Source organism: Megalops cyprinoides, chromosome 16 (assembly GCF_013368585.1).
Source record: "Megalops cyprinoides isolate fMegCyp1 chromosome 16, fMegCyp1.pri, whole genome shotgun sequence".
NCBI lineage: Eukaryota > Metazoa > Chordata > Actinopteri > Elopiformes > Megalopidae > Megalops > Megalops cyprinoides.
The window spans coordinates 4,568,693-4,638,557 of record NC_050598.1 but is presented as its reverse complement, the minus strand read 5'-3'; the positions used below and the strand labels follow the sequence as shown (position 1 = coordinate 4,638,557).

Sequence of the window (69,865 nt, the reverse complement as noted above, 5' to 3'; positions counted from 1 at the left end):
AGAGGTCTACACGTTGGGGGATATTTATTTGCCCAGTACAGCTGTGGTTGTACCACAGTCAAATCACCCTTTTTCTGAAAATGTATCGTTGTCTTTGTGTATACATGCACATACACACATGCACATAGAGTGTGTGTATCCTATAAGGACGATTCACAGTGTTTCACACTATTTCATTATCATTATATATTACTTACTCTTTCACTGAATATCTTTGCTTCTAGCTTGGCATGGTGAGATAGGTGAAAGACCACTACTGCTACCTTGGCAATAACATCTGAATTTTAATATTTTCTTAACAAAATAAAAATGGAGGAAGACACGTTCCAATACAGGGCACTTTCTGTCCTGGACAACAGATCCAAGATCAGCTTGCTCAATCCAAATGCTACCCCCAAAAATTTAGCTGAAGATTGTGATTCTGTGATCTTTTTTTCCATTTAATAAAAGGAACTGCTGTTTAATTTAATTGCAATAAAAATAAAGAGCTTTAATGTACATATTGATGATATATACAGAATAGAGCAGCAATCAGTCACATATGTATTTACACACATTGCATGTACATGCATTTGCAGCTTACATGCGGAAGAGAAGTTTTTGGTCCATGTGAGGTTCAACAAACTGCAGGCAATAATTTGTTTATGCAAATAAAGCAAATACAATGATGTAAAGCTCTGCGTTATAATAGCAACAATTCAGCTCGTTAGCAGCAAGAGCACTTGGGTTAAAATGACTGAATGATCTGCATGAGGGTCGGGGTAGGGGTTGGCAATATAGCTGGGTCAAGGGTGAATGCATTTTTTTGGGGTCCCGGTCATGATTCCAAACATTGACCAAGTTCATGGTCTACCGCAAGGTGGTCAAGCCTCACAGCCTCTGATAAACTGGCCACATAACATTGCTGCAACATTTCTGTAACGTTGTGCCAATGTTGTCACAGTGTGTCATACACACTAGCCAGGTCCTGAAGCCTGAGGTGTGCGTAGGAGTTGAATGAGGGTCTCTTCCTTGCAGTCCTAGTCGCTTAAGTGGTCCCATCCATTTTCGGGTTTGGTTCAAACTGACGGTTGGCCCGATCGGACGCGTTAAACTGGCCATATATGGACTGTCAGACCCCACCCCTCCCCCCTCTCCTTCAAGTAGTGTCCAATCAGTGGGCTCCCAGACACACTCCTCTTCCAGACTCCACACCTTTTCTCTCCCTTCTCCAGTTGGTCCCTCCTCTCCCTATTTCTCCCACAGTCACACAAGGAGGTGGGAGCTCCACGCGGGGATGGAGGCTTCTCCTAAGCATCTGTCTCTGTCAGTTTCGAAGTGAGATTCCGCGCCCGTCTCCCACCGCCTTCTCCCACCATCACCGGAGAAACACCATGGTGAGCAGACCTGCGGCATGAGGTGGAGAGGCAGACAGAGAGAGGGGTTAGGTTTCACCAACGCTACCTCTGTACCAGCCACCCAGCCATACCGAAAAGCACCGTGATTCCCCAACACCATCTCCCTGTCCCGCACACACTACACACGTAGAGGGTGAACTACAGCTTCTGCTAAGTGGCAGCTCCTTGAGGATGCATACACAATGCTGTTCATCTACAGTATGCATTCGAGAACCAATTTGTGTATTTGCCTCCAAATGTCATAACGAACTATGGTATTCTTGCCAAATGGAGGCTCCATGAAACAAAGGCACTCAAAAGTTTGGTTCAATAGTCTGCACTGACTGAGGTGGTTTGTACAGCTTTTCAGGTGTTTCTTCCCACATTCACAGTTAATTGTTTGACCTTCTCATGCCTCTGGGGGTGTCAGTGTGGGCTTAGGGTTTACACCCGGGAGGTTTCGGGTTCACATCCTAGGTTGGGCACCTCAGTCTTGAACGGTACCTCAGCAAATAAGAACAGATAAAACAGCAGATGTCAGCTGTATAAGTCAGCCTCTGCGAAACCAATTTTCTTACCACCTGACAAGAAAAAGCTGGATACATTTTTTAAGGGTCCCCATGGCAACCCTGTCTCATGGCTGCGAGCAGTGCCAGCTGATGAGGCATTAATGTGTTTGCATCAGTGAATGTGTTTGGGTAAGACCTTTCTACACTCGCTCACCTTCTCTGGGCTTTTCAGTGCCTTCAGAGCACTCATTTAAAGAACAGCTTGGAGAACACAAAGATCTCTGGTGTTTGAAAGTTATGTTAACAGAAACATATGGCAAAATCTGGATTCTGACACCTGGCCTTTGAAACAACATTGATTTTGACTAAGGTTATAGCTTAAGAGTCCTTACTGAATGACACATGTGACATGGAAGATCTGTGTGTCATGAATGGATGGGAGGCTGTGTGTGGAACAGCGGCGTTCCTGTAGAGATTGTTCCTTCCTTCCTTACCGAGTATGTAGGCACAGACCAGCTTCTGCATGACAGTGACGTGCAGGTGAGTGGGAACCAAAGTGCTCGGCTCGTTGTGCAAGGGGAGCATGAGGAAGGTGATGCACACCAGCCCGATGATGACGTATAGGGCGAAGAGGGAGGGGTCTCGAGCTGCATGTGATCAAAGACACAACCTCTGATACAAATCCATTTAGCTGTGCAGTAGTATAAAATCCAGAAAAAAAACAGAATTTAAATGAGTAGGGGAAAAAACCAACCCAACGACTGAGTGCTGCTTTTACAAGGAGAGAGGCATGCGGGTCAGAAGGGGGCGCTGTGTAGGGCAAAGGAGTGAGAGCAAGCTGCTGCTTCCCTGGCCCTTGATTGGCTCACAAACACCCATGTAATCAGTCTAGGAGAATCCATGGTGAACGTACTTTGTGTGCAGAGAGGAAACAGCAGCAGGACTTTTGCAGGATTTTCCTGCCCGTGGGAATCTCAAGAAAATATCCCCCAAGGATGGTGAGGTCTCCCATTATAAATTGTGTATAAATTCCCTCTGACCATTCTAGGCCATTTTTCCTCTGTACTCAGCTGCCTCTTCCCCTGTCCTTCTCCCTCCCTTTCTCTCTCTCTCCAAATTTCTCCATACTCACCTCGAGTGGGGCTCAGCCCGCCCTGGGGCAGCATGGCCGACAGGCTCCTGGGTGGAGGGGCTTGTCCCTGGGGGGTCTCCCCACCTTCACCGCCCTTCAGTTCGGCCCAGATCTCCCGGCTGCCCCCCTGACCCCCCCCGGACACCTCTAGCCGGAAGCGGTCCCTGCGCCCCCAGTTGCGGGAGCTAACATCCTGGTGCCGGACCACGCTGTGATGGGAGAGACAGAGGGGCCGTTGGACAGGGCAGCCTCACAGCTAGCCTGTTAGCATATTTGACTTGTTTTTACAAGTCATATTATATTTACAAGTCATATTGTCTTTAGTCATATTACGTGTTACTGGTAACAGTAAGAATACAGGGTGTGTGTGTGTGTGTGCTTGTCTGTGTAAGTGGATATGTATGTATGTGTGTATATATGTGTATGTATAAAATAATAAAGACTCACATGTCCACACAGGATCTGGCTCTGACACTGCCCTCGGCTTCCACCACGGTGTAGAGAGAGGGGGCCGTGCACAGCACTGAGACACACATGCACAGGGAGGGCGGGGGAGAGACAGGACACAGGAATGATGACAGAGCATGCATCCCCTGTCCACCTGTAAGCAATCACTGCCAACCTGCTCCCTCCCACAAACACACACACCTGACCCCAGCCTATGGCATGCAGCCTACCTGATCACAGTCTTTACTCCTCAACTATAAATCCTCTGTCCCCCCTCTTCCTGATACTTTCTTTCTTCTAATTCAAATAAGCTTTACTGGAATGACTGTTCAAAACACAATTTTGCCAAAGCAATTAACACTTAATATATTTACAGTATTCAGTTTAATACTAGAAATAATAAATTGACATGGATTATTAATTATAGTAACATTATACAGCTAGCTCTTTCTCCCCACTACTTCTCAGCCACTCACTCTTGAACCTGAGGAGGAAGCTGTAGGGGTTGTACAAGGTCAGCACCCTTCTGTGGGAGCTCCGCTGCTGGGCAAAGAAGACCAGCTCCGCAGGGAACAGGAACACAGGCAGACTGTCCTGGTGCCTGGGGTGTCCGAGGAGGGCTGTGGAAGCGCCAGTACTGTCCCTGTCCCTCCGCCTCGCTTTGCCCGTCTCCTGGGGCCCCTCTGGACCCGTCTGGACCTGCTGCCTCATTAGCTGCTGCTCAGCGTACCTAGACCCATTGCTTACTGAGGGAGGACTTGGTGCTCGATCCTAGAACTGATGGCTACAACTGCGCCATCTAGTGGACAAGAAAATTAAGTGGCACACTGCAGTGAGGAATTAAGACGACTAGCTAGTTTGCTAGCTTGCTAAATAGATTATGCATAATCAGACTTTCTGCTCATCAAAATGTAGCTTAATGGCTGGCAGCATTAAAACAGAGGTAATTACTATACTGTATATAAAATATTTTCTCTCTATAATGGAACACACAAATGGCCTAAAATACTGTCTCCTAGGTATACGTTTTCATGACAGCACAGACCTTAGCAGATAGCTAGCTAGTATATCATCAGAATATTACAGTAACACTTGGTTCTGGTTTGTGCTGCTACAGCCAACCTGACAGGGAGCTACTTTAACAGGATTAACAAGTGGCTTGCTTCGAAGGGAAAGGTGTCATTTCTCATTTCGAAAGAGCTATATGAAGCACACTTACTAGCTTCTTACATTTTAACGTCACTTAGTCTAGGTAGCTGACAGGGTTGTGCATCTAACTACCACATTCTGACGGCTTTTCTGTGGTCTAATCGTAGCCTAACATAACTGATATGCCAGTAACTCCAACGTTAGCTACCTAGATAGTTAGCTGACTGACCACAATTAGCTAACAATAAGGACCCAGGGTCACAGAAAGCAAACCAGCTTGCTGTCTGCGTAAAAAAACACGAGAGTTGACGTTACCAAACCTTATCTAGCTATCTTACCAACTGACAGCTTGCTATATAACCAGCCAAATAGTCCGCAACACATCCGGCTTGCTAGCTACTAACCTGCAAGCCTGCCACTTACCGCAAACAAAACAGCTAGCAACCATCTGTTTCAGACTGCAGCAAGTTGAACTGCTAGCTAGCTATCATAGCTTATTCGATAACTATGCTGAGTTATTATAGGCTAGCTAGCTAGCAACAATAATTGAAAAGTAAAGTTGCATTTTTGTAATAACTCCTTACCGTTCTATGCTCGGTTTAGCCCTCACGGTTTATTTTCCTCCCCTTGATCAAACCAGCCAATTGAGGAAGATACGAGGACCAACCGCTGTCATCCCTTCGTCAGTTCGCTTGTCCTTCAGCTGCCCATCGATGCCTTCTTCCGTGTTTACGTTCGCAGTTAGTGGCAGAACCTACGCCCCGCCCTACTTTGCGCTGATTGGTTTATCCCGGAGCCTGTCTACATGGCTCTGGTTTATCCGAGAGAGGCATGTCAGAAGAGTGCGTAAAACAATTGGACCAAGTTTATCGGGGAATTGTCAATTAAGACAGGCGACTCCATTGCATAATAGGCTAAATTTTAAAGCTACTGAGTAAAATTACCATTTTAAGAATATCGCCAGAATATAAAATGTTGATTGTATTACGTGCGTTTCTATACAGTGGCATACTGCATAAGAGCGTGTGCCAGGTGACTAAGTGTAAATATGAATAAATTGTGAGTAAACATTCCTAGTTGGCGTTGATATATTCTATTCGAATATATTCTATTCTTTCGTAAGTTTTAAACTGATGTACTGACTGATAGGGGATCAGTCACCAAACGTACGTGCATGTCAGATTTATGTGCGTTTTACGCGCTCATCCCCGCTCCTAAAAGCTTCATTTTCTATTGGAGCAGCAACGGGTTTCTTTGTACGTGCGCGCTCCCCGGTGTCACCTTGTTTGAGATAGAGGAAAAGGCAGGCTGACGAGGGACATCGGTGCAGGTTTGAATTAAAGCGTCCAGGGAATTAGCTTGCTAGCTACATTATTGCTCCAGAATGGCAGCCGCAGCGGACACCGCAAAGCCCAAAACCTCTCCCAAAGCAATAAAGTTCCTCTTTGGTGGCCTTGCCGGGTAAGTACCACCCAATCCGGTGTAAATATTGCTAGCTAGCACGCTTGCTAACCCTAACCTTTTCGGATAGCAGTTTTGAAAGAGGAGGTGGGTCACTTGATCATCGGGAATCTGGAGTGCTGCTAGCGAACCGATCCTGTCACTAGCTACTGTGGAGTGCGTGTCACATGCCAATGCATTCGTATCGGGTCTTGACGGCTGCATTTTTAATAACTGTAAGATGAACCCACGACCCTGCTGTGACTTTTTTACAGCTGCCTAATATTTGTTTTTTTCGATTGTCAGAAATTGTCTTTGGTCACTCTGTGAAAAATGTCACGTACGCTTGCTACTTGGTCTAGCTACTGCCAGCTAGCTGCAAGCTAAGGCGTGTTCTCTGCATCTTTACAATGAATGCACAGTAAACGTGTACATCTCTTGTAATGCACAGTAAAATGCAAACGTCCATGTCTCTGACGTGTTTAATGAAGTCTACACCTCACTGACGTGTTGATATGAACCAAAGAACTTCACGGGTGATCCGACAGATTTTTTGCGCTTATTGGTGTCATTTAATACACCGAACGGAATACTGAGCTGACGGCGTTGTTCAGCTTTTCTGAACTAGTGTAGATGGTCTTGCTTGTACAATTATTAATTGTAGTGTGTTTTGGTGAGCATTGCTAAGGCCCAAAAACCATGGCGCAACGGCCTAGTCGATCACCCATTCTCTTACGGTAGCCAGCTATATCAACAACCTGTGACATTCGCAAGAAGAACACTGGTCTTTCAGCATGGCTTTCAGATAACGTTGTAGGATGTACACTATGTATCACGGGTTAATTTAATATGTAATTGCATGAGCAGTGTTAGTAACACACGTGGAATTCATAACAACTGTTGCATCAGAATTGGGTAATAGGCTATGTTTACCTCGTTGCTGACTACCTCTGTGCCCCCGCACCGTTGTCAATCGATGCGATGTAAACTTGCAAAACGGGTAGTTCAGCTTCATATGCGTGAGGAATTTCTTTGATAAGGCTGTTTGAGGATCCATAAAGTGATGCATCGTGATGTCATATCCACAGGCTAACCCGGATACGTTGATGATAATTGGCCTTTTAAATAACCAGAGCAAGGTGGATACGCAAATTAAGGTTAGTGACAGTCTGAGATGGATCGTATCTTTTGTGGTAACGAAGGAAAAAAGTGCCCTTCGCCAGTCGAATGTGCCCCCGTGATATTTGTCCTTCCACTGTCTCTATGTCTTTGCTGCTCCGTGGGACTGTGGGTTGCAGTATATAGTCATAACATGCACCTGCTGGTCGTGTAAAAGTCGACATTTCGCCAGGAAAACGGCAACACTTTGCAAGAGACACCGGATGCAGGCTTTGGCCTCACCGAGGAAACTGAGTTGAAAATTTATTGAAGCGTAGTGCAGATACCCTTCCAAGCAGTGTCGGTAATTGGGCGTTTCTGCAGGTTTTAGCCAGCTCCAGATTCCTATTGTGCTCCACTACCATTGATTAGATTAGGGGACGACTCAGCGGATTCTTATCCGGGACCTTTGATCTTGCGTTCAAAATACGCTGATAGGTTGCACTGATGCACGTTGACTGCAGGAATAATGCACGTTTAAATCCCTTCATAACCGAATCCTTTAATCTGCGTGTGCCAGTTTAGAAATTATGAATGCAGTTTCTCTACCTCTTCATCTCTCTGCATGTACTAATGCTGTGTATTGTTAATGTAGTAAAATTTTCATTGAACACTGCTTATTACATATTACTCCATGTTTGTGTGATCACTAGACCAGGATTATGTGCTGCAAGGGTCCTTTCGCATTTAGTGAGAATAATGTATTTGATGTCAGTTTCTGCGCTGTAGTATTCAGTGGATTGACAGTCTTTTTGTCACGGATGTGTGGTGTGTATAAGTGCTGAGGTATATATGCCTCAGTGCCATGCTCTAGGTCATCTCCCATCTGTCTACTCAGCCATCCCTCGTTTTTAGGTTCATGCAATGTATATGTGGTGACCAGGACCGTGATTGCTGATCAGAGGTGACCACCTCCGAGGGTACAGCAAGGGTCTGGTGTGTGGTCAGAGCGGGTGGTCTGACTGCTGACTTTTGCCGCCCTCCTTTCTACCGGCAGGATGGGGGCGACTGTGTTTGTGCAGCCGCTGGACCTGGTGAAGAACCGCATGCAGCTGAGCGGCCAAGGCTCAAAGGCCCGGGAGTACAAGACCAGCCTGCATGCCGTGGCCAGCATCCTGCGCAACGAGGGCATCGGAGGCATCTACACGGGGTAATCCTGGCCGGGGCGCTCGCACAGGGGCATGCTGGGTAACACCATCAGCATATCTGTATGGCCACATCATGCATACTGCATGTGTACCAGTGCATACATGCTGGGGCCCTCCCATAAATATGCTTGGGCAGATGTCTGGCATAGGTCTAGAGGTTTTATGTCACATGGTTGTACGATCATTGAGATGGAGCTGTAGGAACAGGGCTGTTAGAATGTGATAGTAGCATGCTGTTTGCCTGTCTCACTTCCAGAGCTTCATACCAAAGGTATTTACGCAGCTTTCCTCTCTCTTGATGTTGCTCCCTGTCCTCGTACCCCCTTCCCATTGTCCATTTCTTTTCTCTTTCCTCCGCCTCCTTCTCTCGCTCCCTCTTTTGTCTGCTCTCACTCTGAATCCCGCTCCATTCCCCTCCGCTCGCCTCCTCTTTCATCTCCTGTTTTCCTCCTCCCTGTCTCCAGTCTGTCAGCGGGGCTACTGAGGCAGGCCACCTACACCACCACACGCCTGGGGATCTACACTGTGCTGTTTGAGCGCATGACCAAGGCGGACGGGACACCCCCCAACTTCTTCCTGAAGGCGCTAATCGGCATGACCGCTGGGGCCACAGGCGCCTTCGTGGGGACCCCTGCCGAGGTGGCCCTCATCCGCATGACCTCGGATGGCCGGTAAGGACCAGGCGGGAGGAGTAAAACCAGACCTCAGGGGGGACAGGGGTTTACATTAGAATAAGTAGAACCAGCCAGCTGATCCAACTCCTTTAAGCGCTGTTGATGACACCATGGTGACGGTCGAGCCTGTATGACGTATCACATAGAGGAAGATATCAGATATTCTACACATTGACCAGATGGTCAGCTCTCCGTGTGCATAAAATCAAAGGTTCTGTCTCTCCTATTGTCAACACTGTGCCCATTCCGATTGGTTGGCTTGTTGTGAAGGTTCCTGAAGGGGTGCCTACTAGAACAGGATGTCCACAGCTAGTGCAGTGCAGACAGCGACCAACCGGAACCTCCTAGACAAAGAAGTATGGAGGACAGAGGGAACACAGAAGCGAACCATTTGTTCATAACATGGACTGTCTGTGGGGGAATGTTTAATCATTTTGGAGGAGGAGTGAGAGGATTTAAGATGGATGAAGATGATGTTTATGTAGTGACAGAGGAACAGATCTTTTTCACAGCGAGTGTGACTCTGGATTAACTGTGCTGTTCTCCCCCCAGCCTGCCCCCAGACCAGAGGAGGGGGTACACCAATGTCTTCAACGCCCTCGTTAGGATCACGCGCGAGGAGGGAGTGACCACACTGTGGAGGGTAAGGGCCATGCTGGGGGTCTCAGCCTTAATCTCCCTCTCTCCTCTGTCTGTTTAAGGCTAATCAGTCAGATCTCAGTTCTCCGACTGTGAATACAGTCATTTTCTGTGACGTGATCTGACAATTAATGCCTTTGGAACGAAAGGTTCAATTTGCTTGCTTTATAAATGGATTGACTGACAGATGAAAGCATGGTTTCTGTGTGTTTCAGGGCTGCATACCCACCATGGCGAGGGCTGTGGTGGTGAACGCTGCTCAGCTGGCCTCCTACTCCCAGTCCAAACAAGCTCTGCTAGAGACAGGTAAGGGGCTTGTAATACCTGTGAGAAAAAGAAAAGGGGAAATTTTACAGTAAATAGAAATATTTAAAAACAAGCATTTTGAGAGCCATAGTAAACAGCTGCAGGTCCACCCTCTCAGCTACATAACTGAAATGACTCAAAAAACTACCATAGCAAAGAACAAAATACAGTTATTTTCTAAACAGTAAAAATTGTATATATTCTGTGATTGAATAGATTGCAGAAAACCAAAGGCTTTAGCCCCGAATTGTGGGCTGATTTAACAAGAAGCACCTCTCTCTATGCCAGACTGCTATGGACCTTCCTCCCTCTCCCTCCCTCTCTCCTTCTCCCTCTCAATCTCTTCCCCTCTCCCTTTCTCTAAAGCAACTCTGCATGTTCTGAATGTTCTAGTAGACTTGGGAACCTCAGCCATAGGGCCCCACTGCTCTGACCGGGTTGCTCAGCATAATGGAGTCCATGTTTTTTTCAATGAATTGATAAAACTAGAAGGTGCAATAATAATAACTCCCACCCACTCTTCCTGCCAGTTCTTCCACCCAGATTCAGTTCTGCTCTGTCTTGTCTTTTGCTGAGCTGCAAAACCAATGTATTTTGTCATCGCAGAAATTGTTGTGATGAGATGTGAATGTGATGGGAGTATGAGAGCCCTCCTTCTTGCCCACGGAGAGGAGCTCATGAGTGTTCTTTCTCGCAGGGTATTTCAGAGATGACATCCTGTGCCACTTCTGCGCTAGCATGATCAGTGGCTTGGTCACCACCGCCGCCTCCATGCCCGTGGACATTGTCAAAACCAGGTTCGTCTGTCTCTTTGTTGGTATCCACATCCCTCCATGTTCCCTGTTTGTTCCTCTGTGTGTCTTTGCTTGTGTCTTTCACTCTCTGTTCTTGTCTTTGCTTCTTGGTTCCTGTCTGTGTCTCTGTTCCTTTTTGTTCCTCTTCATCACTCTCTGTCCCTTTATTCCTCTGTGTTCGCTCTCTGTTTTTATCTTTCTCTCTCTGTTCCCGTCACTCTGTCACTCTCTCTGTTCCTGTTCCTCCCTGTCTCTCTGCTCCCATCTGTTCTTGTCCTTTCCCCTCTGTCCTTCTCTGTTCATGTCTGTTCCTCTGTCACCTTGGTCACTGCCATTGTTTCACTGGCAGTCATTGTATGTTTCTGCATCCCTGTGCATTTTATCTGACACCCACTGACACAAGCCATGCAGGTTAGGTACTTCATTCATGGGTGACACCAGCAGTAGCCCCACACAACCAACTTTAGTCATGAGTCTGCATCCCTAACCACTACTCCCTCATTTTCCCAGTACACTACATTTACATCCAGTCATTTAGCTGGCAATCTTATCCAGAGCTTCTTACACAGCATGTGATAATGCAGAGAAACATTAGTAGCGATACAGATTGTCCATTGTGTGGGTTGCAGTGTTGCATAGTGGTTAAGGAGCAGGACTCGTAACCGAAAGGTTGCTGGTTCAATCCCCGCTGGGACACTGCTGCTGTACCCTTGGGCAAGGTACTTAACCCACAGTTGCCTCAGTAAATATCCAGCTGTATAAATGGATAACATTGTAAAGAACTGTAACCTATGTAAGTTGCTTTGGATATAAGTGTCTGCCAAATTAATAAATGTAAATGTGTCCCCCACTCACTCTGTCCATGTGTCCTGTTCCTTACCCTGGGTGTCCCTCAGTTCACATTTCCTTACTTGCTTTGCAGTTACCATAGTCCTAGGGATGTTAAAATACTCACATAACAAGGTTTTACAGCATGACGAGCGAGTTTTGCAGTCCAGCACATTCCAGCAAGTTCCGCAGTACAATTATAAAAGAAAGAAAACATTTGGAATTCAAAAAATGTTCTCTGAGGCCACCTGGAGTGCATCATCTGGTTCCTGTTAGTCAGCATTGCTCTGCAATCGCTTGACTGTCCCACAATGCATTTCTCCCAGTTGTCCATGCAAAATTCTCCAGTGGCCTTTTTTTTCAGGGTGACACCCCTGTGTGACAGCTCAGGTATAGAGCTGTCCCTCATTTTTCATTCTACAGTAGGACGAAGTCATTAACTTAAACACGTCCAGGCCTTTTTCTTGGGGTAAGCTCTGTGTTCTGTGCTTCGTGCTGCTGTCTTTGCACTCAGACTCGGATATCAGTGTTGACACCACTCGGCTGCACACACCCTCTGTTGTGTGTTTGTGTGTGAACTATGTCCTTACTTCCTGTTCCGATAAGAATTAAATGTGTCACCCTGACCAGGAAGAGTAAGAATATTATAATTGTCCTTACCTCCTTGGTAAACCCAAAAAGGAGCCAAGTCTGCTATATAGATATAGGATATGCCCCACCAGCTTGTAACTTGGTACACTTGGTACCCATAGTGCATTTTGCTCTCTGTACTCTAATTTACACTTGTATCTGGTAATGTTTGATGAGTTGCCCTGGATACCATGATATGCCAATAATAATGTTAAAAATATGTAATTAAGTAAATAGCCTCAGTACAAATGTCACCAAGAAGCAGGGTCCCATATAATAATGTGTAATGTCTGAGAGTAATCTCCGTTACTGTCTGCTGCACCCGGAATGGGTGTGTGTGTGTGTGTGCTTTTGTGTGTGCATTTGTATTCAGTGGATTGGTGAAACATGTTTTCTTAACATTGCCAAATACATTCAACCTCTCTGCCTCCATCATCCACTCCTCAGGATCCAGAACATGAGAATGATCGATGGCAAGCCAGAGTACAAGAACGGATTGGTGAGTCTGTCTACCCAGACATATCCCTCAAAACAGCAGGGGCTCTAACCTTTGCAGAGGGAGTGACCAAGGAGGGGAAGGGAGGAAGAGAAGGAGGGAGTGGAGTTTTCTTCAGAAGTGAGCTCAAGGTCAAGTGAAGGGCACATACACTTAGGGTGACTAATGGAGCAGACACACTGAACAGCATTGAATCATATCATTTAGATACATCATACAGATATAGACATGAACTTCAGAAAAATGACGTTGTGAAAAATGTGAGCAAATGTGAGCACGCCTTCAGCTACATTTCGGCAGTAGAGCTTCAGTAGTAGAGCACAGGTTTTGTGGTATCTTCTGTTTTACCATACTGTTTATAATACAGTCAGTGGGATACAACATGTGGGATGGAGCATGCAGCATGGACCTTATACACACCTGCAGCAGTTTTATAAACTGATAGACTGTTGTTTTGTGCAGTTAATTAAAAAGAACAGGCTCTGTATCTAGCAGTTATAATTCAAGCAAGACAAGGTGATTGAACACCCCCATTGAATTTCAAGAATTTTCCCCTCTGAATTTATGCAGATTTTATCAAACTAACTTGGTGTGTGGTTAATGACTTCATGCATCTCAGCTGAAATTGGAAGTGTGGAGCATTTGACCAGATTCTGTCTTCACATTCTGCAGGTGGTCGTCACATGCACCTGTTTCGCATGCTAAACGCTGTCTGCAAATTCAGAGCACAGAGAAACAGTGTGTGATTAAACGCCTAAATATGACAGGCTTTCCTATTTTGATGAGTAATGGGGTTCAAATGTAAGCTAGAAACAACAGCAATGATCAAAATGATCACCAGATCCAGACTTTCTTCAATGTAAAAAAAGTGCTGATACAACCTTCCTGCACTGTTATTTCTCAGGTACTTTATCCAAGAAAAGAGTTTTTGAATGATTAATTGATGATTGGTGATGACGATTGCTAGCAATAGCAGTGCATTAACTCCCTGTAATTGAACAAACAGATATTTTTGATAGGTCACATGCCCATCAAGCATTGGTTTGTTGCTCTTGCATTGTTTCGGGTTGTTTTAAATTTGTTTGTGAGCATAAGTCTGTATTTGAAGTGGTTTGTGCTGGAAAAGTGGGAGCTACAAGCTCACTGCTGTGGAGTCTTGTAGGCTCAGTCTGTTTTTGTCCCCCTCTTCCCCTCCGGCAGGAAGTGCTGGTTAAGGTGGTGCGGAACGAGGGGTTCTTCAGCCTGTGGAAGGGCTTCACCCCATACTACGCCCGGCTGGGCCCCCACACGGTCCTCACCTTCATCTTCCTGGAGCAGATGAACAAGTTCTACAAGACCTACTTCCTGGACTCATAGATGCGCAGAGTGCATGAAGCTCAGCGCGGACCAGCCGAGACCTGCATGGACTGAAGCTGGGCTTCCCTCAGGTCCACACACTGAGCAAGAAGCTTACTCACACACTCTCACACAGGTACTCATAGACACACACACACACACACACACAGACACACGTTTACACACAAATTCACATTCTCTAACACACAGACACACGCATTCACACTCTAACACAGGCACTCACCCATACATACACTCAGACTCACACATAGACACACACAGGCTGACACGTTTACATCCACTTTCAGACAGTCTCTCAGATCAATACACACATACACACGCGCACACACACTCTGAAAGTCTGACTTTGACAGATGGATGACAGACTGATTTAGACTGATACTGGACTGCGTTCTTACACTTCAGACTGACTGACAGACAATCTGACAAACAGTCAGCATTCCCTCAGCTGGGTGTCTGCCTGCCCACCTCCTATGGAATTTCTGCAGAGAAGGACTTGCAGACACCAGCTAAACCCATGTACTTTGACTGACTGACAGACAGAAGGGACAGGGACCAGTAGAGACATGCACCTGCTTGTCAAGTTTCTCCTCTGTCTGACTTCTGTATTTACAGAATCCCGGTGGGCTACAAATATACATGAAAAGTAACCTCATCCACACAACAGGAAGATGGGTTTAGACAACAGGAAGCAGAAGCACAACCAATGGTGTAGATAGGCAGTGTCCCCATATGCTGATCCTGGATCAGCTAAAGCTTTCACACAAAAAACACACTGGGTCAGGCCAGCCAGAGTCTGGATCAGTGTTTGGCAGTACTGCCTACTCCAACCAATGCAATAGCACAGCTTAGTCTCTGGCAGCAGTGAAAGTGAGAGTCACAGAACAAACCCCACTCCACTCTTTCATCTCACCCAATGAGGTCGGGGTGGGGCCGTCCTGCACCTCGTCTGCAAGCCGGCCAATCACAGAAGCCGGTGTTTGAAAGCCATCGGCAGTAGAAGCATGAATTTGCAGAGGGGATGGAAGCTCTGAGCAAAGATAAGACACCGAAGAGGGCAAGGGGTGAGCAGAACCTCCTGGTTTCCAAGGCACAGTGGTAAGGAGGAGAGCTCCGTAATCCGAGGGTATACCCTTAGGCAAGGCACTTAACCTGTATTGCCTCAGTGAATACCCAACGGTGTAAATTCATGTGTAAAGTCCTCCTGGATAAGAGGACGAGAAAATGTGATGTAATGAGTTCTTAGCCTCGCCTCCCCAGACCTCATCTGAAGCTGCCATAGGTGCGATAACATCGTTCACCCTCTCACAAGCGTGCACACACACGCCTGTGTGCCACTGCACTTAGAACTAACACACGTCTCTTCATCGACCAGTCCCTGCAGTGGCCCAGTTTAGCCTGCTCACTGAGGATGAAAGAAAAACGATGCATGGAAGGTGGGCATTTTGAGATCAATGGCAGCTTTAAAAGCAAGACAGGGTATGCCACCACACGCCGGATGGCACCAGCCCTGCACTGTGGTGTCCTGAATTTCATGTGCTTGGCTTACTTGCCGATACGTCTGGCCTTTGACAATACCCTGACAGTCCACAGCCAGTTTCATCCTTGGGATCTTGGAAGTAACTTAAGACTTTCTCATACAGGTCATAGCAATTCAATTTAGAAATGCGGTTGTCTGAATTATCGAAATACACTGTAAATGGATGTCGAGGCAAGCTTCTGATTTTCCGTTATGGAATAAAGTGATTATATAAGTGATTGTGTTTGATGCAGGGAGTTGTCAAAGAATAGGTTTCGAATGAAGCACGTCCATGCATTTCTGCTCTGCTGTTTAGTTTTTAGGGTGGAGAGACTTGGTGAGAAACCATAGGCTCAACAGGGACACCACTGCTGCACTGTTCAGCTCATAGCACATTCAGTAAGTCTACGACTCACTGTAGTTAGAACAGGGCTAGCTTCACACAGTCGCTGACATTTAAATGAGAGAACACAGAACAGCATTGTGATTTTTTTTTTTTTTTTTTATAAAGAAATAGATATAAAGAGAACCCAGTACTAATGTGAACTCCCAAGTATTTTAGGTTTTTCCTTTCAGTGTCATGGTCAATGTTTGCTGAATTATGAAACAAATTTTAAAGGGTCTGCGAACCACTTTCAAAGAAGCAGTGTAAACCACATCCACAATCATATAGAAAAAACATTTGTTTTGGAAAAACAAATTTAATAAAATAGTTCTTTTTTCAAATTGAATTGTCTTGTGTTCCATGCTTTTTTATCCACAGTGCTAGTTCTGTTTTGCTTGTGCAATGTTTATTGTGAAGTTATGTAACCTTTTTTTTTTTATTAATCACAAAACTCAACGAGACTTTAAAGTTTTTTTTCCACTGTGTCATATATAAAAATAATAATTCATACAGAAATACTGGGGTGATTAAATATGACATATTATACCCATATTCATGCATACTTATACCCTCTGAGAACTTTGTGATCTGTTGAAAAAAACATGGTTTGGATTATTCTACTAATCACAATACAACTAAGGGCTTCTTTTACAGATGTGAACGTATACTACAGTTCCAGGCACCTGAATGCTTCCTCCTCACACAGTTAAGCTTTCTACTGGCCCAGGCTAAGTAGGTAAAATACTCAGGATAAGGGAACAGTGGAATGTGAGTGCCGGATAATCTGCCAGAGTCTAAGGTCCTGTTCTTTGAAACGATCCATGTAACAGGAAGAGGAGGGGGGTGTTTTTCAAGTTCCAGTCACACTCCTGACCTCCTGATTGGATGTAGGCCTAATTAGTGTGGTCCTTTTGACCTCTTTAAGTGGTAAGAACAAAAATTGCACGCATAGGTATAAACAGAAGCAGACATGAGAGTGTGGAAAATATCAGTAAGGTTCTTATCATGTGAGTGTGTGTTTGTGTGTTGGTTCTTGTCCAGCTCCTCTCTCTATCATGCCAGATCACTACCCCCAGGTCATGGTGTGGTTGTTTCACATTCATTTGACCTTGCACATATTCTTGACAGGTTCCCATTGATTCCAGTAGACATAGTGTTCTACTTGTGCCCCTTAGAGTAATCCTGAAGGTAAGTGGTAATGCAGCTGCGCTGGATTATGTTTTTCCAGGGTCAACTGACATGGCAACCCGGACAGATTTCCTCAGACAACCATCGTATTGCCTGTGGTCAGCTCTGTCTGTAATGGTCCAAATAGTGGTACGGAGCTGGGTTGGTGGGCGTGATCATTAATGAGCGGATTGCCCCAGGACCAGCTGCCAAACTGTGGGTAATGGACCAGTTCTCCTCAGTGTCAGGTTCCCCTGAAGTTTACTCTAGACACTGTCACCACTGGCGTGCTTCATAGGGAAGTTAGAGTCTCCATCACAGACATTCTATAGTTTGTGTTGCTAGCTATGAATGTTCTTTTTTCATCCACACCCCATTAAGACTGTTCATAACAGGCAGTAAATCGATGCATATACCCACAACAGTTGCACAGTGGGAAACACATGGAGCTGTGTATGTGGACATATCTGTGGTTCCATCATCGAAAGGTGTAGTATTGGATCCATAGGGAATGACCCATTCTTATCCAATCTTAATGAATAGACTTTATTGTCACTGCACGGTGGGGGTACAACGAAATTGTGGGTGGTCTGCAACAACAGCGCACTGTGGAACATTTATGTAAACACAATACAAATAAGGCACACGACATAGAAAAAAATATATAAAATACAAATTTAAAAAGACACATTGTAAGTAAAAAGAAATATAAAGAAAAACTTGTGCAATAATATGGCCTTTTAAAAACTACTTAAAGTGCACAGTGGAATTGCACAGTTGTATTGAGGTAGAGGGTGGGGTGTCAGTGTTTGTTAGCAGTCCGTATGGCCCAGGGGAAGAAGCTATTGATTAGTCTGGTGGTGTGGGACTTGATTGACCTGAAGCGCCGTCCGGGGGGCAACAGGTCAAACAGGTGATAGGCGGGATGTGAGGGGTCTCTTGTGATGGCCTTAATTTTACTGAGGCAGCGGGATCTGGATATGTCGTCCAGGGAGTCTTGTGAACAGGGTGTTTTTACATTTAGGATTCAGATAGAATTCAAATGGTGCTTCTTAAATCGTTGTCACATAATTTAGTCAATAATGTAACATCTTCTTCTCATTTTGTCACTCTTTTATTCATGTTTTGATGCATTATTCTGTCTGCTGCGCTTCATGGTTGATTTCATGTGAAATATTTGTGTAATTATCGGTCTCAGAGGATTAATATTTTACCTGGAAGGGCACTATTTATGATGTGTCCACTCTACTCTGCGTTTGTCGCTCTCTGATAAGTGTATTGTGACGGTGTTATATCGTAAGATGCATTAAGACTGACGATTGAAAATGTAATATAATTGCTTTATTTTTTCATTATCAGAAGTACCCTGATGGAATTGGAAGAAGAGCGAATTAATCTACATTTATCATTTAGGCTTTCTCTAAAAACTCCCAGACGGTAGTAAAGCGCAATGCGGAAAGATGGACCTGATTATCTAATTGCGCACTTTTTCATGAATGGGTTAATTTCTCTGCTCTTTCCACGCGAGAGACGGGATTTTAGCGCATCCATCTTGGCCTGGGGACAGCGGATTGTACAAGCCACAGTAAACAGCAGAATGAGATAAAAGAGGGAGTGTAAGGTGCTTGGTATGTTGCTAGCAAGTTAGGCAGCTAAACAGAGTGGCGGAAACGGACGCAGACGTCAAGGTCATTGTTTATTGTAGAGATTAAAAGCTGTTTATTGAAACGTTCCACGATCTACGACTAGCAAAGTTGTTGACATCACTCGCATTCGGAGTACTGCCAAGGGGAAAATCAGCTGGCTGGCTAGCTAGCTAGCTAGCTGGCTAACCACAACAAAACGCTTTGGCTAGCTGAGATAGCTAGCTGTTAGCTAAACGGTAAGTTCGGAACGTGTGTAGCTAATGGTAGTTAACAGTTGTTGTAGTAAAATCTGTTCCATGATTTAATCCGTTTTCTAGCGATCTAGGATGATCCTTTGCTGCTTGAGCTAATCAAAGCCTTTCTTGTTTGTTTTCATTTTAAGCTAGGAGCTATCTGCTGTCAAGCTAACTAAGCTAGGCAGCTAGCTAACTAAAGTTTGTTTGCTAGCTCGATGACTTCATGTTATCTCTCACCCATTCAGTCTCAAGTGAGACTGTCCAGCTATTTGGGAATAATACACTGGCAAGCCATCGCATCTATAACCAGTCTAGCTAGTCAATGTTTGCCAGCTAGGTCTCATCTCATTTGCTTTACGACGATGCATAAACATTTACTCATTGAGTGAATATCACACGCCCTTGTGAATTAGGTGGAATTGGCGAGATCCCAGCTAGTTAATTCGTTGTTACGATCGTCTTGATTTCCTCATTAGGTAGGAAATCATTAGGAAAGCAAGCTGTCAGGTGCACCACTGGAATGCCTTGGTTTTCAGACACAGTGAGGTACGCCAAGACGTAGCTCTCTAGCTGACTTATAAACCTCTTGGGTAAACGTTTGTGTTTACCAAATAACTAGCTCACCTGCCTGCGTCTGTTTTGGAATCTGTAAAGGCAAATTCCTCCCCCATTATCGCAATACAGGCCTTTTGTTTGCAAATGAAAAAACAGACTGGAACAAATTGTTCAAAGAGTGCCCTTGCAGAACCCCGCGGGATATTAGACATTACAGTAGCGTTAGTGAGAAGAGCTAATCGAATATTTTGATGAAGACACTTGAATTGCCTTACTTATGTCATTCCTTTTGTGTTATATTACTGTCGGGTATCGGAACACTTGATGCCATTTTTCTCCATAGTCGTAGATATAGTCTATTATTATATGTCGCTATGTTATGGTTTAGCGCGGCGTGACTGATTGGCCCGTCGTTTTGCTTTTGTAGCCTACTATTACAGCTACAGGTGGACTGGCATATGTCTTTGTACTTTGTAAATCGCTCCGTGATAAGCCCCGGACCAAAGTGACCAAATATGAATGTGAGGGTGTTTTCCCGGACATCTCCGGTATATGTCTGCACCGGGAGCGATGTGTGGTGTGACTCCGCTATAGTTTACCTCTGGCAGTAGTGCTTTTACATAGTTTTGCTTTTTGGGTGCGCTTCCGGAATAAAGTCTTGTTTCTTTTACTGTTCCATAAATAGATATCCTTTCCTGTAAATAAATTAAATTATCAGAGAGCAACATTTTCCGCTTCATGACGTACCTACGTGCGTTGCTTTAAAATGCCAGGCAATATAAGAATTAGGAAGAATTAGGGAGTGTCTAGTGTGGTTTCCCTGAAACAGTGCTTCCTGGGTTCATGATGTCTGGAGTGACTTCAGAATCGTGCACGACTGCATGTTTCAATGTGGCTGCGTGTGTAGTCGCAACACATTTGAAGTTGGGGGGTTTGTTGGGAAGTCGGACAGGTTACATTTTCATTAAGAGGTTACATTTTCATTACAAATACACCCGATGTCTTCGGAAGAGAGTAAATACTTAGCGAGTTGGCGGTGCCTTTGCAGCCAACATCCATTACAGCTTATAACAAGCGCAAAGAAGGAGTCTGCTAATTAGAATGGTATGTTTTAAAGGATATACACTTTTTAAAATCGGTTATTGTGGGTGCTGTGGGTACTGATGTAATAGGTATCTCTGTTCCTTGTGCATGCAGGTTTTTCTCTCACATTCATTCTCACGTTCATTTATTGTCTTTAAGGGACATACTCTGTCTTATATAAGGCAACGAAAACTGATCTGGAGATATACTCAGTGCCCTTGCTAAGCTGTTTGCGGGCTTGGGTTGATATTCTTGTGTTGACTTCTGTCCCTCCAAAACAGGAGCATTGACCTGACAGATGACCACCTTCCTTGTCTGCCCTCTTATTCTGCAACACTTCCTGTCCCCTCCCAGCTTCTGCTTCCTGTTTCTCCGCTGCCTGTGGTTCTCTTGTCGGCGGGGACAGGAGCAGGGTCCGGTTTGCAGGAACCTCTCATACAGATGCTCAGCCTCCCCTCTCTCCTCCTCTCTGACTTCTACCGAGCCTAATTTTGGCTCAGGAGCCCAAAATGGGGACAAATGATTTGATAAGCCCTGATGAAAACAGCAGGTCCAGCTGCTTTACTCCCTCTGAACAGGGCCAGGCTAAAAAGTCATCAGAATGTTGCTGAAACCCTTCTACGCTTCCAAACTGCGTACTGAACAAAGTACCGCTCGAGTGACACAGAAGGAAATGCACCCTCTTTTTTAACCTTTCCAGAAGGGCTCTAAAATCCGTGCTTGGGAAAGGCACCCTTTGGCCCTGTTCCCACCTGGCATAAAATGCGTCTCCACATGCGTCTCGAGTGACCACTTGTGATCGGATCTCATTTACCCGCTCTGTATGCAAATAAACATGTACATCATTTCCGTTTCCAAATGTAAGTTTACGCATCATTTAAAGGTCTGCTTGAACGAATCTTGTTATGACTGTCACTATGAAATAATGGTGTTGTATCTGTAAATGAAAACCTAGTTGACCAGCAAGCTAGATTCTATTCATCACTGAAATTAAATACCCTTAATTCAGCTGCAGCTGATCTTTTGCTAAATTCCGTTTATCGCTGAAACGCTAGATTAGAACATTTGAACTTCACCATATTTTTCTGGCACCTTGCCTGTATGGCTGAATTAAATAGGCTAAGCAGGATATTATGTTTCCAAAGTTTCTTAGGTTATTCACTGCCATGAAAATGTTTCATAATGTAGTTTAATATCAAAGGGTGTTTGCTGGATTGCTAGTAGCCTATTGTGAATACATTTATGAATTACTTTTTTCTAAAACCGAAGCGCGCTTGATATGGAAGAAGGGACATTCTAAAACGCTTGACGTGAAAAGGCTTAACGTGGCTTAATGTTCCAAAACAGCGATCAATGATCACCAAATTTCTCTGGGACATGTCTTGTCATAAACACTTCCACCTGTCAAAAAATCCAAACCAAAATCCTATGAGAATGGACGTTATCTTACATTAAGCGTTTTCCATTGACGCCCATTATAAGGAGAAGGCTTAACGTAAGATAACGATGTATATTCCTTGGACTTCGTTTTTGATTTGTTGATATGTTAAAGTGTTTATAACGAGAAATGTGTGAGAAATTTGGTGATCATTGATCGCAGTTTTGGAACGTTAAGCTACGTTAAGCGTTTTAGAATGTCCCCTTGATATTCATGATATCGTAAATCTTGACTCCCACTAACATTTATTTGTAGAACTACAACACTTCATGTATTATTCATAATATCATTTTTCCATGTAATATATTGCATTACACCTTTGGGGCTTGGAAGCATTTGACGTAGCTTGTGAACTGTAGGTGTTGTTGCCTGTTGTCGCAATTTAACCTCCTGAGCTGTTTATGACCACAAAATGTAAGGTTTTCCCGTAAAGTTGTACGTGAATTCAAAGCTTGGCCTGTCCTTTCGCATGTAACTTATTTTTCATGCTATGGAGCGCGCGTGTTAGGCTACATTACATGGGTCATTGTGTTTTCATTAGCATTATTAAGCTTCTCATAGTTTTCAGTTAGCATTTGCTATATAGAATGTAGAATTTTTCCAATCTCGTGTTCTAATTGCACCACTTTTAGCATACGCGCTAAACAACTAGTCACACTGCTGTGAACGCCGTTGGCGCGTGAATGAGTACGTACTTCTGTTTACGCAGAGGACATCAGTTCAGTAGGCGGTCCTTCAGTGTGGCCCAGAACAGTGAAGACCACCGGCATTCGAGGTGCAGGGTACAGTGCTGACATCCCTGCAGTCTGTGAATCCACCAATACTTTGATATACCAGTAACAGACTTGGGCAAAAAGGGTTTGTTCTTGAGACAAAAATTGCAAGTTATGGTCCTTCAGTGTGGCCCAGGACACATTTGCGTTCATACTGCTAAAAGAATGTGGCCATATGCGGCCCAGACCACCTCCGAATGTGGTCTGAGTGATCGGATCTCAATGCGTCTTGGGTGGGTTCACACCTGTACTTAGTGCTGTCCACTTGTGATCAGATCACCCAAGACGCATGTTAATGCCAGGTGTGAACAGGGCCTTTGTTTCCCAGACCTGCTGTGCTTCCTGGTGTCCTGCTTTATCTAGGTAGTTCAAGGGCCCTGCTGGGGGGAGACAGAGGGACAGAGAGAGGGGGGGGGGACTGGGAACCGCATGGTTTATTGGAATCCTGTCATTTGCTCACCAGTCCTCTTCACAGTAGTTTCTTTAAGCATTGGGCTGGAATTAAAGGTCATTGTCAATCTCAAGTGATTTGCGTAAATGCTGCTCATGTGCTTTAGGTGGGCGTTGTCAACATGATCATTTCGTAATCGACAAGAGGGTTATGAGAGGTTTGCCCCGTAAATGGGAGTGTGACTTTTGAAGGGCCGTGTTTATATGCTTACCTGCATGTGTGTTTACCTGGTTTACATGTGTGTATTTTTACCTTTGTGTTCTTTACCTGTGACTGGGTGTGTTTGTGTGTGTGTGTTTGTGTGTGTGTGTGTGTGTGGGTGAGATGTTGCAACCTTGTACACTCTATGTCAGATGTCAGTGTTAACGCAACACACACTCACACGCACTCTCTCACACTGTCTTACCTCACAGAAACTCACAGTCTGACACATTCCTTGTACACGTGTTGCATTGACTGTCTTTCTCGGGTCAATGCTTCTCGTCTTTTGATTTGTCTTGGCTTTTTTGGATGTTGAAACAAAATTGTCACAGCTCCTCTGCTAAACACAAAGACTTCCTCATGTGCAAGTCACCGTTGGTCATTTGTGTGGTAATGAACTGTCATTTGGTTGTAACGGCTGATTAGCATGTATTGCAGTGATATGTTGCAACCAGCAGGATTCTGGGCTGTAAACCATTTACCATGTTGAGCTGCGTAAGAAGCTAAGTCTGTGCATCATTCAGGCCAAGCCCAGTCCCAGAATGTGTCAGCTGTCATGTGGATTCCGTGGCTGCTCAGCCTACCTGTAGTTTTCCCACCGTTCTGTAAACCGGGTTTGCTGTAGGACAGCTGACAGCTCACAGTTGCTCAAGGTTTTGGGCCAGATCTGGCTCGTTATGACTCCTCCCCATGCTGACCTGTCTCCTGTCCCTCCCCAGGCAGATCCCTTACCCCTGCCCCAGCGACCCCCCCGGCCCAAGTCAGGATGGAGTGTCGTGGTCCCTGGGGTGTGGGAGCCCCACTGGTGGTGCTGATGGTGGCATTGTGCTGCACTCTGGCGCCCTCTCCTGGACATGCGTACATTTACGCTGTGAGTCTTCTCCTCTTTTTGTCTGTTACCCTCGCTCTCTCTGTTCCGCAGTGTATCTCTGAATCTCTACTGTGTGTGCGTCTGACTTGTGTAGTCAAATGCTTGTCTTGTGGGGTGTGTGTTTGACCAAGAGGCTGTTCTGTGGTTTTTCTGTTGAGCTACATTGATGTTTTGTATTGTGTCATAGTCCTATCAATACGTGCCATCTCCAGGTGCTTCCTCTAACTCTGCATAAATCTATGCTGACTGACAGCAGCTCAGCTGGCTTGCACATATTGTGAAAAACCTCCCTTGTCTCTGATGCCTCTGCCCCTCAGCATTACAGCAACAGGACATCCATGGTGTTCGAGGACTTGCCTGCCCTCTTCGGGAACCAGCTGCCAAAAGACGGGCTCATGGTGAGTGGGAGAGGGGGAGGGGGGAGGTCAGGCACTCGTCCGGAGTGGCAGTGTGCGGGCGGGGTGTCCGACCAGAGTGTAGGAGGAGTCAGGACAGTGAAGACCACCGGCATTCAAGGTGCGAGGTACAGGACAGACATCCCTGCAGTCTGTGAATCCACCAATACTTTGATATACCAGTAACAGACTTGGGCAAAAAGGGTTTGTTCTTGAGACAAAAATTGCAAGTTATGAACAAGATTATAATATTCATATCCTAGATAACTTTGGAGGCTGCTTTGTAATTAGTTATGTTGTTGTTAATATATAATATGTGCATAGAAACATAGAAATAAATGTTAAAGCACAGTAGGACACACATACTATGTAAATGAAATGTAGTGCAGCCTAGACACCCTATATGAATATTCAAAACCATGATTTGCCAATCAATGAATAGTGAGGATGTCCTGTGTTGGGACTGGTCATCTGTAACGCTTGTGAGTGGGGGGGGTTGCTGAAATGAGGTTATGAATGCTGAAGGCTTGCAGCTGAGTGACCCCAGTGTGACCACGCTCAGTTCTGTTTCTCCCCGTCCTCCCAGGGGGTGCTGGTGGAGACGCGTCCGCTCAACGCCTGCGTCCCCATCGAGCCGCCACCCACGCCCCTCGCCCCCATCGTGGGCAACCTCACCAAGTTTATAGCTCTCATCCAACGCTACGACTGCAACTTCGACGTCAAGGTACGTGCTTGTGTGTGCACCTGTGTTTGTCTGTGTGTGTGTGTGTGTGTGTGTGTGTGTGTGTGTGTGTGTGTGTGTGTGTGTGTGTGTGTGTGTGTGTGTGTGTCTTTGTGTCTGTGTATACTTTTGCCTGTGTGTGTAGAATCATGTACATGTGAGAGCGTATGTGTGTGACGGCATCAGTCATAGGGTTCCTGTGTAGAATATTTAAATGCCTTGTACTCTTCGCTTGTGCCAAGCTGGCTGTTCTCAGTCTGCTTTACATTCCACCCACTCATATTCCACTTGTAAATTCTCAGGAAAAATGACCGTAGTTTTGTGCTGGGTGTGTGCGGTGGGAGAGTGCAGCTCTGCGTGGGAGCTTTGCCGTTTCGGGTGACACTCGGCCATCCTCAGGCGAAAGTTCAGCATGACCGTAAATCTCCTTCCTCAGGTACTCCATGCTCAGCAGGCCGGCTTCAGTGCAGCCATTGTGTACAACGTGCACTCTGACATCCTGCTCAACATGGGCTTCAACGACGGTGAGAGGACCTCTCTCTCTCTCTCTGCGTCCGTCTGTCTCTGTCTCTCTCTCTGTATCTCTGACTCTACCTCACCTGCTCTCCTTTGTCTCACTTCCTATCTGTCTTGCTCTCAAACAGTACACAAACAGTAAAGCAAATAATAAAATACAACCATATGAATTAATAGAAAACAGAAAATAGGCAAACAACAATCAACTCTACACAGTACATCCAACAATAATATATGTGTGAATTATTTAATTATTGTGGCTGCCTGAAAGGCAAGAACATTACTGTCCTGTATCCCTTATTAGTGTGGTTGCCTGAAGACATAAATTATACATAAAAATAGACGTGAACCTGTGCAGATTCTCACAATTTCTTAGGTTCAATGCTGTGATGACGGTTTAAAAAAACAATAAAAAAAACGGCTGTAACTTTACCCCCATTCAAAACTATAGGCAAGAGAACAGCGGGAGGATTTCACTTCTGCGTTTGAAAATGCATTTTTTTAAAGACTGCCGTATCTCCACGAATTCTGAATCTGCAGCTTCTCACGATGTCTTTGGTTCAGCGTTGTGGTGAATGGTTTTTGAATTATTAGCCGAAATATTTTCTCAGAGTTCAGTCTCCGCTTTAAGTCATGTGTACACATTCCTTTGTCAAAGGGAGCTCACAGCGTAAGACACAGAGAGGGGAGGGAGAGGGCACACAGTTTATTGTGATTAATGTATACATTACAGTTCACAGCTGCACAGGGTAATCGCTGTCCCTCAGGCTGTGACATGTGGCCATAAACTGGGCTACTAATGGGGCTGTAGCCCCCTTTCCTAATATGACTGACATTTTGTCTGAGTCAGTTGTTTGACAGTTTCCTCCCTCCCTCTCTCTCTCTCCCTCTCTCTGTGAGATGTGGAGCGTGGTTGGTTTGGAGGGGTGTAGGCAGCATTAGAATGTGGTGAATGTCAGCTCTGTTGTATGCTGTTGGCAGAAAGCATTGTGCAGCAGATCGAGATCCCGTCAGTGTTCACCAGCTACACTGCCTCCCAGCTGCTCAAGGCCTACGTCATCCCTGACAGAGGGTAAGGGGAACACACACACACACACACACACACACACACACACACACACACACACTCTCCCTCATGCACACAGACACACAGACATACACTTGCTAGCACACTGTCTCTCACACACTCTCTGACACACACTCACATATGCACACACACACGCTAACACACTGCCTCACACACACAGACAAGCACATACACACACACACACATACCGCATTACCTTTATCCTTCTCTTGCATATTGAAGCATTCAGCCATGGACACCATTGCATGCAAAACATACACACACACAGGATTTACTGTGGCACTGTTGCTGGGACTGTCCAGCCTGCCAGAGCTCCTGTTGACTGCATCTCCGCCAGGGCAGCCCGGGTTGCTGAGTGGTGCCAGCCGCTGCCACGGGGTATGCGGGGTGACAGTCGCTAACGGTTGTGTTTTGCCACACAGGGCCTACGTGATCCTGAGGCCGGAGTTCTCCTTCCCGCTGTCCTACTATCTCATCCCCTTCACTGGCGTTGTGGGCATCATCATCCTTGTCATGGTGACCGTCCTGGTAAGACCACCAGGCTGACCGCATGGTCAATACACAGTACCACCCTCATGACACAGCCAAACTCCACAACCGTGTTCAGGCGCAGTTCCACGCACTGATCAATCCACGTTTGTCAAAAACATTTGTGTTAGTAGGACTGCATGTGCTAAGGCTCTTGAACAAAAAAGACATGTTTTATCTTGTATGCTATGACTCAAAATCACCCCCCCAACAGTACATTCACAACAGCTGAATCTTCAGCTGATGTTTTGGGGTTGAAGGAAGATTTTAGACCAGCACTTGGTCAGAGCTGAGAAACAGGCACTGAAGACCAAATGTAAATAAAAACTTCCACAGCACTTAATTTTAAATTTCATGTAAAATATTTCTACAGTATGTTCCATAAAGGTATCATGGCTCATATGACTGGTAGGCTTCCATATCTTCTCTTGCAATAGGTGTGTTCATTATCAACCCCAGTGGCGTTGTTAGGTCCAATCATTCAGGGCTATAGCCCCGAATATTTTAAGCCTAGCCCCGAATATTTTTGCCCTGAAAAAGGAGATGTTTATTGCAAAACAACAGACAGACTGTGTAGCAGAGCGGAAATTGACATGCTTGTCTGAAGGTGTGATAATATTTATTTATTATAAAGGTAGATGTAACCTGCCCAACCTACCGATGAGGATCTCCCTTCAAATGTAAAAAAAGTTTGCCCCAGGCAAACTTGACTTAGCCCCTGATCTTTTCAGTAGCTAGAAACGCCCCCGATTGACCCCCTGACTTAAGTGAACTTTAACTGAAGTAAGCTACGGGGTTCTCTCTTGTTTTCCGTAAATATATGTTATTGACGTTTGTACCTTTTAAGGTTTTACGCAGCAGCATCGGAAAGGCTCATCTCGGCCCCTGAACTGTGCCAGTCTCTCAGAAACATCCGATCCACTTTCATAACTAAAGCTGTGGGCACCTTGAAGCTGATTTCTGTAATGAGGACATTTTCAGTGAGAATATATGTTGGCTACCATGCTTTCAGAAGGAGGTGTGGGTTTTCCAAGGAGAAATAAATTTATTTAGACTGTGCATCTTTGCACCTCCAGTTTTAAGTCATAAATGTAAGTTAAGTCAGATTATGAACAACTAAAATCCAGGTAGTGACGTGGTCAGAAAAAGCACTCAGCAGTCTGAATCAGGCCCTTCGTGTTCCTGTCTAGTTCTGCTGAGGTTTTCTGGGTTCCCTGGAATTTGCTGAGGTGCGCTAGTGTCAGTGGGTGTGAGGCGAGGAAAGTTCACTGGGGTTTTTGGGAAGTTTGATGTCTTGTTCCTGTTGAGATTCTTTAGTTCCTTTTTCCCCCAGTGCAGAATACAGTTTGAGAAAGCTTATGCTTCCGCTAGATCTCTGGCTGCACCAGAAGGGTGCAGTAGCGCTGTGCTGTCAGTGTGGCCCGGGCTCTGCCGTGCACAGTGGAATGTGCTCTCTCTCGCACCTCTCTGCTCCCTCACTCCACCCTTATCAGCGCACCCCACTGCATCCTGTCTCTGACTCACTGTGTGCATTCAGGCAGCAAGGCATGTGCGGTCAAAGCCAGCGCGATGTGTGTGCCTGCAAGCCGTGGCACGGCACCGCATCACCAGAAACCCCCACACCGCCATGCTGCCCCTCGTGTCCCTGTTCGAGCCTTGCGCCCCTGTCCGCAGATCTGACCGCTGGCTGGTGACATATTTATGAATGTAGCTATTGCAGGCGTTTCAATGTGCGCACTTCTATTTTTAACCCACAGGCTGAAATAAGAGAGCTGGCTCCTACTCTTAAAAGTATTGGCCGGAGGAACGGAGAGCACAAAGACGGGGGTTAGAGGTGGACAGGGGGACAGGGCCTCACGGGCCATGAGTCTCAGTCACGTTTTCACCACAGGGGTGTTGGGAGTTGGAACCTGTGCGAGGGAAGTGCAATTGGTCATGTGACCGGAGGCATGCGACTGCACCATCTGATCTGTGTGTGAACCCACACTTGTAATGGCCGCTCAGAATTCGGGTTCCTTTGCCCCTCAGCCGATGGCACGGCATTCACCGTGTATCTTGGAGGCCGTGGTTATGCTGATTATTTATGATAAATAATGAATCCTCTTAACTTCACTGATATAGGTGTCCCAGTTTGTGTCATTCTAGGATTTTAAGGAACTCCGCAGTCAATCTTCTGTCTGAACACCAGGTTTCACAGATGTTGAAACCTTACTTGTCCAAAATTAGAGTCACACTGGCAAAGTGTAACACCCTTCACCCAGGGATATGAAAGAACTGTACTCCTGGATGATGGCATGGCGTTTTGCACCACAATTCTCAGGACATTATGTCACAAAGGAGGGGCCAGGACATCGCTGGCCTATCAGACGAGAGGATAGTTGGGTGACATGCTGACTCTGCCTGCAGATCATTCGCTGCGTGCAGTACAGGAAGCGAATGAGGAGGAACAGGCTGAGCAGGGAGCAGCTGAAGAAGATCCCCGTTCACAAATTTAAGAAAGGTGAGAGCCTCCTTCCTCACATCTCCATCCCCCTGCCTTCCTTCCCCACAGCCCCCCACACTCCCTCTTCATTCCCCTCTCCATCCCCTGCATACACCCCTCCTCATCCCTTACCTTGCACTTCCCCCTCCTGCGCATCCCCCCCCCCTCCTCCACCAGAGGGCGCTCTAAACACCAGCACCACAGCACAAGGAGTCACAGGGTCTCTCATACCCTGCAGCAGCAGCAAGAGCTAACACACATACGCACGCGTGCCCACACACATGCACACATGCGTACATGTGCACCCGCAGGTGTAGGCCTGCAGGCACGTGCATGCACACAGTACGCTTACGCACTCGCGCGCATACACGGGCGCGTGCAGACATGCATCCGTTCGACTTGAAAGCACTTTCTTTTGCTGTAGACGCCAAACACAGATAAGAGTCAGATGGGGCTGTAGGTTTCAGTAAACCACGGCTGAGCTTTTCTATAGAAAGGCACCGCAGGCATAATCAGGTTTTTTTTCTTCATTTCCTGCCTTTCAGAGCGGTTTCAACTCTAGAGAGCTTTTGGCCGGGAGAGATTAGACGGCTCAGTGCTAGGTACCAGAGTTTGCCTTGCTACAATAGCAGTTGCTCTGACTGCTTCATCAATACTGTGTTGGCAGCTTAGACCAAAGTTATGTTCACTGCCGCAGGAACGGAACTGAGTTGTGCCTGTGGTGCGCGAGGATTGTGTGGTGCGCCTTAAAATTGGCCGTTACCCAGTTGCCGCACGCCGTGACCTTAGTGCAGGGAGCGGGCCGGTACACAGTCTGTAAGGAATGGGCACAGAAAATGCCACAGGAACGCAACCGTCATCCCGCGTCCAGAGTTCAACCGCGTTCGCCTTCTCTCAGCTCCTAACTGACACTCGTCTACAAAGTCTTCCTCTTGGCTGCCCAGTTTCAGCCAGCCACCGCAGAAGCAGAAAAGGCAGTTTTGGGGGGAGGGGGTGAACACTGTGTGAAGATGCATGCAGTACAACAGATCTGCGCCTTCACATGGACGTTCGGTTACCCAGAGTGACCTACAAAGCAAAGGCACAAAAGTACATATGGAAGCCGACAGACCACATCTAAACATGTCAATCCATCGTACAGTGATGTAATAATTAGAGCCATCATGAATACAGACATGCTGCAGTAAATTTTCCCAGGGTGCAATAATACATACATTACGGTAACGGAAATGCTTGTTATGTTTAAATATCTAATATCTCATATATACTTATTTTTAGGAGGGGCGGGGGGTTGGAGGGGTTCAAACCTGCAGCATAAGATGGTCAGCAACACCACAGGGCTGACCACTGAGTGTGTGTGTGTGTGTGTGCGCATGTGTGTGAGACAATGTTGGTAGATAAGGTGAATGTGTGTTCAAGGATGACAATTTTAGTCTCCACTTCCTGTCTGCACCAGCTATGTTTCTCACACTGATAGTTTCCATTCACCCTCTACCTGATTGAGCGTATTTGAGTTCTGCATCAGCCTTTACTGCTGACCTATGCACGCGAAAGAGCGCACCCCAGGGACAAATTGTAACCCTGTTTGCAGTGTCACTTAGGCCGTCACCACAAAGCATATAGATATTAAATATGCACTGACACATTTTAGCTGCTACATACTGCTAAGTTTCCACTTCTTCTTACACATTCAAATTAGTGAGGTTTGCTAACAAGCAGATGCACAGTGCCTCCAAATTTAGACTGGGTTTGTGTGTGCCTCCATGCAGCTGTGCGAAGGGGTCTGTCCGCCATTGTACCTGTTTTTTGTTGTTTTTACCTCCAGCTATAATTGCAAGGTGAACTTATATAAAGAGAAAATTTTGAACGGCAAGGTTTTTGACCCAAGTGACTTAAAATCAGTTGGGATAAATTTCCCAGCAAAGTGGAGAGGTTTCTGAGTTGTTCCGCGATTGATGTTGGCAGTGTTATTATGCATTTATTAAACCTTAGTGATATAGCGTATCAGTAAGAAGGGGTAGTGCATTGTGGGATGGTGGTGCTACGGTACAGGAATGCGGGGTAACGGGAAGCCGTACAGGCACACATGGTGGTCTTCTGAGAAAGCCTTTAAATCTCTGGTGCCGTCCCAGCAGGACAGGCAGAGACCTCACCGTGCAGGTTATCTCATCAGAGATAATGGCGTCAGGATGGTTATTGTCATTTAACAGACACTCTTATTCAGAGCAACTTGGATAGGTTTTTATCCATTTACACAACTGGATATTTACTGATGCAGTTCTGCGTTAAGTACCTTGCCCAAGGGTACAACAGCAGTGCCCCAGTAGGAAATCAAACCAGCAGCCTTTTGGTTATGAGCCCTCCTCCTTACCACCACTCTGCACTGCCGTCCACATAGCCTTTGGTCTTAAGGTGCTGCTGTTGGGGATTGGGGATTTTAGATGTTGCAGTGCAGCTGATTCGGCTGTTTGAGGAGTTTGACCAGAGACTGCCATGGCGGTAGTTGCCCCACGGTGGATTGGGGGAAGCTCACCAACCGAGGCGCTGTCTGCAACACAGCAGCCTGCAAGCTCACCAACCGAGGCGCTGTCTGCAACAGCCCAACTGCTTCCTGTTCTGCTTCCTCAGCCCAGCCCAGCGGTTATCTTTCGTTAGCAGCATGTGTCCCCGATGGTCTCCTCCTCTCACCCCCCCACCTCAGGTAAACCTCTGTATCAAATGCATGGAAAGGACAGACAGGCCCCGGGAAGTGGACAGAGCATACAGTGTGTCAGCGCAGCTCCCTGACACCCCTCTGTCACCCCCCTCTCCCCGTCCCGCACCCGGTTGTAAGAATTGCAGAAGCAATACGGCTTGCTATGGCCTGCTTGTTTTTGGTTCCAAGGTCAAAAAGGGCAAACTTTTCAGTCTCTGTTCTCTTTCCCTTTTTCCTTTCCCCATGGCAGCCACCCCCCTGCCAGTTCTCCACTGCACTTCTCTTCAGATAGCTCCACTGGCCTGTCAGGCTGACGCCATAGCAAGACACATTAGGAGAGCATTTGAGCACCCAAAATTCATACAGCCCACAACAAAATTTCTGCTCACGAGAAAAGGAAGGAAGACAAAGACCCTAGACAATGATAATGAAACCATGCATGTGCGCGCGCACGCACACACACACACGTACACACACACGTACACACACACACACACACACAAACAAACAAAAAGACACCATGTGAAATGTGGCTTGTTGAAATCAGTTACTCAGTCACTCTCCCCCCCATTCCCACCTGTAGCATTGGACCTGTAGCAGGTGGCTGTTTCTTTCCCAAAGACCCCCAAACATTTGACGTGAGCACTCTCACACCTGCCAGTCCTCCCGCGGATTTTGGATTTTTGATATCCATATTTTCAAATATTTTCAACAGGGGGCTTTTCTGTCCTCATTGAATGCCCTCATATTCTCTCTCTCTCTCTCTCTGTTACCTTCAGAGATAGGCCCTGTGGCCTTTCAGCCAGACAGGCTCACATGTGACCTTTACCATGCCTGACTTCAGAACAGCACAGATACACATGCTCACCTGCGTCTGGAGGGCACTCTGGAATAAGGCAGTAACCTGAGCAGTGCTGCTTCCTGGGGTGTGCTTGTGTTCACCATGCATGTTCTCCATTTGTCGTCTTTGGGAGGACAGTGCTGGCACCAGACTTTAAGCTCAGGGTTTCTGTCATAGGCCCTTCAGCCTCAAAGCGGAGGGTATGCCGGAATGAGAGGGCTGGGGCATGGAGCTTGATTCCTCCACACGCCCCGAGTAAACATTGTCCGTAGCGGCATACTGAAAGGGTGTCAGCATTTAGTGTCGCACAGGGCCCATGTGGTGGGGTGTCATTTTTGTGGTGCGGCTGCCCAAATATGCTTATCTTTGCACCACGGCAGGCGGAACTGCAAGCAGAAACATTAGCTCTTATTTATTTCTCTCTTTTTCTATCTCTCATTCTTCCTTTCTGTCAGCTTCCATCACGTTCTTTCTCTCTCTCCCTGTCTGTCTGTATGTCTGTTTCTCTTTCTCCTTCTCCCCATCCCTCTCCCTAGCGTGCTCCTTCACCAAATAAGGGCATGTCACTGCCGAGCTGCATTGTGACGTTATGGTTTGTCGGCCCAGAGTGTCAGCCGAGTGTGAAAAAAAAAAAAAAAAAGCCAAAAGGAAGAGATCGGAGAAGAGAGAGAGTGGCAGCGCGGCGAGCGAAATGGGGCGAGCACTAGCTCTGACCACTTCCTCTCTCGCTCCCTCGCTCTCAGACTCTCAAAATGAGTCAGGAAGTCAACGAGCTCCTCATTCTGTTGGGTACAGGAACTGGGCGTGAGGCTAACCAGTGCAAAAAGGGCGCCGAAAAATGTTCAGTAATCCCTTACCTGCATATGAAGTGGCTCATCTCATGGAACCCGGGAAGCACAAAAAACCAGACCTAGTGGTTCTAAGAACTGCATTTTATTACGTTACTTAGCAGATGGTCTTATCCAGAGCAACTTACATAGGTTACGATTTTACATGTTATCCATTAATATAGGTCGATTTTTTCCTGAGGCAATTCTGGGATACAGAATCAGTACCAGGCTACAGCAGCAGTGCCCCAGCAGGGAATTGAACCAGCAACCTTTCAGTTAGGAGCCCTGCTCCTTACAACTACACCACACTGCTTCCCCAGTATGTATTAGACATGGTGTCTAATGTCAGGAGCACAGACGGAAGTGTACTGCTTCCCTGTTCGTTCACGCATCGAGACAGGAATGCTCTCCTCCTCTGCTGGCCTGTTGCTTGTTTTGCCTTGGTTCAAGTTCTGAGGCATTAAAGTTCAAAAATAGGGCACAAAACACATTGGTGTGATGAAATAGATGTGTCTTGTGTCTTTACAGGTTGCCTGCACAAAAAAATGGGGCAAGAGTGTTTAAACATGGTGACATGGAAGTGGAGATGTTGCTGTTAGAATTGGCTAGCCTCTCTGAAGTTTGAAGCATGCCCTTAAAGCTGTGCGGCTCTGTGTTAACAGTAGAAATCCCTCTGTGTCACCCAGGGGATGAGTATGATGTGTGTGCCATCTGCCTGGATGAGTACGAGGACGGAGACAAGCTGAGGATTCTGCCCTGTTCGCACGGTAATCATGTCCCCTGCTTTTAGAGCCTGTGTGTGGCACACATTTCAGAGATGGAATGAAGGTGCCGAAAGTCTCTCTTCCAATTAATGTCTCTCTCTCTCTCTCCTTCTCTCTTCCACTTTGCCTCCTTTTTTCTTGCTCTCTTTCTCTCCCCTTCCCTCTCCCTCTCTCTCTCCCCTTCCCTCTCCCTCTCTCTTCCATACTCCCTCCTTTTCTCTCTCTTCCTCTCTCTCTCACTCCACCTCCCTCTTTCTCCCTCTCTTCCTCCCCTGTCTCCCCTCAGCCTATCACTGCAAGTGCGTCGACCCCTGGCTGACCCAGACCAAAAAGACCTGCCCCGTGTGTAAGCAGCGTGTGACCCGGACCAGCCCGGAGCTGTCCGAGTCCGAGTCGGACGGGGAAGGTGGCGGGGCGGTGGCCAGCGATGAGGAAGGTGGAGCGGAGGTAGAGTCTGAGCGCACCCCACTGCTCCGGCCCTCCAACCCCGGCTCGCCCTCGTCGGGCAGCCCTGGGGCCTACGCCGCCACGGTGACGGCGGCCCAGTGCCTGGGCCCGGCAGTCCGCCCCGACTCGCCCATCCTGGGCCACGACGGATACTACTCCCCCGAGGCGGAGGACACGGCCGAGTCCGAGGTGGAGGGGGACGAGGCCAGCCTCTCTGACGGAGACACGGCACACCTCTTAGGGAATGGCGCGGTCAGGGTGTGAGGGCTGTCCACTTCCTTTGCCGCCCCCCCCCCACCAGTTACACAACATCCCCTTTCCAGATTTGTCCCATGCCATTCTGTTATCGTGTTTGTGACATCTGTGACACTTTTTTTTCCCATTTTCTGCTAACCGTAGTTTTGCTTGATGTCCAGACCCTCCGTTTGCTTATATTGCTTTTTTCTCTCATCCCTCCCTGGAACGCATTGATGTCCTTTCCCTCTGTCTTCCTACTCCACCGCTCTCTCTCCCTGCTTGTCTTGCTTTTGACAGCTGGCCCAGCCCAGCACTGAGGCGATGTTCTGCAGTGCTGACAAACGAGCAGGCGTGCTCCTGATCTGTCTCGATCCAGCCAGCGGGACTTTGCTCCAGCTTGCTCAAGAACTCTTCCAAGAAAAGGCATGGAGGGAAGCTAAGAGGGGCCAATGCTAATATGTATGGTGTTTGGGTTGTGTTTTTATGGAGGCTGCAGGGGAACTGTCTCTACATGATTAGATGGTGCTGTTTCAGTTGCCTCCACTGTCTGAGCTTATAAGCATTCCCAGCGAGAAATACTACAAGTTTAGTGTTTCTTCAAGTAATAATACTATCTACTTTAAATGTAAGCAAATAGGTGGATATGACCACTGTAGTATAATTGTTGCAGGCTGTAGTGTCTGCCCAGAGCTCCACAGTTTTTCCTTGCATTAGATGGAGATGGCCAAGTGATGGTTTGGGAATCACTTGTTGAATGATGATCTCTGAATGATTTGTAATAACCATTTGAACCAATCAAAGGGTTGCACACTGTAGAGAGCAAAGCACTGATCCGGGATCAGTACTGTGGGGAAGGACAGTGTGGAAGGGACAGTTCTGGCACAGGTGTTCTCTTGTGTTGCTCCCATCCTCTGTCCTGGAGGTTCTGCCCGTTACACCCTCACGTGAGATGCTGCCCTCTGATTGGTTCGAATCGTGTCTTCATGGGGGCTTTTTAAAAGATAATTGATACCAACCTGCCAGTCTCGGGGGTTGTGTGTATGGGAGTGGGGCGGTTCTCAGACGCTGGCTCATTTAGGTAGTTGTTCTCTTCCTCTTTCTGCTGAGCTGCCGAGTTCGGACACCGGAGGAACCACAAACTGCTACAGCTTTCCCACCACCGCTGCCGCCTACCATGTTGAGGCTGCAGTCTCAGTGCACGATGTGCTTACTGTCCCTTCCCCTGGCTTACTTACACCCCCCCCCAGCTGTGTCTGTGATGATGAAACTCTGTTCTGTGTTCTGCCTGTGCCTGTTCGGTCCTGTACTGGAACACTTTATATTCCCTCCTTCTTAAATCATTCTTTTTTGGTAATGAGCATTAAGCTGGGCACATGGAAATGGGAGTAAAATACACTACATCAAAGATGAAGTTTCCTTGTTGCCATTGTAACTGCATTAAGTGATATTTTGTACCGGGATGCCTAAGGCATTCCTCTTTGCTTGTCTCTCTACAGTTGTTGATGTAGCAGTTATTTCTGTGCAGTTTTGTATGTTACCTTTGGGAGGGTTCTTCCTCAGTTAGGTTGAGTCCTCTGTTGTAGGACTGTGTGAATGTTTCGTTGCTATAAACCAAGGGTTTGGCAGGAAAAGCATTAAAGTGAAAGAATGAACAAGTCAACTTGTTGAGAACATTCTGGAAGGTTAGCATTGAATGGGGAGTGAAGCTGTAGTCAGAAAGGAGGAGCGAGCTGTTATGAACGCAGTGAAGCTGTAGTCAGAAAGGAGGAGCAAGTTGCTATGAACGGTGATGGGTGGTGCGCTCTCTTACCCGTAACAAAGTACAAAAGCCACAGGTTTTCATGTGATCAGCGTTGGAGGGGCCTGGCTTTGGTTCCTGTTTCTCAGGCCGGTACCCCAGTGCGTGTACACACACACACACACACACACACACACACACACACACACACACATGCAAGTTAAGGTGAACGCCACCACTCTGGAGTCCCACTGTCACGTGCACACGCACGCCAGTCCCGCCAGTCCCTGATCCTCCTGTTCGGTTGCATCCACAGCGCTACACGCTCACAAATTTGAAAATCGGAGCCCCTCTTGGCTGTTAACCTCTTTAAGTCAACATCATGCCAAACTGCAAAGGCCAACGGCGGCGATCCGCCTAGAGGGGAAAAAGCTACGTAGCCTGTGTGTGGTGACGGCACGCCTTTTGCATGGTGTTTTCGGAGTGTGGTGCGATTAAACGATCCAGATAACCGTGCCAATGCAATACAGAAAAAAAACCATGGCTCTGTTGCTACTGATTCACACCTAGAGACAAAAAGGATTCAAAATGGGGTGCCGTAAAAAAATGAACAAAAAACTACTTTTAAACTTTATCGAGCACTATGAACACTAATGGTAGCATCGCATAGCTCTAATTGTTGGGTACCTGATATGTAGCTACACGTTGTCAAAAAAGAAGGTGCGAAGATGAGGCGAGAAGAAAAACGTGGTTTCCTCCAGGCTGAGATTCTACCTTTTTTAACGCTCTTCTGAATTTTCTCTGTCGAACCCTGTGCGTAATCTGTAGGGCTCTCAAGCTATCACGAAACATTTTGCCACCTGAGACCGTCAGTAAATTTGCGTGAAATAGTTTTTTTTATTATTATTTTATTAATCCACTTTCCATTCAGAGTCACGTAGATGCATTCGCATGCAAATGAGACACAAATCGAGATGAACCGTTGACCGCGTCACAACTTTAAAAGGCTGTCGGATGCTTACTGCGCGAAAGGGAGCCGGTTCAATTGAAGTACACAGCGGATTGGCCGAGTCTCCCAGTAACCGTATCGGGCAGTGTCAGTTTGAGTGTTCACCCAGTTAACCCAGCTTTGATGCATTTAGATTTGTGAACGTTCAATTTTCACCATTACCTACCGAAGTCTAATCACTTCCTTTTTTTTTTTTTTAGATGAGGGTGTTTTCCATTTTTTGATGTATAGCTACTACAAAGTACAAGATTCTAGAAATGACACTTGTAACAGTACTAGGAATAACGATGATTATGATGGTTCTTATTTTCGAAATGGGGACCAAATACCTTCTGTGTACTGACATTTTACAGAAATGTTTTTTTTTTTCTTTTCACCTTTATGACCTTTAACCCTCCTCCCCCCACCTCTCCAGCTTCACACTGCAAAGATTTTTATATTTTGTATGTACCTTCTTTTAGTCCGTGCCATAAAGAGAGTATGACCGATTTACGATGGTGGTCTCTGTGTAGTTTTTTTGAATGCCTGTTGCCTGTTTGAGAGTCAGTGCCCTGTATGTCTGTTGCAGAAACTTATGGAAGTCCGTTTTTGTCTGCCTGTTTTGTCCGCTCCTGTACGGATGACTAGTCCTCCTTCTTGGTGCTCCATTACAGAGCTCCAGACAAAGCACAGAAAATAAAGCCTATGGGGCAAGTATTTAACAGTTCATACAAAATGCTCAGCACCTCCTAATGGTTTGGCTTAAACGGAGAAGTGTTTATTGATGCCAACAGAAAGGTTTACAAACAGCGTAGGGGAGCAGACCAAAAAAAAAAAAAGGCGCGGCTCAGGAGATCGTTCTTGCGCCATGATAGAAGGCTTACAAGCTGCGCGTGTGTTGCACAATGTGTAACGTGTGTGTGTGTGTGCGTGGGGACACTGCCCAGACAAGGGAGGGGCTCTTCTCTCTAATGACCTGCCCTCGAAATCCAACACTTGTTTTGCGTGACGAGCAAATCGCCTGTGTGCATGTGTAACGTGTGTGTTGTGTTGTAGGAAAATGTACATGACTTCAGATTGCAGTTCCATTTTCCTTCCGAGGAGGTTTTCACCTAGAATTACAGATAACACCCAGGGGGCCATCCCAGAGGCGGGGCCAAGAACGAGTGTTTCATGTAAGTGGAGGAGGGAGGGGCCATCAGCCTGCTACCGCTCTGTGTTTGGCCTTTGGTTTACATGGGCATAGCACCTACTTGCACTGAAGGTGTGTGAGGGTGTCTGCTCTTCCTGTGCAAGAGCATAAAAAGAAGTGCTCTGTGCTTTTTTCCCCCGCCCTCTTCCAGTCCTCTTTTGGAATCTCTCTTCTCTGTTGCTTCAGGTCAATTATCCTGCAGACTCCGCTGTGATTGTGCCTGTGCAGGAACCCCAACCCCCCCCAAAACACACACCATACGCTCTGCTGCGTGTGTGTGCATGCACCGTCCCACATGCCTGCTCTCTTGAAGGAAAGCTCAGGCTTTTGGGTTGTGCAATAGGTCTCTTTGCTCAGAAACTACTTGGACTACTTGTTTGACTACTTTGACTACTTGTTTGAAACGGGGAGATCTGCATTCATGTTTTTTTCAATTTTATACAAAACAACTTGCATAGCTTACAACTTTTACATGCCATACATTTACACAGCAGGATGTTTACTAAGGCAGTTTGTGTTAGGTACTTACCTAAGTGTACAACCACAGTGCCTCACCCTGTAACTTTTTTGGTTGGGAGCCCTGCTCCTTACCACCACCATTACCCCATCTGCTCCTACCTATGACCTTTGGTCCTCAAATTGAGTGTGAAGCTTTGCCTACCTGCCCCACACATGCACACATTGATACTCTCTCTCAAACACAGGTAGGATTTGAGTACATTTGCAATTCAAAATGTGGGCTGTAAGATAAAACAACTTGCTTCCTTCTACTTGAGCTCTCCTGGGAGCAGGAGACGAGACACCCCCGTCTCCCTGTCCACATTTGCAAGCCCCTTGGCCTTTTTTTTGGGGGGGGGGGGGGGGGGGGTCACCCATGCCTTCCGGTTGCTGCGCTGTGGGTGTGGCTAGGTCAGCAGCAGTCGAGAGGGGCCAGAGGCATGAACCAGCAGGCCATTGACATGGAGGGGTGAGAAGCGATAGGACAGACCAGCCAATGGTGCACAGGCAGGGGCGTGGGGAACAGATGAGGGTCTGCAGATATGCGGGAAAGGAGCAGGTGGGCAGCAGTGTATCACAGTGGTCAGGAGCAGGGCTTGTAACTGAAAGGTTGCTGGCTCAGTTCCCCGCTAGGGTACTGTTGCTGTACCCTTTGGCATGGTATTTAGCTCAGAATTGCCTCAGTAAATATATCCAGCAAATGGTTAACATGTAAAAGTTGTAACTGAATAAAAGCATCTGCTAAATGACAATAACGTAATGTGCAGAGTTTGCCATCCCCAAAGCATGTTGATGCATGCTGAAGCCATCGGACATCAGAGGACAGTGAGGGAACGGTGACGGAGGGGTGATTATTAAAAGTAAAAGGAACAGCAAGTGCACGACAGGGCCGTAGGGTGCCCAAGAGACAGGGGGCCAAGTGAGTTAGCACCGCACTACTCCCCACTGAGGTTACGAGGAAGTGCTTGCGTCGACCCAGGCAGTTTAGAGAAGTTCAGCGGCCACAGCATTCCAGTCACGCTTATTTCCTCTTCTGTTTTTTTGTTTTCTGCTTTTTTGCGTGCTTGGGTGGAGCATTCTCCACATGTCCTCAGCTGAAGATCACCGTGCTCGCTCCAGAGGGGTTTTAGAGAACGTGACGATACGGAACCACGATAAGCCTGGGATCCAATCAGGCCCCATGCCATTTTGCTCAGCCCGTGAACACCCCACTTTCATCTGTCTTTCATATGAAAGTTATTTACAGAAAGAGGCAGGGACAAAATAAAACAAGGTGCCTATGCCCCTATTAAAGTTAAGTGGGAATTAAAAAAATGATGCCCCCCCCATTCATGTTCATCTTTACGCATTTCAACCCATCTTTAATAGACAGGGGCTAAGCTACATTGGCCTCATTGCCTTTGCAAAGTTTCTTGTAGCAATAATCAGTTGAGGTAGTATGATTTCCACAAGAAAAAAAAAACACTGAAAGAAAGAACACCTAATTAGTAACAGCACAAACCCTAATCACTTGTGATGTCATTACTAGATTCTTTACACCAGTCTTGGTTGAGAGTACAAAGTGTGGGGGGATCTGAAACTAAAGCAGGTCCCATGCAGTCACGCAGTATTGCAGTGACATAGAGCTCCTGCGTTTTGCAGACGTTCTCATGACGAGCCCGTGGCTCCTTCCTGTTCGGGCAGTTGCCAGGCTGGCCCCAAGTGGAATATCATTGGCAGATCTCATGAGAATATGGTGACCGAGCAGTCACTCCCCAACCCCCACCCTGGCAGCTGGGTTACTCCAGCAGTTTACTGTACTCTGCAGAGGAAGAGTCTCTCTCTGAAAGAGAAGTGCCGCATGACCCTGCAGTGGAGTGCACAGCAGGAAATTTCTCCCTGCTGGACCCCTTGCAAAGGGCTGGGTGTGCTCTTGTACCTCACAGTGCACTATTCCAACGCTGCCTAAAAGGGTAACAGGTTAGAAAGGAGGCAGAGTCCCATGTAATAAGTCAGATGATTTCAGAGTGTGATTTTACCAAGGCGTGGCATGTGTTCGGTGGATCTGGAGGGTTTTTTTAGGCTGTGCTTAAGTTTTGGGAAAGTTGTGTAAGTTTATGTTGCTTTGGTTTCCTTTTCAATATGCGGGGATTTAAAGGAGGGGGGGGTTGCTTGTTTTGGGATGTGCAATGAACGGTGCAATTTCGGTCCTTGAGTGCCAGAAGGGTTGACCTGACGGGGTCGATTCAAGAGCCACCAAATAAATACATAAAAAGAGGAAGAAAAACATAACATTTCAGGTCACATTGCATTCTCAATATCAGACAGTGTCTCAGCCGACTCGAAGGGTTGCCGAGATCTATAGAGAAGCAGGACTGTGGTTCCCCCACCCCGCCTCAGCCACCCCTGCCAACATCGCAATTCCATTCCTTTAGGGCCACAGAGTGCGCCCGTGTTCATCTTAGCATAGCTTTCATGGGGAGCATTGCTTAGACTAAAGTGAGACCGGGGAGCTTGATATGTACCCAGAAGGTTGTGGTTTTAAATGTCTGATGGTTGCAGTAATTTCGTATCCCTTTTGGCAAGGTGATCAACCCTAACTGCTTATGTACCTGGCAGCAAGCATGCTACTCAAACTATGAGAGCTTTGTACTGCAAGTCATGTTGGATAAGGAAATCTGCTTACTAAAAAAAAACTGAATATGCATATTTGCACTTAAAACAGAATGCAACACAGTTCAGAGTGCAGTCTTTGTGTGGCATGAGGGTTGGCTAACAGACAAATAAGATCACTGATCTTATCATATTACTGGATTTCCCACTGAAGTAAGTGCTTAAATGAATGCATGAACTTACTGTGTGTTACAAAAGTTCGGCTGTCACCCTGTCTCTTCACTGAAGTGCAGCTTCCTCCTTTGTGCATGGTTGAGCATGTTTGTGCCATCGAGGTGTATGTGTGTGTGTGAGAGAGAGTACATATGCACATATGTGTATGCAAATCAGAATTAAAGCACTCTATACTGTGTAGGACAGACAAGAAGCAACACAACTGTTGGGAGAGAACATGAAAATTAGTGTATTACTTTGGTCATTCGGTGTCACAAAACCCTGCTGGTAAAAGATCTAGCTATACACTACTGCCCTGACACCCACTCTATAATCTGAAATTCTGTAAGTACTCTTGCAGAGAAATCTCTCTCATCTTAAAGCCATGTATCACATGTACAGAAGGCTGCCTATTTATTCTTACCCCTATTTATTCTTATTCTTATTCTTATTCTAAGTGGGAACAGGAAGCATGATAAAATGGAAAGAAGTGTACCTATTGAATATTTTATTTTCCACTAAAACAGTAAACATGTACTGTGATTTCAATGCCTTCTATCTAAACAAAAGCACCAGCTATTCTCAATGTGCAATCATTCAATATGCATTTCAGTATACAATTACTTACAATATTCTTTGCTCTCTGCAATGCTACTAAGATCATATCGCTGAGTGTCACAACAATCCACACCCCTATAGTCAGTATTTTGTAAATCCACCTCTTGCATGGATTACAATGACAAAACACTTCCAGTAGTACTTTATGGGGTCATTTATACGCAATTCAAGACTCTCCTCTGAGAAGGGATATTTTGACCTCTCCTCCAGGCAGAATTGCTCTAGGTCCTTCAGAGCTTATGATTTTTGTTAAAGGTTTTTTGGGTTTCAATCACTAATGTTCCATTAAATTGAGAAGGCGAGGTTAGGACTGCCTGTTGAGAACATTTATTTTGTGCTCAGTTAACCACTTATTTGTAGATATGGATGAATGCTTCTGATCATTGCTATCCTGGAATGTCCATTTTCATTTTTTTGGCCCAAATGTCCTGGTACATATCACTGTTCATAACCTCATCTAAACAAAGGCGCCAGAAACTATAGAGGAAATCTAACCCCAAAACATAAATCTCCCACCACATTTCACATGTTTCATGTTGAGAACATTCTGAACATAACCCTAATTAGCATATCCAAAAACTTCAAATTTGGTTTTATTTGACCATAATGAAGGTTTTTGTTAATGTGTAAATTGGAAAATTGAAGCCACTTCTTTTTGTGGTCCACATTTAAATGAGATTTCTTCCTTGCAAACCAGCAATGGATGCTGCATTCAGGCAGGTGACATTGAGTTTTTACTCATTGTATCAGCAGCCTTCACACAGTTTCAGTGAGAGGGACATTACAGTGGAAAGTTGTACATATAACATGTTGCGAATTTATTAATAACTATCTCCCATGCTGTGGAAGAAAGTGACCATTTCCCTGCAATCTTTGGAAAGCTCTCTGGCTTTAACCATGATGATTCAAGCTACTAATGAAGTGTGTTACCTCGTATACCCCAATGAAATAGGAAGCCTTCAGTGACCTCTGTTTAACTTCAGACACTTCCATTGCAATTCCAAAAAGCAGAATGTTGGTGTAGATTTGCTTTGTTGGATTTTATTGATAAGACAGCTCAAAGATGGGAATAAACATGACCCATTTGTTTTCTCAAATAAGTCATTGTTTGTGTGTAATATTGCTTAGCTGTTGTACAATGCTATTAAGATTTAAATGTGTCACGTTTATGTTTTTAAAGAAAAAGAAATGATCCAACATGCACTTTTTCCTGTCGTGTTTTTTTTTCCACTTAATCAGTGGAATGAATTGCATGCTCAGGAACAAGCACCTCGACAACTTCCTGCTCAGGTTCCTGAAGTCAAAGGAGGCCTTCAAGGCACACAGTCACTTGGCCGAACCATGCATGGCCCCAATTATCAGTTAAAGGGTTTGCACTCAGACAAAAAAGGTAGAACTGGAGCAACTTTTGAGGCCTTCTGGAACCAGCTGGCTTCCTCCTTCTCCTATAACTGCAGAAATGACATGCCGATTTGAGTAAGACAAACAGGATGTGGTTGCCCTCCCCCAGTCTTTCTGACATGCAACCAGGCACATAACGTTCTCAGAAAAAGAGATCAGCCAATGACACCTCAACGGGTGCGGGGAGACAGCCTGCTTCTGTCAGCACGGCCTTGACGCACCGCTATTCGGCGTACGCCGTTATTCAGCTTCTTGCGTTTCACAAACCACCCAGATGTAATTAGGCTATTTGTGAGAATTCGGTTCAGGCGAATAACGGAACTGCTTTGACCACGTTGTTCAGGAGGCAAACTCAGTCTCCGTTTCTCAGTTTTTGTGGTTTTGTCCACTGGCAAGAGGCACCTCACTCTTGGATTAGAATGACATCTCATTCATGCATCTCGTCGACTTTGTGATTTTTGCAGTGGGTTGGCACTGTCATTAAAGCCCACCGCGCAGTAGGTCTTTCCTAGATCTTGAGTCCTTAATTCTTTACCCCCTTCCCCTCCCGCTTTCGGAGACACACAACTCAGGAATGAACGCCTGGAGTGAGACGTGTCGTCACATGTCCTCTGTGCAGTCGCGCAGATTTGTACATCTTCGATAAAGCGGCCTGTCTCTACCTGCCGCGCTTGTTGCTGTCTTAGGCAGATCGAAGTTACTTCTGCCTTCCACCGAATCCATCTTTAATTTCTCAAGTTATCAGCTACTTTAATGGAAAACCACGTTGTCGGGATGTGACGCTGGAAAACGTTGAACATTTTATAGTCCTATAAGTGTAGCCTATAGGTTATATAACCAACACACATAAATCTAAAACAAGGAAACAAAGCAACAACTTTGACCTAAAGTAAATCCATATAAATGATCAAAGATATGTTATTAAATGCACATAACTGAAATGCCTATTGGTGCATAGTTATATTCTGGAGGTTTAAAACCGTAGGTTATCTTTTGAAATGCATTGTCTATGCTTTAAAATAGGGAGTACACTTAATAAGAGGCTAAAACATGAGAAAGAATCAAAATATATTAAGGAAAGTAATTATGATAGGCTCCTGCACCGGTCACGATGCTGCAGGGGCATCCCCCTTCGTGCATTCAGGAAGTATCCTGTGGGATGGGCGCGCGGCGCCATGGTTGAATATAAATGCTGGGTGACTTCCTCCCTCTCACTTTGCAACTTTGCAAAAGTCACAAGGACTGTCCTTCAGGTAGTTTGCTTATTTTACATATTTTTATATACCTATACATGTACCAGTTGCAAATTCTGCAAAAACATGGATGGCTGTTTCATACAACTGAAGTCAGATACATTCGTTTTATAGGCTACTCAACGGTGTATTCTTAGTACGGGAAACTTTGGCTATTTTTTCTGTTGTTCACGGTGCGGTTACAGTTGGTTGTGTTTCTCCTCTTCCTCTCATCTTATATCCGTGTCTTCACGTATTTTTCTTTTTCAGAAGCCTCACCGAAAATCACCAAGAGACCACATTAAGAATGTCTTGGGACCAGTACGTTGACAGTTTGATGGGGGCAGATGGTGTGCAGGACGCCGCGATATTGGGGTGCGAAAGCGGCAAAGAAGCCGTATGGGCGTCGTGCAAGACTGGAGTATTCGGCAGTATCACGGTAAACTACTTGTCCCGTAACTGTTGTTTCTAACATTTAGAACACTACAAGCGACTTAACCGTGTGTAATCTACACTGCTAAACGAGATAGATTTACGTCTACTTCTGATTAATCTTGTCTTTAGCTATGGAATTTAGGAATTTTTTATTCTTCAACATTTAAATTGTTTTCCACCTGTATACTATGAAAAGAAGTTCCTTTAAGTCTACCCACCTTACTTTGTTACTTAGTTGCTGTTCATTCCTTTTAAGCCCAGTCTAAATTATGTTGCCCGTTCATATTGTATAAATTTTTTTAGCTGTGAGGCCCAAGCCACGGAGAACAACAGTTTTTCCCCCCACACGTTGTCTTAAGACATTCCGATTTTTTTTAAGAGTTGCTAGCTCTATGTTGAGTCATTTTGTTAAGGTAACTCATACAATTCATGACAAGGATTGTCGTGGGGTGGATGTGTAGAGATAGCGCTGCAAAACATCACAAGTTGCTCATAGGCTATTTACCTATACCTGACTAGGTTGCACTTTAATTTCCGTGTATTTCAATGTAAAATCAACAAACAAAAGTGTGCAATATATATCTTGTGTCGAGGAGGGGGCGTTGTTAGGGCGCGTCCCAGAGAAAGCGGATGTCTTATGTGAGCGCTTTTTGCAAATCTTTCGTGTCTTCTAGAATGTAAACCGCTAACTCCACGGACGCCTCAGTACTTGAGTCGTTGAACAGCTCCTTTTGGATAACAGCTTCTTGTGTAGGTTTTATCCAGTTCTCGTCAATATACATTTTGCTCAACTGTGTATGAGGAGCAAGTATCAGGAACTAACGTTACGCATTTTCCACTCGGAAGTAGCCTAAGTCGATACCGTTACACATTGTGTTCTGTCGTGAGCGAAGAACTGCCGAGGAGACATACACGTTTGAGACGAGCTTCCTTTAAATGATATGTAAGTTGTATCGTTAGAGAGCAGCTGGACTTGACTGGTGTGCGAACTGTTTGATTACCAAGAACGCTGTTTTTTGAATCATCAAACGTTTATTCTGTTAAAATGTGGCAGGCACATTTTGTTAGGCGCTAGCCCTTTGTATCCTGTAATGAAAACTGCGTAAAAAATATAGGCTAAAGACAGTTAGCCATATTGTTGCACCAGGGTTAATTCCCTCATTACCTTATTTCAATGTGAAAATGTGGGTCACGGTGTCACGTTAGACACGAGCAGTGAAGCTGAAACGGCTCGTGTTAAAATAACCACTTTAACTGCATCCGAACGGATTTCGTTAATACAACTCGGTGGTCTCAGTCAAGCTTCTTAAACGATTCCTTATTTGGTCGTACAGTTTTGCAAAACCGCTAACACAAGTTTGAGGAAGTGAAGACAACAGTACCTTTTCGACTCACTTCCTCATAGGCCCCATACGACAGCTTCTGGCCCGCCTCAGTTCCGCCATGAAAATGGCAGCCCATCACCTGACATTTAAAGGGCTGACAATGCAACCCAGAACAATCAGCAATTAACGCCTCGTTTTAGGCTGCAATTAAATATTCAACAGAACCGCTCGTTAATTTTATTCACAGAAAGCATAAAACTTGAGTGAAAGTTGAATTGCAACGAGCTACACTGGCTTGTTTGAGTGCCATCTTTGTACCAGATGGAATAAAAACAGGTTTTCTTGAAATGTGGCCTGTGTACTGTGCAGCAATTTAAGTGACTTGGTGTAAAGTAAGTTACACATTAAGTGTCACATTGCCATTTGTGCCCATTTCTATCCACTTATGACAACTGACATTAACTGTCACCATGTGAAACCCTTCCTATGACAATGTACCAGTGAATACCAATAAAAGTAGTTGATTGTAAGGCAACTCTTTGGCAGAGCTTCCTCTTTTGTGAGTACTCAGGTATGAATCAACAGTGTAAAAGGAGTTCTGAGAAAGGCATCAGGGATTGGCAAATGAAGACAGCTCTGAAACCACCAACCTGAAAGCTTTTTGAGCCTTCTGTTCCTACCCCTTCCTTCATTTCAATTATTTCTTGATGTATTTAAGTTGTTTGTTTTTTAAAATATGAAATGCTTAAGCAGTGGTTGGGCAACAAGCAGGACAGACTCTCCCCCTTTCTAGTTGGCCATCATTCTTGCAATGATTATGAGCTTGAGGCAGAAGTTTCCCATAAGCCCTGATCTAGGCCCAGATTCCCAAGCCACAATTAAAATTATGATCCTTGTCAGCTAAACAGAAAAACTGGTCCTGGATCAGCACTGATGGGAATGACACTTCTGCCACTGGGGCCCAATAAAACATATTGGTAGAGGGCTTTGAGCGGGTGGCTGGGGCGTGTGTCTGAGCAATGCAGCTGGAGGATGTAACGGATGTTAGCGCCAGTAATATTTCCAGGTAGTGCTGACCGATAAATCGCATTTTCATCGTCATCGCGATATGAACGTGCGCGATAAACACACCGCAAAAGACTGCCTGAAACGCGATGAATAAGAAAAATCATTTTATTTACACGCGCCATGCATTCACACTCAGTTTGACGTTTGACCTATGCGCTCCCGCCGCCACGTTCTTCCGGGTAAGATGACGCGCCCCTTCAAACTGATATTCCACCAATGAGTGGAAAGAGGCAGAGGCATAGCGAGCGCTGTTTGAATAGGAAATAAAATGCACTAAAGAAGCGTGTCTTTGTGATAAACTACAGTTGGACTTTTCGACAGGGTTGCCAGTCTGATTTCAAGACGACGTCACATAAAAAGCTGAAATCGTCTTATACGCTATCAAAACCGATTCCCGACAAGGTTCGCTTTGGTAAAAGCACTAAAACACCACTCTGCCAAGTGTTTACTTAAAATGAACTGCTAACCATGGAAACAAACCGTGGCTATTTCGGCGTAGGAACGAGTGTTGAAATTGACTAATTGAAATTGAAATTGGCTAAAATGCATGCTTTATTTTAAGGTGACGCGATCTCAGTTAGGAAACCGAAGTATTGCCATTTCAGTCACGCAAGTTAGTGCGAAATCACTACCAATTAGCCAAAATAATTTTGCCAAACCTGGCAGCCCCGGTAAGCGGATTCTGTTGTATTTCCGACCAATAATCTGTTGTTGGTGTTATTAGTTAGCCAACGTTACTAAAAACGAAATTACCAAATCGTTCCAAGTGACCCTGTGAATGAGAAGCTAAGTTGCGTTTTGATATTGTGGCTCATTAGCTATCATATGGGGCATTTTGTGATGATGTGTAACTCAAACGTTGCTCAATGTAAACTTAAGACCCCCCCAAAAAAGGCCATATGGACATACTGCAGGTCTATATACATAGAGCAGTGTTAGTGACAATATGTCATGGGGTTGACATAATTCACAGCAGCCAGCAAGCTCAAAGGCCCTCCCTGCTTTTGCTGGGTGTTGGCAAGTTTAGCCCGAGGGTCTAGATTTCCCACTGTGATATGGAGGCTTTACACTCAGCAGGTTCCTGGAATGCCGTTTCGGCTCTGTCACCCGAGGGAAACCCACTTGCTTTAAACAGACACGCTGCAACATGGGATGCGCCTCGCAAAAAGACCCGTGCTGTCTGCCTGTTGCCCCCTGGGGACCGACAGATAATGAATCAGTGTTGCCACCCCCCACCCAAACTAACCATCCACCCACGCTACTGAAACGTGACCACTCCCGGATCGGGAATACGCGTGCGTTTTGTGCAGGAGAGTAAATCTAACCGCGCCATGGGACGATGACCATTGGGAGGGGCTGAAGGCAATGGGTCTGAGGAGGGGAAATATTTAAGAGAAACACTCTGCCATCGTTCCCCAGCAAGGCAATTCTGAAGAAATGTTGGAGCATGATGAGACAGGATTGCTTGTGGAATGCCTTTCAGGGCGGGGGCTGGTGATGTAGCGCGCCCCCAGGTGCATTCAGAGCCATCCAAAATCGCCCGGCCTGTTGGAGCTTGTGCCTAGTCCTCCTTGGACTCCTCTGTGGGTCTACTTTAACAGGATTTAAAATCTTGCACGCCATATGTTCAGAACTGCATTATCCTCTGCTCTGGTGTTACTGTTTGTGATGTATTTTAATTTACATGCGACTCCTGTTTAAGCAGGACAGTGGACCTTGATGAGGAGGCATTGCAAGGTCTAGGCAGGCTGACGAGGCAGCCAGTGGTAGGGAGTAGAGCCAGTTAAGGAGTATGACCAGGACACTCGATCAACACCTCTGATCTTTAAGTCTCGGGAGGACCTTTAATGAAGCACAGCACAGCAGGACAGCCCCTCTGTCCCATTCAAAGCCTATCCTTTACCCCCTCTCCGTCGGCCTTCATCTTCTTTGGAATGCCCCCCCCCCCCCCCCCCCCCCCACCATTGGCAGAACCAGGTGTAGATTTTGTTGGGATGCCATTTTATGCTCCATCTCTCCACCTTACTTCTCAACCCACACCACCAAACCAAGCATTTCTTTGGTTTTCAGTGGGAGCTTTGATTGTCCAGGCTTTCTTAGCTCAGCTCCATATACAGGGCCCCCCACCCCAACCACACACGTGCTTAACTGCCTCTGTTGGTGATGCCTGTGTTCATGTCCCCCCCGCAGCCTGCTGAGATCCGCCAGCTGGTGGTCTCTGAACGGAGTTCCCTCTTCAGTGGCGGGCTAACATTGGCGGGCACCAAGTGCACAGTGCTGAGAGACGCACTGAACCAGGACGGCCAGTTCACCATGGACCTCCGCACCAAGGCTTCAGAGAAGGATCCCGACACCTACAACATCTCCGTGGCCAAATCGAACAAAGGTACGTCCCCCCTCGCCGGTCTGTGTACTTTCTCCCCTTCAATTTCTGTCTCTCTCTCTGTCTCTCTGTCTCTGTCTATTATTTCCTCATCTCTCTCTATCACTCTTTCTCACTGCTCCCCATTCCTCATCACTTCCTTTCTGTCTGTCTCCCTCCCTCTGTCTGCCTTTTGTCCTTTCTTTCTGTCTCTTGTTTATGCTTTATGTCCTGTCCTTTTTCTGCTGTTGTCACTCTCAGAGACTCCTTCATGATCTCCCCGGCTCCACTGAACCGGAAGCCTTAAAATGACCCAGACCATAAAATATGGCATATGGGATTGTTTTCAAGTCTGAACATTTTGAATTATGAAAACAGATCCTGAGCATGGTCGTACACTGTTGCCATGGTGAAATGGAACAGTCCCGGAAATGACCAGACACAGTTGGTGATGTAAAGATGGACCGGGATTGTTCTCACAGTGACCCGTTCCAAATGCTGTGGTTACATTTCTACCCTCCACCTCCCATGCATTAAAACCCTAGTATCCCTCATTGGTTGTGCATTGTTAATCACAGCTTTTCCGCCATGAAGGGACTTTGGATTTTTAACACAGGATTCTGGTCTGTGTAAAAAGTGCTTTAGTTGCAGGTGCTAACGGCATGTTCCACTTCTCCCTCTCCTCCACAGTTCTAGTCATTGTTAAAGGAAAGAAGGATACCCACGGAGGTAAACTGAACCCCAAAGTTTTCGGCATTGCTGATCACCTGAGGAAGTCCGGCTACTGATACCTCCCCCCGTCCCAACCCCAGCCCCCCACAGCCCCCCACAGCCCCCCACAGCCTCCGCTGTCTGCAGTTTGCAAAGAATTGGGACTGCGTCACTCTCTGAACAAAAGAAAACAAAAAAAAACATTCACCCCCACTTCTCTAGTTTTACCACTGAACATTTCATTGTGTTAATTTTTTTGATATCCCATGGAACAAAAATTTGACTCTCTTATCTAAATAAAAGATGGAATTTATTCTTTAAAAGGACTTCACGTGTATGTGTGTTTTGTTTTAAGTCAAAAAGTGGAAGACAGAAGCTATTTCAATGTGAATTGTTAGAGCTGATCAAGAAGACATAGATGGAAGTTAAAGGTGAGTTTCACATTGACAAGACGAAGTACATTTTTCACCAATTTTAAATCCATAGTATAGGATAGTATACCAGGATTTATAGTGGAAGCAGAGATCCTTAGGTGATGTCCACACTAAGATTTTAGCTAAGGTATCCTTTGTTGAAGCTGAGAGGGTAGTCTTTACCTCACTGACAATGTTCTGCCCTTCAGACTGAGGGATCTGATTGGTGTCATTCTGGTAGCATTCAATCTTCATGGCGGGAGCTCAGAATGAACTCTGCCAGCTTTTAACTAATCAAAACAAGGGCCTGCTTTGAAGTAATGTGTGTGCTATCATTTTAACGTTGGGTTCTCATTGAAAAACTTTGTTTCCAGCACTGCCACTTATACATTGTTCAAGACCAGACCTGACACAGTGCTAGATACACCCGAGGCTGACGGCAGAACGATGAGTTGAGCTGGGCTGAATGGCCTGTTATCATTATCAATGATGTGTGGAATTAATGTGTAATGCGACTATGTAAAGAATACCCACGTTAGGTTCTCGAAGATCGCTGACATGCTCACATTCAACAGAATAAAACGGTGAAGAGGAACAAACAGGAAACTGCAGATGGTGAAATGTACTACTATGGAAACTCCCGTCAACCACAGCTTGACTTTTAAACACACAGGTTCGGACACACAGCCTGTCAGAGCTGCAGATACAAGAACTGCGGATGACCGCGCGGCGCGCCCCTGTGTCTGATTAAGCGCACGCAGCAGCTGGTGCGTCGCGGACATAAACATAGATGAGTTTTCGGTCAAACAAACGAGTATGAACTATTGCATTTCTAAACATATAACCGTGTTTATGTATACGTTTATTAAACCGTAAGGCTTTGTACCGTCTTTTAAATATTTTATTTTTAAGTACATGGAAATCGTTTACGTACCATGAGGAACGTAACGATTAGACGTGTACTGTTGCTGTTATCATGTGTAGGACACAAATACAAAACAGAACTTTGATATGACGAAGACAGCAAAGTACTGCAAGCTGTGATTCTAACGACTGCTTCTGCATTCGGGATTTTTCATTTGACAACCATGACGAATCGCAACAATCTTTACAGTGAGTGTTACATAATGCCGCACATTCCACTCACCGAATTTACACGTTTAAGATCCCTCACGGGACACACAAGTTTCAAGCATCTCATCACCACTTGGGGGCTCTTCGCTACATGTAAGCGACGTGCGCCCTCTAGTGGAATGGACTGGCTGCATGTTTTGCGCTGAGAAGGCTGAGATTTATCATCTAGTTCAGCGTTTCCCAACCCTGCTCCTGAAGGCACACCGTCCTGCATATCTTCTATCTATCCCTGCTCTACCTACCTGACTGAACTCATCAGTGAGACTTTTGATTAGCTGAGCACACCTGATTTAGTCAAGCAGGAAGGATACATAGAAGATATGCAGGACAGTGTGCCTCCAGGAGCAGGGTTGGGAAACACGGATCTAGTTAGCACTAGAAAGAGCCGAGGCGCTTGCTGGTCGTTCCTTGTATCGTTGTATACATTTCAGGTTTGCAAACCTATTTCGAAAATAACAGCGCAGTTAGTCATATAGTTTATTGAGATGGTATGAACTGACATGACAGGCACGGGCCAGGAGAAAATACAGAGCGGTGCAATTGCAATCCATGGAGGTGCACAAAAAGTCATGAATACTATATAGACGTTGGGATATAAGATGACAATTCGGGGTGCACTAATGTCCATCTGGGGGTGCAATGCACCCGTAAGCATCCCCATAGTGACGGGCCTGTGACATGATATGATAAATAAGCATTAATGGGCACATTTCAGTATTGGGCCCTGGAGAATTTTTAGCGGTAATTAAGGTGCCTCATGACTCCAGTGCCAGATTGTGATTGGTACTTTTCTGCATACTGTGACACAAACATTTTTCCTGAGGATAATGCTGGCAAGAGAGCTATTGATGACACTGCTGTGGAAAGACAGAGAAAGAAAGCTGGAGAGAGAAGGAGATGGGAGAGGGTTCTTGCAGGGAGTGAAGGAGATGTTTCATGTTTTACCTGACAGTTCTGGTGTAAGGACACTAGACTGTGCTAAGCCACTGTGTATCTTCGCCCTGCCCGGGTAGCACAGTTTGGCTGCACACACTGAAGTTTGGCCAGACGATTGGTTTATGGGGTTTGAAGACTACTGGTCACCCTGAAGTAATGTTAATTTTAGCCCTACAGTAAAGGGTATGGGGTGTGCGCCGGACAGGGCACTGTAGGGCTGCCCTTTGAATCCGAACCCAAATCCAGTGTCACATTTCCCTGCTTGGGTGAACTCTGACCTTTCCTGCCGGTCTGGAGGTCTGTTAGGGAGAGTCTGACTTTTTCATCAGAGCATTACATAGGCATGAGTGAAAGTGCTATTATTTTCATTTATTTATTTATTCACCTGTGGTAGGTTTCACATCTGAGATTTTAGTGACAAGGAGAACTGCCTCAGTGAAAATTTCAGTTTAATTCTCAGAACACATGTACATGCTTCTTCTGTCAATGTCTGTCTGAAATGAAGTGACTTTTAGCCCTGCTTAAAATTGCAAAACTAGAGCCTGCAAAAGTTAATTATCAAAATGCAGGAGAATATTAGGGGAAGTCTGAACTGTTTCTGTGTCTCCATTTTCACAACAGCACAACCCATGTCTTTATCACACACTGTGTATTTAGTAGACTCAAAGATGTAAGGAATTGGCAGACCGTCTCTAAGGCCCTTACCATATCAGGAGAGGGTCCGGAGAGAATGCCTATAAAAGGTGTTGCAGAACGGGCAAAGAACACTCAGCCCGACAGTCGGACAGACGCCCAAGCCAACCACACTCAGGTAAAATTTCTACTGCCAGTATGTTGTTTTTTTTTTAAATTTGACTTTATCATCAGTATCACTCAGTGTACATTGATATGTCAGTCTTATATACAAATGTCAACAGGAGAACAGAAAATCCAAATGGCAGTTGCATTAAATACAGCTAGCCTGGAAGTTGCAGACTTGACATTTGGCATTGGAAGGATATTTGTGCAGCCATGTAATTCAATCATTCATGAGACACATTGCAGACAGATACAGAGGCTTTTAGGGGTTACTAGTGAAGAAAAGGTAAGGAACACTTATGAAAACATAAAATACTGTTAATAATTTCCTATGAAAAATTTGTCGACCGTAGGCATTTTCAGAGGGTACATCTGAGGTCACCATACAAACGCAACCGCCAATAAACATGTGCTAAGCTTTGAAAAAGACTGCTTAGATGAGCTTTTAAAAATCACGGCAAATGGTAAGCTGCTGCATCCACAGTGAAGAAATGGATGCGGTTTGCACTCATTTCCAGCGCAGTAGCTATAGGATATGCTTGGCAATGATAATGAACAGGAAAATAGTGTAAGTGCAGGTTTCATAGCATGCACTGTGATTGCACAATTATCTTAGCTGGTCCCTGATTAGGTACATGAACAAGCAAAGTTCAGCAACAACACACATGCACTGAACAAAATGTCAATTGCGTCATAAGTGCACTTGTTATTGTAATGGCTAACTGCCCTTGTAACAGTCTACCATTTTACAACTCTGTTTAACCTGTTGTGCGCTGGTTGCTCTGCGGAAACCCTCCAATAGGGGTGTTGGAAAGTGCCTTTGGTACAGCTTGAGCAGGTGAAGTTAGGTGAAGGGAACACAGCAACAGATCAGAGAACAGGGTGGGTCTGGTGATGGCAGAGCTTCTTGCTTGAATTTAACAATCATGAAAGATTTTTTTTTGGGAGGGATACAAATAGAATTCCCTTCAATCCAACTGTATTTAGCATCCAGCTTCCTGAGTAAGGAAAACTGATAGCAATTCAGTTCAGGTTATTTAGATGTGCAAGTGGGATTACAATTGGCTCACTATTCATGTGGTTTGATTAGTAATCATCCAGAAATTATCCAAATATGGATGACTTCATTTTCCAAATAATCATTTTTGCAAATATTTTACTATACTATTTTATATTACAATGACTTAATTATTTGCGGATGTAAGAAATAAATTCATATTCCATAGATATAACGAAGATGTTCTTTATCTAGTCCCTTACATATTCTGATAGCTGCAATATGGATTTAATGTATGTAGCTGTTGGGCTTTAGCTGAGATAAGAACCCTGGAGCTCTCTGCTCCAGAGCCTGGTTCCACTGCACCTTACAGTCACAGTGCTGTAAGAAGTGCTGGGAGCCAGACTGCAGAGCGCGGTAGAAGAAGCCAGGCTCCCTGCTGTGATGACTGGTCTTGTTTCTGTCTCTGTGAAACGTCCTCGCAATGTTTCAGTCACGTCGGGTTGACGGCATTGCTCTTGTCAATGCCGCAGTGACAATGCTGAAAGACGAGGCCGCCGTTCGTCGAGGGCTGACATTTGTGGCGTTCCCAGAGTCAGCAGGTGACACTGCTGTTGAGTTGTGCAGGGATCATAGCATTGCGGGGAAGGAGCATCAGGGGGCATTGGGGGGCATTAGGGGGTGTGGGGGGGGGGGGGGGTTTGGAGTTCTTCGCAGGTCATGGACAGTGTAAGTTGCCACCTGCCATAGGTCACTTCCCTCCTTTACTAGCCCTCGGCACCTCGCCTATCCATGCTTTCCGTACAAAAGGTCAGCTCATAACATCGCAGAGAGTGCTGTCTCAGCAGGTCAGAAAGTACAGGGACGTGTGTTGATAACTGTGAGCCCCCCACCCCCGCCTCCTGCCCCCTTTCCCCCGCTCACCCTTCCTCCCCGGGACTGAGAAGGACTGAAACAACCCCGAGGTTGGGAGAGGCGGACGCAATGCAGCCAATCTCTGGAATCCCTAAGCACCGGTGTACGCGTACGCGAACAGATCAAACAGATTGCAAAGTGACCAATTGCCTTGCGGCAAGAGTGACGAAATTTGTGTTGTCTGATCGTGCATGCGATCATCAAGTACACCAGTCAGTAGAAGTCAGTGCTTTTTTTAAAACTTTTTTTTCCACATAAAAAATGCATAAAATATGCTAAATAGAAAAATAAAAAAGCATTAAACTAATGGTCATATACTTAGGCTCCCCTACTATTACTATTCCCCCTCAGTCTGTGTGTACTGTAGGCCGGTGTGGCACTGTATAAACGTGATATAAATATATCGACCCACCAAATGCGTGCCAGTGTACTGTAATACAGTACTGACACTCCCAGCCCCTGTCTGGTGGGGCAGACACACACAAAAAGGTCAGTGGGAAAGATCAGGGTTCAAGAGGGTGGCTTCAGAAGGTCAGACAGAACTGAGACCTGTGAGGAAACTGATATATATGATATTAAGCTTCCCCATACCCACTCATGTGCCAAAGCCTTTTAGGAGCACATTTAGGAGATCTCCAAAGCATCTTGAGACATGTAGTTTCATGTGCCAGTTCAGAAGGGGACATAGCCTTATTGAACTGTGATTTGTGGCCTCTGATCACCGTTAAACCCATCCTTGTTTTCTTCTGGCCTCCACAGCAGGCTTATGTAGGCAGTGCATGTTGGTGATATCATAATACAGACATTCCAATGGTCTGTCAATGTACCTGTTATGCCACTGCAACATTGCAGTGGTATTAGGAAAGTGCAGTGCATTATCTGATTGTGTATGTGGAGGGGGAGGGGCAATTGCTTGACAGGACGGTAGAGGGGGTAGAAGCAAGACTGCATGCTAGTGGTGTGAAATTTACAACCCCCCCAAACATTGGCCTCTTAGAACTCCTTTCCCTGCTTGGACTATTAATACTCTTCCTTAGAGAGTGGCAGGGGCTGAACCAGTGCAGAAAGTGGAATGTGAGGAGCTTCAGTCTGTGAGTACAGCTGCTATGTGGGACTGTGGGTGCAGTTACAAGGTAGAGGTGAGGGGGTGTGTCAGGCAAGATTTAAGAGTAAAGCAGAGGGAGGAGTAGGTGCAAAAACAGCTGTGAATGGAAGGTGACAGAGAGGAAGAGAAGGGTGGAGTTGTAAATACATAAATAGAAACTGGGGAACCATATATATGTGAGTGTGTGTATATGTATGCATTTACTATGTACATACTTACACCTCCGCTCTTTACTTCCCCTCTGCCCCCTCTTAAATCTTGCCTGACACAACCCTTCGTGTCTACCATGTCACTCCACCCAGAGTCCCACAAAGCAGCTGTACTCACAGACTGAAGCTCCTGACACTCAGCTCTGTGGACTGGTTTAACCCCTGCCACTCTCTATGGAGGATTATATATTTTTTATGCTGCATGTGGTGACTTGACATGCAAGAGCGGAGTGTGGTTTTTTAATCTATTCAACGTTTGGGCTAAGTGGGAGAACAGAGGGAGAAAGGCCAGGTTAAAATGCAAATAGGAGAGACTGAGAGAGAGGACAGTTTACCAGCAGCACTGACTACACCTAATGAGCTCTGACTGGATTATGGTTGCACCTCAGCAATTACACAAGCTCCACCCATTGCCCTTATTGGGCTCTGGTGACATCGCTGTGGTATGATTGGTTTCTGCCTGCATTAGTCTGTCAGCGGACAAAGAGGATTGGGAGCCCAAGCTCCAGGATTACTTCCGGGCTTGCTCCAAAGTGGATTCAGAACGGGGATAAGCAGAGGAAACCTGCACCGCGGTCAATAAAAGACTCTCAGAATTTGTCCATAGCACAAATGGACCAAAACTATGAACTTGACCTGAGTTGGTCAGCTTTGCCAAAAAAGATCTTTGCCATCTTTGTAGTCTTGGACAACTACTTCCACTACAGATGCAGTTACTGGGTGTTCTTGTTACCACTATATAATCTTTGCCAGCATCTTGGGTTTGACAGACATTGCATTTGACAGTGCAGCCAAGGATGGTGTGAATAAATTGACAAAGTTAATCTCAACAGCAATGGCATTTCAGAGACTTGCAAATACAGGTGATTGTCAAACAGACAGCTGGTATTCCCAAAATGCTGTGTGTCTTGAATGTGCATACAGATAATGTGACTGCATTACAATACCTGGAGAGAGACACATGTATTTTAGCTATGGGTTTGAATTGTTGTTTTGAATGTTTTTCTTGTCTCTTTTTTCTATATCCTTCATTCTTTGATTTCATTCCCTCCTTTTTCTCTCCCCCCTCTCTCTCCACAGTCAAAATGTCCATCACAAAGATTCACGCCCGTGAGATCCTCGACTCCCGAGGAAACCCCACTGTGGAGGTGGATCTCTTCACAGCCAAAGGTTAAACTCACTCTCATACTCTCGTACACATGCTGTGTTATACACACACACAAACACGCACAGATGCCAACTGCTGTCTCTCTGTGTTCTGACCTCTCCACTCGCATTCCTGAATGTCCCCTGGGCCTCCCCTCTGACCTGTGCCCCCCCATATCCCCCCCCCCCCCCAGGGCGCTTCAGGGCTGCCGTGCCCAGCGGAGCCTCCACAGGCGTCCACGAGGCTCTGGAGCTGAGAGACGGAGACAAGGCACGCTACCTGGGCAAAGGTGAGGAGCTCCCAACCATAGGCTCAGCTGCAGCCTGCACCTCATCACAGAGCAAAACCCTTACAAATGAAATGAAGTACTTCCTAAGTGGCTCTTCCCCATTTCACAGGCACAAAGAAGGCTGTTGACCATGTCAACAAGGACATTGGCCCCAAGCTGATTGAGCAGGTGAGATCATAGTACTAAACCTGTCGTTTCATTCAGACACGGGCAGGTAAACATAGGTGAAAAAAATGCATTTTCCCCTCTGTATTACTCCGGCTGTTTGTTGATTCTCTATCTTTCTTTGAGTAGAAGCTGAGTGTGGTTGAGCAGGAGAAGATTGACAAGTTCATGCTGGGCTTGGATGGCACTGAGAACAAATGTGAGTCCAGCTGTTGCCTCCACAGTTCCTTTTGCACTCATACACTGTGCAACACTTGGGATGTTACTTAAACAGAGCCAGTATACTCTTAAAAATAAGAATATATTGGCTATAGAGACAATGGGCCATATGTATCAATCTTTGTGTACAACTTGCCGTTCGGATTTTAAAAGAGAGGCCAAAAAACGAATAAGTACACACAGGACCAGTGTGTCCGCACCTGGCGCCACAAGGGTGCAAGAGGGGGCTTTGCCCCCTCAGTTGTATTTTCTGCCCCCCCGAGTTTAAGTTTTATGTACCCTATGGAAAAATGGCAAAAACAACAAAAATATTGGAAATGTTGGAATACTCGTTAGTAATGACACAGGGAAGTGAAGTTTCGGTCAAAGAGAGAGAGAGAGAGAGAGACAGCTGCATGGCGTGAGCATAAAAACAGACAAAACAATCTGATCATCTTTGTTTTTTTTTTTTTTTACTTAATGACCCTGACGCTCTTGGCTATTGTTTTGTTGATTTTAGCAGTCATCTCTCAGTGGTTAGAATCGTTCATAAATTCTATTATTTTGCGTCTTGTAGATCTATGTTCCGAGTGCTCTGATTCCCTAAATTGTGCAAGGACACTCAGGTTTAATACTGGCTTCACTACTGCTGTGAAATAAATGTATTATTTGTTATTGAAACAGCAGTCTTGTTATTTAGCCTTTCAGAGGCTATTGCATGGATAATCTATGAATTTCATTAAACCTACCACCAGACCAATTTTAGGTGGTGACCTGGCAATCTGCCCCAAATATTCCAATTTCATATTATGGCCATGATGCACAAACACATGTAAAAGGTAAGGTAGGGAATTATTCGCATCTAGTCAAAACATCACTATATTGCCACCAGCAGGATGAAAAACATGCAGAAATAGGTATAGCAGGAGGATAATCTACTGTTTTACTATATAAAAAGATTTGCCCCCTCGCCATTTTTAACTGCCCCGTCAGTTACTTCATCCTGGCGCCGGGACCTGGCACGATAACACTCATCAATGATTGACACAAGACCCATTTACTTGCATCACCGTTAGTTCCTCTTGGTGTCACTAATCCTCAAATTACAAATTTTATGCGTACACCACCTCGAGACCATGCACAGAGGTATGCATGTTTTCCTGGCAAGTTTCTTTTCATAAATACCGTTTTATGTGTAGAAAAGTGCTCAGCACAGTCTTAGTGCATATACACCATTGATACATGTGGTCCAATATGTGATACTACTTAATATACTCCTACTGTGCTTTTCCTGGTGGGAACACCCCACTACAGTCTACTGTAACTGCATCATATAGAATAAATACGTCACCAATATTTGACTCATTCACACCAGTTAAATGGACTCCAAAGAAAAGCACTATGATTAGTTTAAACCTGAAGATGACTCATGAAGACAGTTATCCAAAACAGTTTAGCAGCTCAGTTTTGCCCACCCATACCCCTGGAACACCCTGCAGTGCAATCAGCTGCAGACACTTCAATGCACCAGGTGGCTTTCAGCTGCCAGAGACACAGACTCAATCTGACATTCTGACTTAAGCCACTCAGCAGTTCTGTTTGAAATGCATGCACACTGCTGTAGGTTTTGTTGTGGTAGCACAATGCTCTGAGCTCATATGTTAAATGCCCCCCCTCCCCCCCCCAAACCTGCTCCTTCTCTGTTCTTAACAGCCAAGTTTGGTGCCAATGCAATCCTGGGCGTTTCTCTGGCTGTGTGTAAGGCTGGTGCTGCAGAGAAAGGCGTGCCCCTGTACCGCCATATCGCTGACCTGGCTGCTCACAAGGATGTGATCCTGCCTGTGCCTGTGAGTACCAGGATGTGAACAGGAAGAAAGCAGATCTGCACAGGAAGCGAGCATTAGTGAACGGGAAGTAAGCAAGGCAAGAACGGGAAAGAAGCAGGAAGTGAACAGGATGTAAACAGGAAGCGAGTTGGAAGTGAACAGGAAGTAAACGCGTTGTGAACAGGGTATGAGCAGGAGAGGTGGAGGGTGCGAAATCAAGAACAGTGTGGAAAATGTAGAGGGAACTGATGATTTTTATCAGAACTTGAAAATAGCAAACTTTTAGTTTCATTCCACCTGCTGTCGTAGGACATGCGGAAGATGTGAGTTTTAGAAGCAATGAGTTCAGTTTAGGGATTAATCACATTTTACACCTACCAATTTTGTGTACAGTATGATATCTCCTCTGGCTTAATTCTTCCAATACTAAAGGTAACAAGTAACAAATATTCTTCCAACCTCAGCTGTAGATACTCAAGAAGATCAACTCTGCAGCTAAAAGACTGCTATGTTGAAATGTCTGAGATGGAATAAACATTTAACAGATGTTCTTACCCAGAGCGACCTATACATTACAATTTTCCATTTTCCATTTATACAGTTGGATATTTACTGAGGCAATTTAGGTTGAATACCTTGCTCAACGGCACAGCAGCAATGCCCCATTGGGGAATTGAAGCAACAATGTTTCCGATACAAGCCCTGCTCCTTACCATTACTGGTCAACCTTACTTCTACTGATCAAAAAGTGATTTTTTTAATGACAAAGTTTTTGTCTCTCTTTCTGTCCACTCAATCCATTCATTCATCACTTCTTCCTCCTTCACCCTCCCCTCTCTGCTCTCCCTCTCTCTCACATCCCTTTGTCCAATCCCCCCATACCACTAGGCCTTCAATGTCATCAACGGCGGCTCCCACGCAGGCAACAAGCTGGCTATGCAGGAGTTTATGATCCTGCCCGTTGGTGCTTCCAACTTCCACGAGGCCATGCGTATGGGCGCCGAGGTCTACCACAACCTGAAGAGCGTCATCAAGGGCAAGTACGGCAAGGATGCCACCAACGTGGGGGACGAGGGCGGCTTCGCTCCCAACATCCTGGAGAACAATGAGGGTAGGGGCCACCGCTGCCATCTGCTCAAGGAGAAGGGGGGGGGGGGGGGATAGTCATCTCAGGAGGATGGATTTACAGTTACACTACACTACAGTCACCCCAAGAACAGTGCTCATTACTTACCTTTTACATTAACACATATTGATTTGCTTTCATATTAAGTTTTATATAATCAAGTTTTTAAAATTAGATTTAAGTTGTTATTCTTCAGCAGACACTTACCCAAAGAGATTTACTGATTAGTGCATTATCGTAAAACTAGACGGACAGTAGAAGAGGTAGAAGAATAGTCTGTAACATTTTTTTGATAAATCAATGCTTAAATAAATCAGCCAGTCTTTTGATGCTGAAATAATTATTCTGTTATGTGCAAGTGCCATATTGAAGCCATATAATAAGCTGGACAATAAGAACACTGGTACTTAGCTTTACATGGTTTCCTTTGTTGAATGTGCAGATCTCTGTGTGATTAGTATTCTTACTATACATTTATTGCTTCTAGTGACCCATTACTTACAATATATTTGAGCAAGCTAAACAAGGCATTGTATGTGTGCATGGACATGACCCATCCTCTCTCCCTCTCTTTGACCTGCCCAGCCCTGGAGCTGTTGAAGACTGCAATCGAGAAGGCCGGCTATTCCGACAAGATCATCATCGGCATGGATGTGGCCGCGTCTGAGTTCTTCAAAAATGGCAAATACGACTTGGACTTCAAGTCCCCTGATGACCCTGCCCGGCACATCACGGGCGAGAAGCTAGGAGACCTGTACAAAAGCTTCATCAAGGGATACCCAGGTACCGGCATGCATGTGTGCTGCGTGTGCAGTTATCTCTCACTCCACTTTACTATTTGCTCATTAACCATACCCCCATGATTTTCAGGTTGGGCTAGAACGTCCCCCTGCTCGTCTCCTCTCAATCTCACTCCTCCTCCATCTCCCTGCATCTGACTCTGGCATCGTTTACTTCTGTCTTACAGTGCAGTCCATTGAAGACCCCTTCGATCAGGATGACTGGGAGCACTGGGCCAAGTTCACTGGCTCTGTCGACATCCAGGTGGTAGGGGACGACCTGACCGTGACCAACCCCAAGCGTATCCAGCAGGCTGTGGAGAAGAAGGCCTGCAACTGCCTGCTGCTCAAGGTCAACCAGATTGGCTCGGTCACAGAGTCCATCCAGGCGTGAGTATCAGACAACAGAGACATCCTACAGGCATGAGTAATAGAGAGCAGAGAGATTGTTGAATCAGGAGTATCAAAGACCAACGGGGTCCTTCAGTTCTGAGTATGAGAGATCACCGAGGTCCTTCAGTTATGAGCAACAGAGACCAGAGAAGTTCCTTTAGGCATGAATAACAGAGACCAGAGACCATTCAGAGGTCAGTGTGTAAATTGGCTTTCAGTCGATTCTGGTAACCTTTTACCCCTTCATCTAAAGTCTTGGATGACATGCACAGGTATGCAATTACCAGGACAGTTGGACAATTCAGAGGTGCACCCACATCATGATCACACCGCTGATCGTAAATAGTGAAGGTGACAGCACACAGTTTCAAAATCATGCACAGTCTTACTGCAAAGGCACAAAGGCTACTATACTACACAGAATCTGACATATAGATTCAGCGAGGCTTTAGAGTCAGTCTGTGGAAGGGCTGGCATCAAAGGATGGCAGTGAATCTGTGCCAATGTGCAACTGATTCCCAGCCTAATGTACTCTGGGGTTAGATCAGGTTGGTGAGGATGCCTTTTGTGTGTGTGTGTAATATATACTGACCGCTCTATGCTGGCAGCTGCAAGCTGGCACAGTCCAATGGCTGGGGTGTGATGGTGAGCCACCGCTCTGGGGAGACAGAGGACACCTTCATTGCTGACCTGGTTGTTGGTCTGTGCACTGGACAGGTAACTCCTCCCCCGCCCCTCCACCCCTGGGCAAACGTCCATTACCCATCACATCTGAGTGAAAGGTTCTCATCTTCAACTCCGCTAACCTGAATTTTGTCTGCCTCTCCCCTGTAGATCAAGACCGGTGCCCCCTGCAGGTCAGAGCGTCTGGCGAAATACAACCAGCTGATGAGGTGAGCTCAGTGGGAGTGGTTTAACTATGTAGTGCGCAGTGTGTCATGCACAGCTTGCCCAAGGGTAAAACAGCAGTGCCCCAGTGGGGAATCAAGCCAGGAATGTTTTGGTTACGAGCCTTACTGGGCTGTGCCAACTCACACAGATTTATTGGTCACGTTTACATTTGGTTATTTGGTTAAAAATTTCCTCAGCAGATATCCAGCTGTATACATGGATAAAATCATAACCTATGCAAGTTGCTCTGAATAAGACAGTCTGCTAAATGACAGTAATATAATAATATAATTCATAGCACTCTCATATATATATATATATATATATATATATATATATATATATATATACACACACACAAAATACTTGTTTTTTGCATTATTATGTACATATTTGTATGTGTCTGACATCGGTCCCTGTCCTCTCGTTTCCCGCAGGATCGAGGAGGAGCTTGGAGACAAAGCTAAGTTCGCCGGGAAAAACTTCCGTCACCCCAAGGTCAACTAAGCAGGTGGCTCACTCTTCTCCCCATGTCACCGCCCAAGAACATCGGTCATCCACCGACCTTCCGCCCTCTCCCACCCCCTTTGATGGAGAGGCAGGGGATGGTGGTAGGGGATATGGATCGGGGACTTTGGAGAGATTAGCCATTGTGCTCTGATCTGAAGCAATTCCACTTTTTTTTATCTTTGATCCACATTGCTCTCGATCTGTGTTGTCAGAGGTACTTTTCATGTAACACAAAATAAAATAAAAAAAACAAAACCCATCTTTTTGTGCGATATTTGTTTTTTTTATTATTATTTTTAAATAATCATCTTGACTTCATGCCCTCACCCTGAGCAGATCAGCTCTATCACAGCATCAACTCATGTCTGACATTCCACTGTGTTGACCTTTGACCCTTTCAAATGTAACAAGGGATAAAAGGCACAGATAGAGAATGGCTGCATGAGAGGACAATTAATCTCCCGTACATGTCAATTCAGCTTTCTCTAAACAGTGCTGTGAGGTAAAAATGTTGCTACAATGTTACATATATGTTACATACATGTGCAAATGTTGTGTTAGCTAGATTGCTGCAGACTTCATATTGGGTATTACTACTTTTATAATTAAACATTCTCATTCTGAACAGCACATTATTAAACACACTGCAGGAGTTCAACTTGTGTTTTTGTAACCACTGTAGGTCAAATACGAATACTAATCGGAGAAACGTTGTATTGACTTGGCTGAATGCCACCCCATCATACTTTATTTTAACTTAAGTATAATGTGAGGCACTCAGCAAAACTGTCCCAGTAGTCACCTCTGAGTAGATGACTCCTTACGTTCTACTGTGTACTGCCACCTTTGGCATGTGTTTGCCATAAATCAATCAATCAATCAATCAATCAATCAAGGTGTATTTCATTTACGGCCTTATATAAAAAGAGAGCATTGTGCAAGTTCAGCTCAATGAAATTGTTGTGCTAGGTCGGTTTAGTGTGATTGCAATCACATCTTCACACAATGCATTAAAAAAATTCAACAAAGAAATAAATTTTGACATGTCAGAATCTGAATTACATACATTACTGGAGAAAAGGAGAACGTCTGTAATTAAAACCGTATAGGGTCTTCTATACACACAAACTACCTCTGGCTTGGACCTACATCCTTACACAGATTCGCATCAGCTTGGAACACTACACGTTAAATTTACCATCTTAATTTCGACTCATTATCATCAAGTTAACAGACGTAAACCGAATATTAACCTGCTGGAGAATACGAAAGTTCTCCATCACGTAGTCATATTTTTCCTGTGTATTTAAGCTATCGGAGACCGTCCGGCAGTGAAAGACTGTGGTCTCATTTGCTCAGATCCATGCTTATGAACAAGGAGGTAGCTGAAGCATGCAGTTTTCAGGCACACAAGGAACGACTTCACATCCATAAACAGCATCATAAATAATGCCCATTTATACATTTTTAATTTAATTTTGGAATTAATTTTCCTTTAATTTGGAATTAGCAAGGTCACGGAAATAAAAAAAATGCCAGGGAATACAATATTCCTGGTTAGTGCGTGTGACTTCACTCAACAATATGGAGATACAACCTTTTGGGTCTCCACAGTCCCAATGTTATAAAAAAGCGTATCAACGCACATGTTTGTGAGTAGGTGATTTTGCTGACGAGTCGCAAACGACACTAGCAGTATCCATAGGTAAATACAATAGCATCGTTTTTGAGCGTTACGTTTTCCTTCTAAAGGTAGCGACGGCCCTTCCAGAAAAGAGGAATCCCAATCATCCGCTGCAAGACCAATTGCCAATGAACGAATTAGGGCATAAGTCTCGACGGAAAGTGACGCCTCAGTCCCATTATTGAAACAACTGGGTCTTCGAAACCAAGAGCGTCATTTCTTCAGATAAAATCAAAAAGATTTTCCTGCCACCAAGGTGTAACCTTTGCTACACCAACTCTACTGAACATCAAAGTAACAGGTTTACTGCCGTCAACAATCAAAATGGATGTGAGTATGCGTTGGCTTTATCTGATGATAATAAGCGCTGCGAGAAAAACCGATTCGCTCAACTGGCGTCACGAGTTGAAAGAACCAAACTTTCCGATGGGAGATGGTGTGCGATACACCGCACCAATTATTTTCGGCTCCAGAGGATTTGAATTCCGCAAAGTCAACCAGAGCTCACTGCAGACAAAACAAGATCCACAGATCCACAAAGCGCATCTGAGGCCCTGGCTCCAACACAGCGACCAGTTAACGGTGGCATGCAGCGCACATACGCTCCGGGTGGAGATCCGTAAGGACTTTTGGGGCGCTTATTCACCGCCACTGACATCGGCGGAGCTGTCTCTCGGGGAAGTCTGCAAAAGCACCGAGGACAACGCTGACAGCATTGTCTTTAGCTACGGCCTGCGCAGCTGCGGGAACACGCGGAATGTAAGCGAACGCTCGCCATTTCGTTTTTACACGTGTCTCCAAAAACTTCTTATGAAAACAAGTTTAGCCTACTTCAGTTATTTCACAACCATGCTTGGTTCTCATACGGCTCAGTTTACAGGGATATATACAAATCTGAAGCATTTTAACAATTTACACTATTCCAGTCATTCAAGTTAGGCAGGTCGTTCTTCTCCCCTTCTCTTTGTCGCTCTCGAGCTAATTGGTGCCATCTGCCTGAACAGATGGCTTCTTTATACCTGGCTGCTATTGCGCGTGTAACACTAATCCTCTGTAAAGTGAAACACGGAGTTTACCATGTACATGGTACGCATTAAATCACCAAGGTAGACACTCATTAATTTTACCTTGAGTTCAAGTTGTGTGTTTTTTTTGTGTGGAAAGATGTAGACTAGCCCAGCAAGATTTGAGTGCAGCTCGGTCGGGTCAGAGGTGTGTATGCATTGAAAACAGTTTTATTGCGTGAAAAGGATGTGTTGTGGAAAACTAAGTCAGACGCTTCTGCTGACAGTGCTAACCTCAGCATATCCTGTATCGGTCAGGTGACAGACAAGGAGCTGGTTTACTCCAACTTCCTGTTTTATACCCCAAGTGCTGGTGGGCTGTCGCAAGGAAGAAAGATAGCCACAGTGCACTGCCACTACACACGGTATGTACGGCAAAGTCTTTTTATTTTGCTGCCAGTATACATGACACATATGGGCAGGACTGTTGCAGTGCTGCCATTACCCATGGTACACAGGGGCATGATTCTGTATAAACCATTACATGTAGCATGCCACACAGGGCAAAGAACATTGTGGTGAAACATCCATGTGCTTTTCTTAAAGTGGCACAGGTATGCTGTGAGACCCAACAGTTTGCAATAATGTACATTTTTAAGCCAAAAACCAAAAATGACATCACATTGCTTGAATTGTACTGCATTGCATTACATGTTTAACATTACATTACTTTACTTGCATTATATTACATTACATTACTTTCATAAGTATCATCAAGGCCACTTTCAGCCCATGGGAACAAATATCAAAGTGAAAGACTTTATCTGTGTTTAATCATTCCAAGGTTATTTTGTGTGTTTATGTACGAAGTGACCATTGAACTGGTGTCTTCCATTCCCAGTGAGAATGTTGTATCCAGCAACGGTGTGAAGCCTACCTGGAGTCTGAAGTCGGTACAGAAATCGGTGGCGGGAATGTTTGATTTCTCTCTCAGTCTCATGTCAGGTCAGTTCCCCTGTCTTT

At 45.4% G+C, this 69,865-nt stretch overlaps 5 protein-coding genes across 6 annotated transcripts; 4 read left to right on the top strand and 1 right to left on the bottom strand.

The window, feature by feature from the left end:
* Positions 1-518: 518 nt before the first annotated feature.
* LOC118790963 (motile sperm domain-containing protein 1-like) lies at positions 519-5,984 on the bottom strand. Its single transcript, XM_036548129.1, has 6 exons — positions 5,198-5,984; positions 3,941-4,263; positions 3,465-3,540; positions 3,018-3,226; positions 2,380-2,532; positions 519-1,386 (listed from the first exon to the last, which is right to left on the bottom strand). The coding sequence occupies exons 2-6, from the start codon at positions 4,173-4,175 to the stop codon at positions 1,358-1,360; spliced, it is 702 nt and encodes a 233-aa protein (XP_036404022.1). The 5' UTR covers positions 4,176-4,263; positions 5,198-5,984; the 3' UTR covers positions 519-1,357.
* Positions 5,985-5,997: 13 nt separating this feature from the next.
* On the top strand, positions 5,998-14,242 carry LOC118790961 (mitochondrial 2-oxoglutarate/malate carrier protein-like). The gene is made up of 8 exons (XM_036548128.1): positions 5,998-6,074; positions 8,209-8,361; positions 8,824-9,030; positions 9,586-9,676; positions 9,888-9,978; positions 10,676-10,775; positions 12,678-12,729; positions 13,927-14,242. The coding sequence occupies exons 1-8, from the start codon at positions 5,998-6,000 to the stop codon at positions 14,080-14,082; spliced, it is 927 nt and encodes a 308-aa protein (XP_036404021.1). The 3' UTR covers positions 14,083-14,242.
* Positions 14,243-18,725: 4,483 nt separating this feature from the next.
* On the top strand, positions 18,726-37,193 carry LOC118790984 (E3 ubiquitin-protein ligase RNF167-like). Of its 2 annotated transcripts, none has more exons than XM_036548170.1 (10): positions 18,726-19,035; positions 24,260-24,407; positions 24,725-24,805; positions 25,389-25,526; positions 25,960-26,047; positions 27,021-27,111; positions 27,549-27,654; positions 30,061-30,154; positions 35,189-35,269; positions 35,553-37,193. In XM_036548170.1, exons 2-10 carry the CDS (start codon positions 24,303-24,305, stop codon positions 35,975-35,977), a joined length of 1,209 nt encoding a protein of 402 aa, XP_036404063.1. In that variant the 5' UTR covers positions 18,726-19,035; positions 24,260-24,302; the 3' UTR covers positions 35,978-37,193. The 2 variants fall into 2 exon arrangements, with proteins under 2 accessions (XP_036404063.1, XP_036404062.1); XM_036548169.1 differs by having other exon boundaries at positions 24,256-24,407.
* A 9,152-nt stretch (positions 37,194-46,345) lies between these two features.
* Positions 46,346-52,649, top strand: pfn1 (profilin 1). The gene is made up of 4 exons (XM_036547868.1): positions 46,346-46,443; positions 46,693-46,861; positions 51,441-51,636; positions 52,303-52,649. The coding sequence occupies exons 2-4, from the start codon at positions 46,730-46,732 to the stop codon at positions 52,398-52,400; spliced, it is 426 nt and encodes a 141-aa protein (XP_036403761.1). The 5' UTR covers positions 46,346-46,443; positions 46,693-46,729; the 3' UTR covers positions 52,401-52,649.
* Positions 52,650-55,543: 2,894 nt separating this feature from the next.
* Positions 55,544-66,413, top strand: eno3 (enolase 3, (beta, muscle)). Its single transcript, XM_036548248.1, has 12 exons — positions 55,544-55,617; positions 59,911-60,000; positions 60,171-60,266; positions 60,376-60,434; positions 60,561-60,630; positions 62,343-62,476; positions 63,344-63,566; positions 64,167-64,364; positions 64,549-64,750; positions 65,362-65,470; positions 65,588-65,646; positions 66,082-66,413. The coding sequence occupies exons 2-12, from the start codon at positions 59,916-59,918 to the stop codon at positions 66,149-66,151; spliced, it is 1,305 nt and encodes a 434-aa protein (XP_036404141.1). The 5' UTR covers positions 55,544-55,617; positions 59,911-59,915; the 3' UTR covers positions 66,152-66,413.
* The last annotated feature ends 3,452 nt before the right edge of the window (positions 66,414-69,865 follow it).

Excerpts from the sequence above, each read along its gene's own strand:
- LOC118790984 (XM_036548170.1), top strand. The coding sequence starts at position 24,303 with ATGGAGTGTCGTGGTCCCTGGGGTGTGGGAGCCCCACTGGTGGTGCTG. Across the intron at positions 27,655-30,060 it reads TTGTCATGGTGACCGTCCTG|ATCATTCGCTGCGTGCAGTA; the intron begins GTAAGACCACCA and ends CTCTGCCTGCAG. Across the intron at positions 30,155-35,188 it reads CGTTCACAAATTTAAGAAAG|GGGATGAGTATGATGTGTGT; the intron begins GTGAGAGCCTCC and ends TGTGTCACCCAG.
- LOC118790961 (XM_036548128.1), top strand. The coding sequence starts at position 5,998 with ATGGCAGCCGCAGCGGACACCGCAAAGCCCAAAACCTCTCCCAAAGCA. Across the intron at positions 8,362-8,823 it reads ATCGGAGGCATCTACACGGG|TCTGTCAGCGGGGCTACTGA; the intron begins GTAATCCTGGCC and ends CCCTGTCTCCAG. Across the intron at positions 9,677-9,887 it reads GAGTGACCACACTGTGGAGG|GGCTGCATACCCACCATGGC; the intron begins GTAAGGGCCATG and ends TGTGTGTTTCAG.
- pfn1 (XM_036547868.1), top strand. The coding sequence starts at position 46,730 with ATGTCTTGGGACCAGTACGTTGACAGTTTGATGGGGGCAGATGGTGTG. Across the intron at positions 46,862-51,440 it reads GAGTATTCGGCAGTATCACG|CCTGCTGAGATCCGCCAGCT; the intron begins GTAAACTACTTG and ends TCCCCCCCGCAG. Across the intron at positions 51,637-52,302 it reads CGTGGCCAAATCGAACAAAG|TTCTAGTCATTGTTAAAGGA; the intron begins GTACGTCCCCCC and ends TCTCCTCCACAG.
- eno3 (XM_036548248.1), top strand. The coding sequence starts at position 59,916 with ATGTCCATCACAAAGATTCACGCCCGTGAGATCCTCGACTCCCGAGGA. Across the intron at positions 60,001-60,170 it reads GGATCTCTTCACAGCCAAAG|GGCGCTTCAGGGCTGCCGTG; the intron begins GTTAAACTCACT and ends CCCCCCCCCCAG. Across the intron at positions 60,631-62,342 it reads GGATGGCACTGAGAACAAAT|CCAAGTTTGGTGCCAATGCA; the intron begins GTGAGTCCAGCT and ends TGTTCTTAACAG.
- LOC118790963 (XM_036548129.1), bottom strand. The coding sequence starts at position 4,175 with ATGAGGCAGCAGGTCCAGACGGGTCCAGAGGGGCCCCAGGAGACGGGC. Across the intron at positions 2,533-3,017 it reads CGGGCTGAGCCCCACTCGAG|CTCGAGACCCCTCCCTCTTC; the intron begins GTGAGTATGGAG and ends GATCACATGCAG. Across the intron at positions 1,387-2,379 it reads GGTCTGTGCCTACATACTCG|GTCTGCTCACCATGGTGTTT; the intron begins GTAAGGAAGGAA and ends CTCATGCCGCAG.